The sequence below is a fragment of the Hirundo rustica genome, chromosome 4 (assembly GCF_015227805.2).
Source record: "Hirundo rustica isolate bHirRus1 chromosome 4, bHirRus1.pri.v3, whole genome shotgun sequence".
In the NCBI taxonomy this organism is placed as follows: domain Eukaryota; kingdom Metazoa; phylum Chordata; class Aves; order Passeriformes; family Hirundinidae; genus Hirundo; species Hirundo rustica.
In genome coordinates this window covers 25,007,771-25,079,859 of record NC_053453.1, presented here as the reverse complement: position 1 = coordinate 25,079,859, position 72,089 = coordinate 25,007,771, and the positions used below count along the sequence as shown (strand labels likewise).

The following is a 72,089-nucleotide window of genomic DNA, read 5'->3' as shown; positions in this document are numbered from 1 at the left end:
CTGTGCCAGGAGCACTCTCAGCTAGCCAGCCAGCCAGCCAGCACAGACAGTCTCAGGAGAAGCATTTCAGAATTATTAAGAGTGTAAGGAAACCAAAATAATGCAGGAAAGTTTCTTTGTGCTTTAAATGGAAAAATATATGTTAGACCTGGTTTGGTGCTACAGGTACTTCACCTGCAATACTGCATCTAGCTCTGGGGCCCTCAGCACAAGAAGAACATGGACCTGTTGGAACAAGCTCAGAGGAGGGACAAAAAGCTGATCTCTAGGATCGGAACTCCTCTCCTATGAAGTCAGGCTGAGAGAGTTGGAGCTGTTCATCCTTGAGAAGGCTTCAGTGAGACCTCAGAGTAGACTGTCAGTCCCTAAATAGGTCCTGCAAGAGAGCTGGAGAGGGACTTTCTGCAAGGGCAGGTAGGGATAGGACAGGGGAGAATGGCTTAAGGCTGAAAGAGGGGAGGTTTAGATTAGATATTGAGAATAAATTCTTATTTAGAGGGTGGTGAGACACGGGAATAATTTGCCTAGAGAAGTTGTGGATGACCCATCTGTGCAATGCTCAAGACCAGGCCAGATGGGGCTCTGAGCAACCTCATCTAGTGGAAGGTGTCCCTGCCCATGGCAGAGGGGAACTAGATGATCTATAAGGTCACTTTCAACCCAAGCCATTCTATGATTCTATGTGTCTATGATTCCATGCGTCTATGATTCCATGTGTCTATGATTCCATGTGTCTATGATTCTATGATTTTCTGAGCCAGGAATGTAATCCCCTGTGCTTTGAGATAGACAGATGTTGCTATTTCTGATAATACTACTTGGAATCTTCTGATAAATCGACTTGGAATGGATAACTCCATTTTTTTATATAACTAAAACAAAGTGAGTAATTCTGAGCTCTTTAGGGGAAAAAAAAAAATCAAATCCCCCTCTGCTGCCATTGGAATGTTTACAAGCAAGTGGTTAAAGTGAAGAGTGGAATCCAGGCACACTGCTCCTACAGATGGAGCCTCCAGCCACTACTAATGGCAGGGATCGTGTTGCAAGCAAGTGCACACACATTTAGCAAAAGCAAAACATTACCCTTGAGTAATACTGTACTTTGAAAAGAAATGTGTCACAGGCACCACTAATTTCAAAGCAGGAAGGAATTCCATGTATTTCTCAAAATTGCAACAGAGGATCTGTGTTCATGGATACACACAGACACAGATACACACATTAGTTATGAAATGCACTTAATTCTGTCCTTACTGATTACTGGGCTAAATAACACTGATATACTTGATCCACATTTAGAAAATTCTCATCCATTATCTTAACTTTTTAAAAATCTCTTATTCAACTTAAAATGAAATGCAACATCTCCTCCTCCTTCTCGAGCTGGTAGAGATCCAACAGCCACATATAACTGGTTTTTAAATTTCTTTTGTGAGAAAATTGTAGTTTTACAGCAATCAATGCTAAAAATAGCAAGAAGTCAAAATATTAAGATGTAATGTGTGACCACCACTCAATACATTAAGACTCTATGGAGTTTATGTGTTTTACTTTAGTCTGATTCACAGTAATGTTAACCACTAGTGTTCTGCTGTTGAATCTGGCTCACTGACTCTACCAGGAAAACTTCTGATTCACACTGCTGTATAATGAAATCATATTATTTATTTTTTCAGCAGTTAGTATGCATGATTATATACCCCTTTCTGATAAAGGTTTACACCTTCTCAAAGCTTGTGAAATCTGGCAGCTAACAGCCATTCTTTAGCCCAGAAATTTCTCCCTTCTCCACTCCGAATAATTTGTCTGATACTATTTCTGCTGATTCTTTTAAAATTTATGTTTATCGATGGCAAGAATACCTGAAAGGACCTTTCCAAGATTTTGGTCAAGAGAAAACCCAAAAACATGTTGTGGTACACAGCGGGCAGCCGCTGGAGATGTACAGCAGCTTTGTGTCCTGCATGGGCTCTGCAGAGGCTATCTGCAGAGGATAGAGCGAGCTGCTATCACCATTTTTGCAGTGGGATTTTCTGAAGTCTCCTTTTTAAATGGTTTTGCTAGTCACTGATGTTAAGGAAAGAAAGTTAAAAGCCAGCACTTAACGCATAGCATCTCTCTACCAGAAGAGAGATTTTAAAGCTATGAACTAAACAGAGAGCCTCCCATCTGGAAAGTAATATTTTACTGGAACAAACAGTTGTAACAGCTTATTTATTCTACTTAATTAAGGCAAACCCGTTAATTAAAATCTCAAAGAGTTTAGGGAATATTTTACTATTACATTTTACCGTGAAGTGGGAAGGAAGTAAATTCAGCAACAGAATCTCTGGGCAATATTCTCAAACAAGTACTTTGAAGCAAAAAGCATATGACTCACCTCCTGCTGAAAAACTTGTCCTTCCCTCCAGGGACGCCACCGCTGATGTTGTTACAGCTGCTTCCGTGTGGCATTTTCTGGACCATTGCTTAACTCCTGTAAGAACAGTTCTGTTGCATTTGTGGTCAGGCTGAAGGGTGTGCAATTTAAAATGTGAGAGCAATGGAGAGGAGTCTTTGCAAACTGTGTCACCCAGCCTGCGGCACCAGGAGGAATCCAGCCAGAGAGCTTGGAAAGGCCTCATTCATGTGTCTCGGCTGGCAGGGCAAGTGTAGGAAGACTTCTCTTCCAGGAGGAGGCTCCTAGTTCTTTTTGTCCTGACACAGATTTTACACTAATTTTCTATCAGTCTTACCAGGCTCAACAGAGTTCTTACTAGCATCTCATGAAAAGGTGATTAAACGACCACATTTACTGCAGATACAGAGGAAGAAGGAAAAATGTTTGGAGCCGCGTTGGAAGGCTGGAAATCAGCAAACTCTCTTGACTTAAACAACAGAAGGGAAGAAAGAAATTCACCTTTATGAGACTTGAAATGTCAGTGGAAACTGAAAATTAGTGGAGATATTGACGTTTTTGGTAACAATGTAAAATGATTTTTTAGATCCTGTTTCACTTTTTTCTTGGGGACACTAGCTGAAAGATGGATTTCCTGAAATTAAGAAGAATAAGCAGAAATAAGAATCATAGAACTATAGAATGGTTTGGGTTGGGAAGTGCATTAAAGATATTTGGGTTCAAAACCACCTGCCATGGGCAGGCATGCCACTTACTAGATCAGATATCTCAGGGTCCCATCCAAACTGGCCTCAGACAATTCCAGGGATGAGGCATCCACAACTCCTCTGGTCAACCTGTTTCTGTCTCACCACCCTCTGAGTAAAGAATTTCTTCCTTACATCTAACCTAAACATTTTTCAGTTTAAAACAACTGTCCCTTGTCCTGTCACCATCTGCCCATATAAAAAGTCTCTTTCCTTCCTTCTTATAAGCCCCCTTCAGATAGTGGAAGGCCATATGAGGTCTCCCTGAAGCCTTCTCTCTTCCAGGCTGAAGAGCCCCAGCTCTTTCGGTCTGTCTTTACAGACAGGGGAGGTGCTCCAGCCCTTGGATCATCTTTGCGTCCCTCCTCGATCTTCTAAAGTAACTAGCACATATTGTCTTTCCACCTCTAAAGTTACTTCAAGTAACTTGTCCTTCAAGTAGGACAAATGACCAGCCATTTCAGTTGGATTTGGATCCAGATAACCTACCACACGGCACGAGAAAAAGCTGCATTTAGTAGACATCCTGTCTTGTCCAAAACTGCATTGATTTGATACATTCGACAAGACAGTAGATCTAATTAAAAATTTCTGTCCGGTGAGAACAATTGCCACTGCAGGAATACAGATAGGACAATCTGAAGACAGGGAAGATTTCTTTGTTCTCACACAACATTTCTGAGCAGGTGATCTCGCTAATGACACTGAGTGCTTGCGCTGCAATCTGGAGAAGACCCACAAGTGACCAGCTAGACCTTCCTTCTGTTTGGGGCAGAGCTACTGCTCAGCCACAGAACGAGTGGCAAAATGTCATTTCGGATTTCTTACTGAGAGTTCCAAATTTAGGAACAGTCTGAACATAGTCCAAATACCCAGAGGAGAATATTTAACAAACATAACATCTAGGAAACTGTTGTTACTTGAGACGCTAAAGCAATCTTTAATCTCACAGAAAAAGAAAAAAAAAAAAAAAAAAAGGAAAAAAAAAAAGGAAAAAAAAAAAAAAAGAGAGAGAGACAGAGAAAATATTTTAATTATTAGCAGGCATGAGCAGCATACTAACCAAGAAGTCAGTATTATATCTAAATTGCCAACTGCCAGAAACTTATTCGGTTCCTGAAGCAAATCTAACAGCTATTCCAAGGACCTAAATTTCATTCCATGGCTTCTTTGAACAATTGAAAGTAGTAGAAGTCCCAAATATTTTACAAGATTGCCTCTAAACTGGACTTCTGAAAAATAAACAGGGATCAGACTAATAATACTGCTGTTCAAGAAGAAGTGCAAAGAGGAAAGTTTCCAACAAGAGTACAGGAATTTCAAAGAACACCTCTGGGTTTTGCAAGGGCATATTAATTGTCACCATGAGCTGGATTACTCACCTTCAGGGTTTGCTTGCTGGCCACTTCAGATTAAAGTAAATTTTGGCTGAAGTCCTGAGTTTTACTCCTCTTACAGCTGTGATTCAGATGGAAAGTAGATAAAACCTGATAGATTTATCTAGTCTTTGTTTCCTAAGATACTTGACAACAGTTACTAATGTTTTTAAAGATATGCCTTCTGTGAAATGTTGCCAAAACAAATGTATACAGCACACAAAAGCAGGTAAATAACTCTACATTTTATCCTGCTGATAACCAAATTAGGAAGGATGTTTAAACAGTAAGTGTACCTAGAGCAAATTTAAATGACAGTGCGAGTAACATATTGGAGACTTTTGTTAGATTTACAATTTTTTATTTGACCCCTTATTTTACTCAGCCAGAGGATACTGCTTCAGGTTATCTGTTGGTTAAGATATTATGAACCAAATAAACGATCAGATGAATGACCTATAATTACTATGGAAAAAAATAAGGAATATATATTTGAGAATTTTGTTTGGTTTTGATATTGCTTCCAAGTGGTGACTACTTACACAAATTTGTGGAACTCAGGTGACATTGACTTAAACAACAACAACAACAACAACAACAACAAAACCCAAAACAAAAAAAAAACAAACCCACAGAAGGAAATTATTACAAATTTAGGAAAAGGTACCTAATACCGACATGAGCACTAAAATCCCAGGCAGAGGTTTGGTGGCTTTATTTCATGTTCTGTCACTTAGTTAATGGTCCTTTACGTTCTGTCACATAGTGCGGAAGGAGTTGCTGCTGGTGCAGATTGCTGCCACAAGCCACACAGCTTCATGGAACATTCTGCTTATTTCCTTTTAGGTGAGAATTCCCCTGCTATTTTTCAGTTTTGGTTTTAAGCTGAATTTCCAATCTTCTCTGCAGTCTGTTTGCTCAAGGTCAGGCCACACTGTGCTAAAATAACAAAAATTGTGTAATGGCTATACTTTACTGCAGATTAAATGCTGTCCCCCTAATCCCTTGTGTATGGGGGAAATATAATGATAAAAGGAAAATATAATGATAAAAGGAAAAGACAATGGTAAATAGAGGTGAGAAACCCAGGAGAAGAGTAGCTTGGGACTGTAAATAGAATTACCTATGAAGAGAGCTCAGAAGCGTAGATAGTTAAAAGGCAGTGAGAACTGCAGTTGGGCTTTTTTCTTGTAAGAGTTGGCATCTTAATAAAGCTGTAAACTTCAGCTCTGTAATGCTCCTGTTCTTCTTATCACCTTCATCCCGCAGTGTTTGCTCATGGCAGTGATCCTCAGTGTGCAGCACATGAAAGCTTCACTCATCTCTGCTCTGCCATTAAACTTCAAAGAGTTGGCTCTGGGTACAATTTAAAATCACTTTCTGTAGTAAAGCACCGTTATTACCTCAAGCAAAGGGAATGAAAATCCAGAAAAAAAACCAAAACAAACAGAAAACAAACAAACAAACAAACAAACCTCCATAATATGGGCTTAAAGTCAGCAGGTTAATTTTCTCTTGCATGAATTTTTTTTCCCAAAAAATATTTTAGGGATGTTGATGTTTTTACTAAGCTTTTCATTTAGAATGACTCATAGCTGTGGCTTCCTAAAACAGAAGGGATTCCTATTTGGCCTCCCTACAAGCCACCTCCTTCCCATTTACATATAAATCAGATGCAGGAAGAGATAGGAGCTTCATTCCAGTAAGTGGGATCAATCCAGCTCCTCTGACATTCACATTTAGTAGGTTTGTAAGGAATTATGATCTGTATAAAAGACTTGGAGAGGGAAAAAGCAGTTTGTTTACCCTTTCCAGAAAAAAAAAAGAAAAAGAAAAAGGAAAAAAAAAAAAAAAACCACCTGTTGCTTGAGCCAGCGGTTATGACAGAGAAACCTAGTGGAAATCCCAGAAATAAAAGCAACCTGTATTGACTTGAAATGCAACCGTGCTAGAGGTAAACGGGTGCTTCTGATTTTTCTTCTTTGGATATAAGGGAAAAAATGAAGTCAGTCTGCCAGGCTTTAATAGGAACGAGCCTCTCTATTAAAGGACTGATTTAAACCTAATAAAAACCACTGAACTTCATGGACCAGGGTCATGCTGTTAACAATCTGGACTAGAAGGCAAACAGAACATTAATTCAGCAAAGAGTAAAATGGGAGCGCTGTGAGAACAGGAAAATAACCTACAAGGACCAAAAGAGAGAAAAGGATGGGAAATAAGATTGGTTTATTAGTAACATGAACTATTATGCACAGGTTAAAATATTAGAGACGTTTGAAAAGCAGCAAAGCTTTCGTGGCGAGCTCGCTCAGACTGACTGGAATGGATTCGGCTCAAGGGCAGAAAAATTGCTAAATTCTTTCCAAGGCCGGGGCTGGCAGGGGCAGCTGCCCCCGAGAAGAGCAGCCAGGAGTCAGCGGGAGGTGTGGGTGCGCAGGTCATGGGGATCGCTGGGGCGCAGCCCGGAGCAGAGGGGCCGGGAGGAGCGAGCGCGGCCGGGAGAGGGGAAATCCTCCCGAGCCCGCTGCTTCCCGCTGATCTCAGCCTGCCAGGAGCGAGCCTCCACACGAGACAAATGCGCCCTGCTTCAAGTGGATGGATATAGCATCTCTCCGCGTACACCCTATACGCTGCACAGGCACACACGGAGCGCTATTTAGATGCCTTATTGGACGTACACGTTATTGCACACGCCATCATCGCTTTGTTCTGTTCTCTTCCGTTGTTGCCCATCTGGAGCCAGCAGTTACACCAGTGCAAAGCTGGTATAAATTCGCATTAGAACAAAGCTATTATAAACTGTTCCCACTGAAATATGTGTTTACATCTGACTGCATAGTTTTGCTGCAAGTTCTGCTCAGAAAACTAGGGAAGCTAAAAGCTCCTCCAAAACGATTTCATTTGAACATCCTCCAAGTTATACACTCCAGCGCAATAAACAAGGTTCACTTATGAAAGTGTATTTAAGTGTCTTTCCAGGAGGTTAACATTTAATACAGGTGAATTTGCAATTCAAACTTTACTTTACAGATTTTTGTCAGTATAAACATTTATAAGGCAAATATTAAGACAATTCGAACTGTTTAGGAGCTGAACCTGAAAGAATGTCCTTTTTAATCTGCAAACTCACTTACAGGCTCCTAGCCACAAAGACATTTGCCACACAGTTTTCCAAATACTCTGATGTAACCAAAATTTGCCGGAGACTTTGCCTATATAACAGTTGCTTTTTCTTAGATCATTTTCTCAGAAGGTGGGAGGAGAGATGAAGGGACACAAAATCTAGCTGGTGTATGTAGATGTCAGTCTGATTCCACACAGTGCTTTAGACTCCTTGTAGGGCTCCCAAATGCCACTGCTGTGCCTGCATTTCCCTTCTTTGGAATTAGGGTGCCACTACTCCCCACTTTCCAGGTAGGCTGCCCTAGAGAAGGGCATTTTTTCCCACGCAGCAATAGTACTTTGCCTGCAGGGGCTTCAGGAGCACAGCAGAAGCAATGGAGACGCTCCAAAGGAGGGGAAAGGGGGAAGGAAGTAAGCACAGGGGGGGAAAAGGGCAAAGGAATCACAGGACAGGTGAGTAAAAAAATCTGCTGACCTACTGCTGGTAAAAAGAGAACTGACAATTTCAAAAATCCCACTTCATTTTTTAAAAAAAAATTCTTTCTTTAAACAGTTAAGTTGAACAGCATTTTTATGAAATGCATAATCGTTCAATCTTAGTCCTTACAATACACTTTCTCTTTAATTTGCCAAAGTAAAGCCACACATTAAATCACTCTATCTGGATGATGTTACTATCTAATAATATAGTAGTTCTCCAGATTTTAGTTATCGCTAGTTTTGGGCCAGTAAAATAATTCAAAGAGTGATTTAGATTTTTTTGGCATTTCTTGGTATGGTAACAAGTGCTCATACCAACAGTTCTCCAGAACAGATTGTGAAAAATATTACAGCTGCAGTTTAAAGGTATTTATATGCAAATCATTAATTTGCAGAAAGCAGATGTCAAAAGAAGAGAGAACTGAATGCTCAAGCATTATTTACTTCTCTGTTCTGCCTGTTGTTTTCAGGGCATTTAAAAAATTATTAGGTTAATAATCAATGGCAAACAATTTTAAAAAATAGAAAACTAAATAAACTAAAGCAAAAATACCAAGTTATGAAAGTATTATATACTACCCTACTAGTAAAAACCCAGATAAGGCTTTTGTTTCGTTTTCTGCCACAAATCAGGAAAGTAGAAAACTGCATAATGTTCAGCCATGGACAAGGAAATTTTTTTTTGTAAATGATATCCATAGCATTTAATGAATGAGTAACAGAAAACAAAGCACGTCTTTTTATGTGAACCATGGACATCCAGTCTGCATATTTTTGCTTTTATAATATGAAAAGGAAATGGTAACAAATATCCAAGCTAATACCTTTCCTGTAGACAAACTGCCTCTTCAGGAACTATGCAATAGGACACAATATATCATCATTCATCATCTAAGGTATTCAATACAACTTCACTCATATCACAAGGTCATTTCTTCCAATGGCCATCTTAAAAACCGCAACTTTGTATTTAAAAAAAAAAAAATAAAATGCTGGTTTCAGAAAAAAAAAAAAGAAAAAAGAAAAAAAAAAAAAAAGTCTTATTGTAGGAGTCTTGAGGTTGTGGTATCTTGGGGATGCTCAGGTTCCTGCATTTCTCACTGCTGTCCCACATGAACATAAGGACTTCTCAGAGAATCTTCAGAGAATTATATATTTACAGTTTCTTTTTCCTCTTCATCAAGGTCAAAGAGATTTAAAGGTGCTCAGGAACTCACAAAAGCAGGATCCTTATTTATAATCTCCTCAGTGCCAGAGCAAGTGTCAGCTGGTCTTTGATCCTGTAAACAGAAGGATCTCCCCATGCACTCATTAATAAGGGCTGGGAACTGCCGTTTTTCCTGGCCCTGTGCCTTTCTGAGTCAGAAAGAGCCCCAGGCTCAGCACCTACCACTGTGGTCCCTGGAGATATAAGCTCAAAGATAACAGATAGTCCAGACTGACATTACAAAACAACACTGAATTTCAGAGTTAAGTTTTTATTATTTATTACCCATAATTTTAAAGTTACAGACTTTTCCCCCAACATATCCTGAGGTTTCATCCAATTTTAATAGGTACCCTGGCTTTTCAAGAAAAACAGTTGACTGTGGGGGATGCACAGGTTAGATGCAATGGGTGCAGGACCAGGTGGCCTGCTCTCCTTGCCTGCATGGAGGCGGAGGGAAGTAAAGACTGTGCTTGTAGAGACAAGCCCTAAAGTTAAAGCTCGCAGTCCCCAGAGGAGAAAAGTAGGAAGCAATTCTCATTTGGGTGGGACAGCACATTTTGAAAGTGATTGCATCAGGAACAGGAGAACATTTGTGTGCAGAAAAAAAGTGTCTTACCCTCCTCAAGAACAAAAGGAGGAAATACCATCACTCCTTCCTTTGGAGGTATTTTGTCAGCATCAGATGGAATATTGTACAAGTGCATGGACATACTCACAGGCACACATGCATAAACACAGGCATTTAAGATTGAAGTTTCTCCATATTCTGGACTAATCACCATATCACACCACCTCTTGCTCCACTCCGTGAGGAAGATGGAACAGGAGGAAAGATTGACAAGGATGAAGAAAATAATAGGAATCCCAACAAATAAATTGTCTCCAAAAATGACGTCCTTTTGGCACTTTATTTCTCTCTTCTTCAATATGAGTTTCCCTCATCTTACTAACTTAGAGGTATGAAGCTTTCAGCACCCTCTATTTTGCAATAAGCATCAAAGCGTTTTCTTTTTCATTTGCCTTAGCACTGCCCTTTACTGGCAGTCCAGAGGTTTATTACAATTCTTATATCTGAAAAGTGTTTAATGCCTTTTGACATCCTTGCCAAAAAAAATTTCAACTGATTAGTCATCTCATGTTTTTGTGTCATGGCCATTAGTCAAAGCTTTTGCTAATTTGCTAAATGTGCCAAAATGGACACACATATTCATCCCACTGATAACAATGATGTATTCAGAGGAGTGCACACTGCAGATGCCACACTGAGTCATTCATATCAACCAAAACACAGGTGGTGGCATTGCCCAGAAAACACATTACTCATTTGGAGGTAACAGACTTGGATGCCCACTTCCCAAGCTGTTTTAATATTCACACCTAATCAGAAGTTTCCCAAGCTGTTTACATGTTCACTCCTAAGAGGGAAGCCAAGTTTCCCTACAGCTCACACATTACAAGTCACATGGGAGTCCTCTTGCTTGTCTTTTCTTCGGGTTCATGCTTGCTTCATCTGGACCATCAGTACCCTTTCTGCAATAGGAAGGATGGAGTGTGACCCCATACCTGTCTAGGGAAAAGACTGGGAAATGGGAGGGGGCTGTCACTTCCTCAGGATATGGAGGAAACTGAATCAGATCTTCCACTTCCCAGGGAAGTGCTTTCCCCCAGGTCTTCAGAACAACATGGCCACTGCCTTTCCCTCTTCCCTTGTAGACCTGAGACTGCCTAAAATACTTCTAGCAAATCGAGCCCTTACAGGTAAAAGCCCTCAACTGATTAATTTAACCACAAACAGAGACCCTATCATCTGTTGTAATGCCACGAAAGCATCCAAATAGTGTGATCTATTTTGGGTCTAACATAAGTGTTGGAGCACCTACACAGCCCAGGCATGCTTTACATCGTCTAGGGAAGTCTAGTTCCTTAAACTGGGCTTATGAAGAAACATTGGTTCCTGAATTGTGAGTCTGCCATTAATTTCTCTGACTTCATGCTGTGGAAAAGTATGAGCCTGAGCATATATTGGAATTCAGACCCGGAAATGGCTTTAAGGTAACACTTGGGGAATGCTAGAAGAGAAGGTTGGAACAAACCTTCAAATGTGAACAAAACGCATCTGCAGTACAAATCTTAACACATGACCCTCTTTTTCATGGATCACAGCTAAGGTGAGAGCCTTGGCGTGCTCCAGCCTCACTGTGGGAGTCAGTGAAGAGGCAGTGTCTCCATTAATGCTAATAGCTGGTTCACTTTCACAGAAAGCTAAAAGCAGCCACAAAGTCAACTTTCTTGTGATAATTTTCTAGAATGTCTGTAATTTAGCACTTGCCTCAGATTAAATGCTAATACAGATTTCTATGCTTATATCCCTTCCTAATTTCTAAAGGCACATTATAACAGTTTCTCTGAGAAAATATTTGTATCGAAAAGCCACCCAGTTACACTAGTTTTTAGGTAGGGTAATGTAATTGCACTGGTACTCAATCTGAGGTAAAGACATTAAGACTACGGAGCTTTAGTTACTGATGCTCATATTCCTTCCTTACTCCCTTCCAGATTTTAACCTGAGATTAAAAGCCAAGATTGGATGGAGGTTCAGAATGTCTTGGCTTTCCTTAAGCCTGGTCTTCTTAACATTCTGAATTAGCAAGTATTTTCATGCGGGATCTTCACTTTCCTTTCTGTAAAATAAAAATCAACTCCCTAAAGCTAAATTTAAAAAAAAAAAAAAAAAATCCCTTTTTTCTTCTCTGCATTATATTAAGTTATGGAAGGCAACTTTTTCTTGACCAGAAAGTTGTTTGGCTTGATTGGTTTTGGTTAGTTTGTTTTTTGGTTTTTTTGTTTGTGTTTTTTTTTTTTAATTGCAGCTCAATAGAGCTGCTGAAGAGGTAGTGAAAAGTATGAAGTGAATGGGACAACAAGAAGGATAAAAATCTGGAAGTCAGTCTAGCTTCCATTAGCAGTTTCAACTGAAAAAAAATTCTCAGATATTTTTCAATTTCATTAGATCACATTTTATCATGGAAGTTATTCTTCAGATCATTTCAGTCCATTCCTAATCAGAAGAAAATAGTTAATGAGTAATTTCTCCATTGTCCTTTAAAAAGATCTGAAAATCTAACAGATAATAAATTTAAAATTCCAATAAAAATGAAATAGTTTCTTTTTTTTTTTTTTTTTCTTGACTGTTTAAGAAATACTCTACTAGGGATCTTTCTCATTTTTTAATGACTAAGTGCTTGCAGAATATTTTATTTCATAACAAGAAGAAAATTCATTGTGGAGAAGACTGACTCATGGTGTTTTATCCTCTTCTACATAGTAATAAAACATGCCCTAATGTCTTAGACATGGAGACTTTTCCAAGATAATGTACTAAAAGCAAAGGATTTTGCCTGTGCATACTTGAAGTCACAAGTTTTTGAATTCACTTAGGGAAGGACTAGAAAAAACCAAAAATATTCAAACATAATTCTGTGAAGACCATATATTTAGAGGTCATTTAATTTCCATCAAGTTGTTTCTTTCTTATATCCTTGCCATGTAAAGTTCTGTTTAGGCCAACAACCACTCAAAATCTAGTTAATAGGTATGAATTCTACTTTCTGTTGAACTTTTAATGTCTAAACTAGAATGCACTAGTCCCAAAGAGCAATAAAAATGTCTACATCTTAAGGGCATTTTAATATTTGCATTTGGAAAGCATTCCTCTCTTCACAGCTGTTATCCAGCCAATAAAACAATGAACAAGCACAGCCAGGAACTTGGAGTGGAAAGGAGCTATTAATTTCCTTGCTACAGTCCAAGGTGCTTTCAGGATTGTGGAATACGGTTTCCTGTTTTTAGACTGTTCTTAAAAGTGGACCACTGGGGAAGCAGCTTATTCCAAAAGTTGTACTAACTTCAGAGGGATCTTGTTGACTTCCCTAAATTAGGCCTGGTTTATGTCTCGGTGGCCCAATTTCTTTTATATTTTATGAAGCAACACAACGTAACTCAATGCATGTTGACGTATGGATGCAGCCATAGAGTTGATGCGCAATACTGGGAACAACTTTGAGTTTGAGAAGTCTTTGGAGTGATCAGTGCAACTGCAGGTGGCACTTGAGACAGAAGCAGGTGTCCAAACATGTGTCTTCATCTTTTGTGTTGCTCTCTGTCATGCCAAGAAAGCAGCATTTCTTGACAGGTGTCTTACAGCAGCACAACTTGCAGTAGACTATTGGCAAGCTCTTGGAAGCCAAGAAGTTTATAATATACTCCTCATTGATAGCCCTTTGATTTATTGATAGTCGCTTAGGTGCTTATATGAAGCAGCTTTCTCAAAATACATCTCAATAAATTGAAGGACTTCTGAAAACTTAAAATGCCCAGATTCCTTTGAAATGAATTCAAGACAAATTTGAACGTGCTGCCTTATTGCAGTGTTTTAAGCTTTTTTTTTTTTTCTGCAGCAAGTATACAGCTTGAAAGAATCCTAAATCATTAAGTGATATTTATCTTCATAGTTCAATCTCTTCAAATGTAACACAGAGTTATTACAGTCCTTTCCACATTGTTTACGTGAGCATTTTGTTACTCTGTATTATAGAAGTACCCTGGGCTGAGGTTTCTTGCTGGTGGAGAAAAATAATTTTTTTTTCTGTACTAAAACAGCCCACACATTTACAGGGCTACACACTTCAGATTCTTTTCAGGTATTATGCAATTTAGGGCTGAGTATAGCTCCAGATGGGAGTTAGTAAGCCTCCCCTTGATGTTTTTCCACCTAGTTGCTTTATTTGTGGTATCACACTTTCAGGATGACATTGCTGCAGGCTCAGCACTACAGCTGGACTATAGCCCATCTTTCTTCGTATAACTTGTACCTTAACGAGATTTTGAATTCTTATGACTTTAGTACTGCCCAAAATTCACATAACTTCAACTGTAGCTTGTCTAATCATTAATAATGATAGAGTAAACAAAATCTAAGCGTTGTGGTGCTGTCCTTCGCGCAGGTGAGCGCGGCCACGGGCTAGCTCAGTTCCGCGCACCGCTCCAACGTAGGTAGGTCAGGGTGACAGGCTAAGCAAGCCACCTCCTCCCTGTGGGGCCTTGTTTCCCCCACGTCAGCGACAGGCAACAGATGGAAAAGACGACCACGGCAGCTGAATGAAAGGCGACTCTCCTGAGCAGAGTACAACTGGGTTTTATTAAGGGGAGAGGGAGCACGGAGCTCTGCACTCTCAGACCTGCTGCCCAGAAGAACACTGAGAGCAGGGGTGCAGCAGCTTATAAGGGGGGGTGGAAACAGGGGTGGCGACAACCGGTCAGCCAATTACAGAACTTGGGGGTGTAACCGGGGGTGTAAACCACAGAACAGGGGACCAACCACGAAACGGCTGAAGGGGATTTCCAGGGCCCCAGCCTATCACTCGACGCCCTCCCTGGAGCTTTCCAGAAGCCAGGGAAGGGTCCTGGAGTGATAGACAGGGTGCCCAAGGGGAGAGAGAGGGGATTGACAGCCTGGGTACAGGGGGAAGGGATGATTGACATTTAACAAACTGGGAGCACTTTCTTATAAACAAGCCTGAACCATAACAGAAACAGGGGGGTACATGGAACAAACCATTACATAAATCTGTATAAAACAAATAAAACAAATTGCACACTGCCACATCTAAGTATTGTCCAGTAGATTAAATTACACAAATTATCTTGAATTACGATCAGGTTTAAATTTCACTAGACCCAGGGGAAATCTCTGCTCTGTAAGATTTACTGGTGAATTAGTTTGGTTCCTGTCTTTGAGATACTCTCTCATGTCTTTATCTAGAATCCATTCACAGAAATGTGTTTATTTACTATGTCAATATTTATTTGGAATGTATTTTAAGACCAAATAGGGACTGATAATAGGATGTAGTACTTTTGAAAATACAATCCAACGAAAGATCTTCTTGAAATACCTTGGTTTGCCTCTTCTACTATTCAGGACGTGTGAATTCAGTCATAATTCAAGTTTTACCTTTCCTGAAAGATTTTTTAACATTTAAGGAATTAGTAACATTACCAGATGGCAAAAAACTGCAAAGCAAAAACTCACCAAATGACAGTGTTTTCAACTATTTTTCATACTGTGTTGCTTCATTCTGTTAATACTGGGTATCCTGTGGACATCTGGAGACAGTGCTGTCCCTGCAGAGTTGCTTGTCCTGCTTGCTCTACTAACTTTTGCAAGCCTAGCACGTTTTTTGTTCCCTGAGGAAAAAAGGCTGTCTTTCTATTGACAGATCCAGAATCAGAGTGCAGAATGAGACCCTAAACAGGATGATCAAAACATGATGTTCAGAGCTTCTCACTACTTTTCTTGAGAAAAATACTTAAAGTTTATATGCATAAACATAGGAATATATATTGGTAGGAAAAGAGTTTGCTGTAGCAATGACTGTACTTAAGTAAAGTCCACAACACTGGAGAGTTCAGTGTGTTGGACAAGAAAAACTTCACAAATTCATCATAGAAACGAATTAATGAGGAGATTACTGACTGAACAGCTGCTCTGCTTTAGCTGCCATCAGACAAAACAATTCTACAGTTACCTATATAAATTTGAATTATATTCTTGTCTGCTTTCAAGCACATATTTTCTAATCACACAAATTGATTAAGACCTGTCTAATCAGTGACACCACACAACATTTTATGGCAAGTATTGTGGAAAATATATTTCCATACAAGTACTATTAATCATCACTAATAATCAACAGAGATTTCAGGTTTTTTAATAATACTATTTATTATTATTGTTACTGTTGTTGTCTTTATCAATGTAATTACATTCTGAAAATGCTATCCTTAATGGTTTCTCATCCAACTTGCAATAAAAATAGGTTCCTACTTCTGGACTAATTCTTAAAATGGGAAAACAATCATGTTACTAGAAAAAAAGCAAAATACTTTTTAAAAGAAGGTGCCATGAATAATACTAATATCATAGCACATTTCTATAAGAAAAATAATCTTTTTTTTTTTTTTTTTTTACTTATTTTATCAATCTGTAGTTTTATAATAATAGTCTACACATCACATATTCTAAGGAAATGATAGAACTTCCTGTTCTTTCACATCTGGAACATTAGTAAGCTCCATCTCCAAAAAAATAGTCTAAATAATTTACCACCCTGTTTATTTCAAAGACCTACTTCCAGAATTAAAGGAAATCTATTTGCATGTTTCTAAAGGCATTGTTCCTTCAGTCTGTGATGTTCATCAGTCAGGTTTGCTGCTTTTGTTTTTGTAATCTAAATAAATATAGTTCAATGGTTTGGAACTCCATGGTTATCCCAGTGGATTCCTCTACATCTATTGTGTAAGGCAAAACTAGGGGAAGCAAACTATGACTAATTTTATGAACACAAGATGATAGAAACAAGTGGAAACCTTACATTCTGCTACAATCTGCCACTTTTTAACACTTTTGTAAAGCCTAATGATCCAATAGCTCCTGAATTTCTCACAGATAAGCTTGTATTTTCCATTCTCACTGATAATTTCTATGATTTTTTTCACTAATTAATTTATTAGGTATTGCTAGAAATTTGATAAAACATTTACTTGTGGTTGCTATTTGTACACAGGCATCCACCTAAAAATAACTCCTGAGTGTAAATTGACACCTAGCTTGCAATAATTAGTTCACAAAATCATGGCCTAATTAAGAAACAAATGTTGAAGTAAGGGAGAAACAACCACTAAGAAACACAGGTTGAAAAGTGAAAGCCAATAGAAATGTAACACAATACGCTAACAGAAGGTGTTATAATTCAAATGGGTTACAACTTTTTTCTAATATACTCTAAGTTTTAAAAATATTTTCAAAATTGGAAGAGTTCTGCAAAGCAACAGCAGTTTAATTAAAGTAACCTGTACCAATTTCTGTGTAGTGTCTGCTTGTTAATGGTTTTCACAGCAGAGCAAACATTTAAGAAGGTCAGCGCTTTGAGCGGGGCTTTACGGGAATGAGGCTTACCATTTTGTGGAAAATCATATAAAATGAGTTTAAAAGTGTAAACACAGAACTTTAAAGATTCTTGTTATTTCCTATGAATCAAGATGTTCCTGCATATCCTAATAAAATGGTATTAATATACTTTTATACTTGCTGTAAGCAAAATATAGGAAAAAAAAAAGATAATTTGGTTGATGCTACCTGGATTGTGACTCAACCCCCTGCCCAGTCTACCACTGAAATCAAGGTTTCTCTGGGCAGGACCACACCATGCACCCTGCAGAACTGAGCCTCAGGCTAGGCAGGCAAAACCGTGAAAGACAATGCAAAACTGAAACCAGCTATATACAGCTGGGGTTTATTCTGAGTCTGTCCCTTACACTGTCTATAGTAAGGAGAGATAAAATGCCTCCTAAGGGCATTGTAGCCTAACTATAAGACACACATTCAAAATAACTAGCCAAGTCTCCTTCTGAAGAGCCTCTCTTCCTGCTAACTGTAGAAGTACGAGCTTAGGTTAAATGTCTAGATTATAGAATTTCCACTTTTACAATAGGCAAATATGGAATAGATAAATATTGAATTACTATGTTTTATTATTGAATTGGAGATGCCCACAATTTTACTCAACCTTTTTGTTTGCAGAGGCTGTGTATATTTAAATACGTAGCTGCTGCTACCAAGAGAATCTCAGAGTTTCACAATACCACAGAAAACTAAATTCTTTAGGGATTTCCAGACGATATCTGGAGTTCACTGCCATCCTGAAAACCATTTGTAGAAGACAATGTTCACAGACCCTTGGGGAACTCCTTCTCACAGTGACGCCTAATGCAACATTTGTAGTTCATGGGAATTTTTTATTTAGAATTAACATATGAAATATGGTAACATAGAGACTCTTTGCTCATCTTGCATTAAAAGTCACCATCAGAGTAGACACAGAGTGTTTCAGCTTATAGAGGAAAGGTTTGAGAGACAAAGGGCAAAGTCTGAATTGTCCTTAAAGTTGTGTATGGCACCAGTGTACAGTGAATGAGAAGGGCGGAACCATTTCCTTGAGTAAATTCACGATTTAGCCCCTGAACTTTGGACACTTAAGAGCACAAAAGTGGCAGCAGAAATAGTTAAGATGGGAAGTGATTAAGTCATGAACAATGAAAGTTTGGAAAGTACTGCAACAGGCCATTGGGAAATAATGATTACAGCGTCGGCACTGAACTGCCAGATGTGTTTTCCACTGACTAAAGTGGGACCCAGGATTTCTTCATTGCAATGCAAGATAAAAATTGATAAAAATGTAATATTTGTGTCAATCATTGAACAAAATCTAAATAAAGTGGTGTTGCCACTCACCTTCTTGGTGGAGACATTTGCACTGCAGGTGCTCATGGAAAGCAGCTTATTGGTGCTGGATCAATCAGCAGCTCATGTTCCTCAAAGTAATTTTCTTTGTGCATAGTGAAGTGTTTTCCAAATGGTGAATACAAAACAGGATAGTGTTGCCTTAGCAACATGTTTCAAGAAGAAACCACGGTTAAATAGGCACAATATTATTAGAAAAAAGGGACTCACTCAAGGGAACCTTTCTCAAGACTGAAGCTTGTGCAATCTGAAACTTGGAAAGAGGTTTCGACTGAGCAATCTGCTGGCCTTTCTGAGACATGCTCTTGGTAAATTCTTGTGTGCCAAAGGTACTGGAGCTGATTTACTGTGAAGCAAGTGGATGTCTGCTCAAGAGACACCCAAATTTCATTAAAAATATTAATTTACTATTTTTGCAGGACCCTAGGAAAGTTACACAGGCATCTCACCTTGTACAACCCCAAGGTTGTTTCCTAGAGAACAATTAAAAATGTCCCGCAAATAAAAATTAGCATTACAGATGCTATAACATTACCAGTGTTCAATCAGTGAACATGTTCCAGGCAACATGTTAAATTAAACATACCCTTCCTTATGGGGAATGTTGGATCTGGAGAGGTATCCATGTCATAGTTCTCCAGCTGCTCCAAAAGTCATTTCATCGAAATAGACACACATTCTACAATAAAGGCATTGGATAAAGTTTTCTCTTTTCTCCTGTGAACAGAATTTATCTTTCATTTTCTAACTAGAATATGATTTTTTATGTCACTTTTCATACTCTAGGATTCATCAGTTCAATATTTTATTTTAATGTTGTCATCTCAATAAAAATATTCTCAGATGTGATTACATGCATTCTTAGGGAATATCATGTATACCACCACTTGAAAACCCTTTCCTGTTATTCAGGTGTCTCTAAATAAAAACTTTGCCTGATAAAAGCAGGTTCTTAATAGATAGCACCACTTAATCATGGCTCATATGGTAAATCCAGATAGTTCCATCACAGGACATTTCATTAAGGCGTGCACTTTTTCTCCTGAATTTTAACATGAGCATATTACATTAAATTAACAGGGAATAGTCCCTGGCTTCATTTCAATGCAAGAACTGTAGCTCAAACCATCCATCTTGCTGCTTCTGTATGGGATAGGAACATCTTCACTGTCTACATCAGCACTGCCTCCCACGTAGAGTCCTGCTGTGTCCAGCTCACGAGGGTTATGTCTCATCCATGGGAGCAAGAAGAGCTTCTAAACTGCAGGATCCACACACCCAGTCCCCACTCAGGAGGAGGCTCTGGCTGCCCTGTCCCTCCCATCACAATGCTGCTCCCACGGGAAAGCAGCCTACCTAAGCTGGCTACACAAGGCTTGCAGCACATTCCTTAGAGATCCAAGATATAAAACATATAAACAGAATATAAGGGCAGTGTAGCCCTTATTCTGTTCTCAGTTACCCAGACATTAAACAACACCCAGACCTCTATTGTGTAGGGATTGTATCTTGATGGGTAGAAGAACAAAGAAATGTGTCAAAACATACAGGAATACTTCTCCTGACAGGTTTGCATTTTTCAGAGTGTTAATTAGATAAGCTCAGGTGGCTTTCACTGATTGTTTATCCTTGAGGTTTTCATTGGCTTAATATTCCATAAACCCAACTACACATCTATTCATTCATAGATTTTTTTAAATGGGCGTGCTTTGTTTCAAGGTACAGATGTTAGTATAATAAAATACTAACAGATCTCTCCGTATGAATAAACAGGAATCAGTGTTTACAGAGAATACATGTGTAGGGAATTACCATTAAAATGGTAAACTAAGCAAAATTTAATTACAGCTTAAAAGTCAAAGGGAAGTATGCTACTATCTTATCCTGCAGAACACAAGGTAATTTAAAAAACAGTGGCATGCCAGTGATAAAGTAAACAGAAATACAAAATCAGACTAGGCACTAGCATTTGGCACGCTTCATACCTATAGAAATCCATTTCCATTTCTAGTTATGATTTGCTGCCTTGACTACTCAAAAAAAAAAAAAAAATCCCACTTTTTAAAAGCTGTCCTAAAACACACTTTATGTTTCTTACTTTATAAAACTGGAAAACAAAATGAAACACATATACTATACTTTTTTGCTGCAAGACAACAAAGTTCTAGATTGATGTTCTGCAGTGAAACAGAGAGAAAGCTCTTGTAAAGACAACTACATTTTCTTCCTTCTAGCATGGAATTAGGAACAATAAGACTTCTCTATTTCCTTGCCTGGTGACAAAAGACTGTAAACCAAGATACTAAGAAACTGGCCAAGAGGAAACCTTGGCATCCAGGTGTAAAAGCCATAGTACTGACAACTCTGCTGATACTGTGAAAGGCAGCATTTTGAACACATATTTGGTTTAGTACATTTTTTTAATTATCATTGTTTCTAAAGATGTTTCAAGTAGGAGTTGAGCATAGTTTGCCTCCCTTGTTTTTCAGCAGGAAGACAAATTCCCAGTCTATGCAAATCCTCCTGCTAAATTTTTAAACAAAAAAAAGTACAGTAAGCAGCCTCTGTAAGTTAAAATAATGCACTATATCATTAGAATAGTTTTGGTATCTAGCTTGTCCTATTCATTTATTCTCACCCAAAAATACTATTATCTGGTTTAGCTGAGCTGGTATATATCCAGCTATCCATAACTTGCAAAGTAGATATCCTTGCAGTCAGTATATATTAATAGTTCTGAGAACTAGAAGAGTCTGCAGTGCTGCCCACCTTTGTACAACGCCACTGTGGTTAGCAGAACCACTCTATAAAAATAAGCTGTGGGTTCTGTGTTCTTGGCTTTTTCAGCCCCAGACTGGAAATTAAAGCCTGAAAATCACAGGGAATACACCAACCAGCCAACACAGGGGAAGAAGCAGGATATTGTGGTTTTTACTGGCACACATGACAAATAATCTTGTTGTCACCACCTCACTGAAATTTTTAAAAATACCTAGTTTTATCAAAAAAATATAAAATTATGATTTTTCACCCAAAATGGTTTAGCCAAATAAAATCAACTGGTGTTAACAAGAAACCAATATCCAAGAAGCCTGTGAGTATAATCTATCAAACCCCATATAAAACAAACTTTACATGTGAATGGTGTCACACAACCACATGAAAAAAATAACAAACATTTTTACATTCCACAAAATGACAGTTTAACCCCACCAGTAAAAATAAAGAATCCCTTAAATCAGTGCAGAGGAACCAGAAACCACAACAGCCACCTCTGAATCTGCCACTCTGATTTTCTGGCAGTGGCTGAACATTTCTGTTAAGTCCTTGGAGTTAATCCTAATTAATAATCGTGCTGCAGGTCAGCACTTGGCCAGCTCCCATCAAATAATATTTACATCTCTCTTATCTAGTCATAAATTATCATTATTTATCTATTGGCATACACAAAGCAATTGCCTGCCTGTCACAAAAGTGTGCAGTGCATTGCTAGAGTCATAAAAGGGCTTCTATTATGGTTGCAAAGTTGAACTGGTAGATGGGGTCCATAGACAGAGGCACTGCCTTTCCTCAATGAATGGACTGTTCTCCATCTTAAATTCTGATCTGTGAATGGAATTGAAATGCTTAACCAACCAACCACCCAGACAGATGTTAGCATGATTGTTATCTACCCTGAGCTCTACAGCCAGAGCTCTTTAAAAACCACCAGTATCCCTTAGCAGTGAGAATGGTCAGTAGCAAGGGAACTGGACTTTGATGGATCACTAATTCCAAAGTCCATCTACTAGACTATTATCCTAGGTGTGCACACTTGGGCACATTTTGATGGAAAAAGTGCTAAATGCTTTTTTCATTTTCCCTACTGTCCTCAGCCAGAATTCAGTGGTAGGTGTTTCTCTTGTAATGCAGGACTTCACAGCTGCCCTGTGCCCAGCAACCACCCAGGCTCGAGTTTCTGCTTTAGTTACCATACATATCTCCCTGGTTCTTCTCCATTCAAACAGTAAAGAGGTGCTGCACAGGAGCAGGTGTTTAGTGGCTGTAATTGATGTGCTGGCAGAACTGATACCCTGCTTTGAAAGCCAGTGAGAATATAAGGAACTTTAAACAATGATTTTAACAGCTTATTTTCACTAACACTCTTTGATCATTAACAGAGGAACAAATATTGTTTCAGTAGTTAACTTCAATTACTGCATTACACAACTAATAAACAACAAACGACTTCTTTCACAAAAAGCCTTTACCTTATGGATCTCTACTTCAGTATCTTTAAAATCCTCCTCACAGAGAAATCAGGCCAAGTAAGTCTATCTCACATAGCAATGAATAGGGATAGGTGTTAGCAGCCTTTCAACCTCTCCATTCCTCAGGTTTCCAAAAGAATGAGCCACCCTGATTTCCACCTGCAAAAGGTTGGCTCCAAATAATTTCTTTGTGCTGAATATCTCTCTTTTCTTTCCCTGAACTTGAGTTGACATGAAGTATTTGGCTTATCTATGTGCAGAGTCCAAAGGCCAAGCCCCCTTCTCTCCGCCAAGCATGCTGAGATAAAAACTCAGATAAGATTCATAGTTCCTGTAGCTTCTGCACCTGGGAAACATAAAACTCGGGCAGCGCTCAACTTCTTTTGGATATTGTGTATAAAAGCCACTGGAGACAGAGTACACAAGTGGCAAAACTCCTCTCCATCGAGACTGTGTTCTACAAATTACTGCTGTAGAGCTTTTTAGTGGAGATTTGCTTCATTTTCAAAGGGAAAAAAAACAACACTGATTTGATATAAGGCTTTTTTCCTTTCTTTCATTCTTACCCATTCTCTACCACTCCAGCTTGAGTTGTGCTGCTTACCTTCTTTTGCTATACCATCAGCTTTCTTGCAGCCATCAAGACTTGGACACCCAAAGCGCAGATGCTGCCAGGGCTGATAAGAGAGAGTCTGTCAGTGGGAAGAATGGCATAGCCAGCACTGTATTCTTCTAATTCTTTATTTGTTAGTCATAGTTTGCAAGTGTTACAGGGACAATAGCTTTGCAACATCTTCAAACACTGCACACAGAGAAGGCATGTGGCACTTCTCTGCAAACCAGGAATGTTTGGGCACTGTTACCCACTGCCCAACTGGCTTTTATAGAGCACTTACTAAGCAGCAAATTATTTTGGCTATTAAGGGCATACTTATTACAAAAACATGCTGTTGTTAATCATGTCAGGCTTCAGCTCTGTTTCTGAATTTTCTTTAGTTTTTTGCCCACCACCCACTCCTTGGTGAGCTCTGGGTAAATGCTCCCATTGTCTATTGTTAATCATTCTTGCCTACATGATGACAGCTGGGTTTTGATCAGTGTCTGAACAAAACCACCTTTTCTGGATGGGTCATGAAATGGGATGGAATTTATGAGGCATCTTTCTCCATATTACATTGCCTTTAGCTATGTTCTGTCTGAGGCACTCTGTACTACTGTGTAAACACATTCTCTTTCATGTCACAGTGATCTGGAAATAATGTCTCTGAGTGGAATAAAATGGAAAGAAGAGACATTTTCTCACAGGCCTGTCTCAAAATGGTATTTTTTAAAATAGAATAATCATCTGTACAACAGGCAAAAGTGAATTTCTTTTCCTTCTGACACCTATTAGAGAGGCAGACTGCACAGCCCTTGTTCTGAAACTGTGTTCTTACTTATTTTTTAAAGATCCCTTTGTGATAGCCTTGTCAGCCTGTCACAAGAGGTCTTCTGATGCAGACTGAGCATTTTCAATGAAATACATCCCAGTCAATCTGCAGAATTCCTTTCTCTAAGGGTCACCCTCCTATTTCTACTTGTAACAGTCCTCAGCAGGCTGGTGCTTTACCCTGTGCACTCACTGTGGATAGCAATGGGCTTTTCCATGTCCCTTTGCACATCAGCTTTCCTTCCAGCATTAACAATCATCATAGGAAACAACTCAGCACTGAAACCAGTCATCTGCTTCCTGCCAATGGGATGGGCAGGCAGCAAGCTAGGAAAAGAGATGGTTTTTTTGACCCTACCCATACCATTGACCTGATTAACTGCAAATCAAGGACTGAGCAAAATATACCTCTTCTGGAGCAAGAGAAGAAGCAGTAAACATCCCAGTATACTGCTTTTTCATGAGACTTTGTGGTGATCCCGATGTTAAGTCTGCACTGTATTTTCAAACTCACTGTGAAAATGCAAGTTGCATCCATTTCATCACATGCAACAGGTAGATTCTATTTAAAACAGCTTTCACACTTCTCATAGCTTTTCCTACCAAATATGCTGAACCATGCTTTTCCTTATTACACATCATTTCCAGAAGCAAAGGGTATACCAATGAAGCAAACAAAGTGGCTGAAAAGGCCTAATTTACTGTTCCTGAGAATTGGATACTCATATATCATGCCCAGGATGTGGACTACAAAATTGAGAGAAAAGGGGAGTCTATCAAAACCTTTTGCATTTTCATGATACAGCTGGAAGTGATGTATACAGTATTGTGCAGCACATGCTGACCAGATTTTCAATGGTACACTGGGCACTTATAAAGGCAAATGAGTCTCCTGGTATGCTTCACAGGGTTAATAAACATGAGCTTGACAAAACTGCATTTCATTCCCACACAAAAACAAATGGTAATGAGTTAGACAGATAAAGACAATATAGCAAAAAAAAGCCCAGATTTCTTGCCAGAAATTCTATATAAGAAAAACAACCCTTGTCTACCAGGTCTCAGTGTCCAGAAAAGCATAGAGATACTTTAGTATTTATGTCAGAAGGTCCTCAAGAGATATGTTCTCTAGTCTTTTAATTCTCTTTTACTATAGCATTTGAAGTAAACTAGAAAGCTTTTAATTATAAGACTTAAACAAATACAAAATCTTTAGTTAAGGCAAAAAAATAAACCTGGAGCTGCTGAAATGGAAAACAGAATGAGTCACAATCCAAGAAATGCCTCAGGCTTGCCAGTCTCTCAGTATATGCCAATATTCTCTAATGAACCTGATATTCAAACATTCACAGTGCCCAGCATACGTTTTAGACAGTTACCAACACAAAACAAACGCAGATATATATGCACCTTTGTTGTCCTTGTGCTTTCCTGGGACATTTGCTGTCTGTGCTTCCTTAGAAGGGCCCCAGGAACATTCTCAGAGCATTTCTTGGCCCAGTATGAGCAGGATTTTCTAGGAACCAGAGCTCAGGTCGAGGGAACACTACCTCAAAGGGCAAGAGTGGGCTAAGTCTCAGGAGTGGCCTAGAATTCAGAGTATTGCCTGGGTTGTTTTACCATATATAGCCAGGATACAGTCTTTAAATACTTTGACATTCAAGTCTCTGATCTTGCTCTTATTCCCAAAGGTTCCATTGGAAAAGGTGGAGCTCTGACTTATTTCAGCTGCATTATCTACAGGTTTCTATCTGAAGGATAGAGGTCTTTACATGGAATTCTTTCTCAAAGAGATTCATAGAAAGGATTATGGAAAAATTATAAATAGAATCAATCAATGAACATGAACACACAGAATAACAAAAACAGCTATAAATTGAAGCAGACTACAGAAAATAAAAGGGGCAGACCTTCAGCTGGTATAAACAGAAGCACTGATTAATCTTAAAGCTATAATGAATGAGAGAGCATGCACTAATAAAACAAATGCATTGCTTGCAGTACAAACAAACACAAGACAAAAAAAGAAGGTTAAAAATCTATCTGTATACTACTTTATTCCCTCTGTGCCTGCCAGGAATTTTATGCAGTTATAGTTGTCTAACTATCAAAAAGACAGAGTGAGAAAATGGAAGGAGTCCAGAGAGTCCAGAAAAAAGCAAAAATGATCAGAGGGACTGATATGTAGTGAGTAACTAAAATAGAACTGAATTTTTAAGACATTGGCTGCATGACAATTAAAGAGATACAGCAATCTACGGTCTGAAAGGCATGAATACAAAAAGAGAAGGACTTTTATGGGAAAATAGAAAGGGAAACTGAATAAGAAAAAAAAGAAAGCATTCTGGATTTCCTAAGTAGGCTGAACTAGTCTTTCAAGCATGGAATATGTAAAAGCTCTGCTAGCCTAGGACTAACAATGTTCTCTTCTCCCAGACCTGTGTACAGTAGGCCTTGTAAAAAAAATTTATTCTCATCAATTCATCTGCATAGTTCAGTGATCTTTACTACAAAAGCTATTTAGTAGTAGTAGCTAGCATTTTATTCAAAGATCATCTAGCCCTGGTTGAAAGTTTTTGAGAACAAACCAATCCCTGCTCTCTGATACATCTCCTACCACTGCTACTGCAGACACAAACGCTGAAGGAAATTTTAAGATGCAAGCATTGCATACATATACTTGCTTTCGGTACATGTTGAACTCACTGACTGCTGCCAACTCTTTAGACACGAGTTTCCCCATTCTCCCTGGATTTAATAAAAAGACAGAAAGAGGAAGAGCAGATAGCTTCGGGAGGGAGTGGCCTGGAGGGAAAACCCCCAGAAGTAGCCAATTGAAGGTTAATCACATTTTGCTAGACTTTGACTATTGATAACGTACCTCCTCTCTAGAAAGTAACTTTGCATTCTATCTCCTTTCTTTGGATAACCTGGACAGAGCAAACACTGTAATACATATAATGTGTATATATATAATATATACATGTGTTGAAATACATGGACCAGTTGCACTGACATCACAGGGGCAGACCAAGTCATACTAGAGAAGTCTTATAGAGAGAAAGAATGCAATCCAAGTGCACCTCCAAGAATGGTACGTTCTTCAACTACACTTCTTCGACACAAAATAATTAGAAAAAATGTTGGTTGTTCACAAGGGTATTTGTGTTCTGTTATCATCTCTTCTTGATGGAGTTTTCAAAGTAGGAATTTTTCAAATTGTATTGTAAATTTGAAAAAGTATTCTGCAAATTCTACTTTTTTCAAAGGAGCATCCTTTTTCATAGAGGAAGGGTTTTACCTTAGAAATTACTTTACATACCCAAAGAAGTCAAGATCTAAACAAGCTATCAGACTATAAAAAGATATTAAAGTTAAGTTTAAGAGAAAAGATCCAAAGAATATTGTATGTCAAGCACTCCTTGGGCAAGTAAAAGTCAGACCCTCACAAGCCCCAAGTGTAGGAATGGCCAAAGTCTTGGAAAAGAAAAACTCAGCCTTCTGTGTACAGCTACTTATACACATTTCCACTTTGCAATAAGCCATTTGAAAAGTATATGATGAATAAGAATGGAAAGTACTCTTCTATATTTTAGGAATAGGAAGTAAAACGTTTTGTTGTCCAAGACTGAATTACTTTACAGATGAGAATGTACTAAACACATCAGAGATTTTCTAGGTCATTAACATACTGCAAACAGGACAAAAATGCATTCATAGCAAAAGCAGCTTATCAGACCCTAAGTATATTTGTAAAGGAACTACAGAAAAGAATGACATAATTCAAGCATAACACATTCAGTATTCGTCTTCTGTACACAAAGCATGAAAAGAGCAAAGAGATTTTCATATAGAGAGTTGTTAAATAGCAAGTTGCAGAAAACATCTGGAAAACTTAGTGGCAGCCAACCCCTGAAGTGTAGTCTAGAAATCCAAACAATTCTAGTCTCATTCTAGTGACTGTCACATTTTTAAGAGAGGGATGGCTTTTAAAAATAGACCTGAGAAGTATTTGATCCAGCTGCTGAATGGATAGAAATCTGCATCTTCAGGAAAAAACAAACAAACAAACAGAAAACACCCCCCAAAAAACAACAACAAAAATCAGGCTTTGAGGTTTTTCAATATCCCAAGCACCTAAGCTTGTAGTAACTACTGAGGAGTTCAGGAGTTTGATTTTCATCTTTATAAAAGCCATCAATCAATGACACAATAACAGCACACTGCTTCACATCCCCAGTCATCACCTGCTTCCCACCAGAGAGAGCTTCCCACAAAGCAGCACTTCATCAATAGATGAAAGGGCAAAACAACCATTAATAGAGTCCTAATTAAAACAGAACATTCAGCAGTCTCAAAAAAATATGGTGTGACCCAAGGTAAAGGATCCTCCATCACTGACAACTAATGACAGAATGTTTGCAACAAAAACCATCCAAGAAGAGTTACTGCTTCCATAAAGATTTTTCATCAGAATCTGGTTTAACTTGGATGCTCATAGAGAAATCATCTGGTCCTTCCTGCAAATCCCATGAGCACCCAAGCTGTTTCCATATTTCCTCAACAATATCCCTTTTTCATTTCAGTGGGCAAAGAGACCAAGTTCTGAAGCTCTAATGAACTTTCAGGTTCTGGTTTCATGCTACACTGGTTTAATGCCTTTCTCTCCTCTGCTTATAAAAGTAAACAACCATAAACTCTGGGTTTACACATTTTAACAAGCTACCACCAGTCAGCTAAACAGTAGCAGCTGTTGGACCACCGTGCTGCAAGGCTAAAGCAGACAGTTCTGTTCCCCAGCTCTGGCAGGGCTGGGGCATGAGCAGGCTCAGCTGTTGCCATTCAGTGCTGAGTAGCTTTCCATACCCTACAGCCCTTTCTCAACCTTTTATAAGGTGCAGCTGGCCCACTGAGCAGGAATCCCATTAGGGTGTCTTATAATCTTTAACATGTTTAAACATACAGGAAACGTTGATTATATCAGCCCCTGTACTTCTGTAAACATTGAAGTGGTCAGCAGGACTGGGGAAGTGATTGTCATGTGCTCAGCACTGGTGTGGCCACACCTCAAGTTCTGCGTCCAGTTCTGGGCTCCTCATTACAAAAAGGACATTGAGGTGCTGGAAGATGTCCAAAGTAGGCAAACAAAGCTGGTGAGAGGTCTTGAGAGTAAGTCCTATGAGGAGCAGCTGAGGGATTTGGGTGGTTTAACCTTACCACTGTCTGCAACCATCAGAAAGGAGGCTGTGGCCAGGCGGGAGTCAGCCTCTTCTCCCAGGCCACCAGAGACAGAACTAGAGGAAATAGCCCCAAGCTGCACCAAGGGAAGTTCATACTGGACATCAGCAAGAATTTCTTCCCTGAAAATGTGGTCCAACACTGGAACAGGCTACCCAGGGATGTGGTGGAATTACCATGCCTGGAAGTGTTCAAGAAATGACTGGATGTGGCACTAAGTGCTACAGCGTAGTTAACATGGTGGTGTTCAGTCAAAGGCTGGACTTGATCTTGGAGGTTTTTTCCAACCTTAATGATTCTATGATTTAATACATATCATACATACAGACAGCCTCCAAATCCCAATCTGGGAACTTTTCAGTAGATCACCACCTATTTCAGCATTCAAATCCAAGTCTCAGTGGATCATTGTTTTATCTTGTAATACTGACATATTAATAACAGCTCTGATGATACATCCTATAAACTGCTGGTAGAAGCAAAATTTTTTAAAAAATTGAAAGCTCACAAGAATGAATTACGAAAACGCACTAAAACATTTCCAAACTTCTATTGGTGGGAGAAAAGAAAAGAGAAGTATCTAAAAATGTTTGAGCCCAGCCCCTTTGCTGTTCCCATCTGCCCACATGGAACCATTTTCCCACTATTGGTATTAAAGAGCAAACTCCCTCATCCCTCAGCGGAGACTATTTGAGCACTATTAAGTCATCAAAGCAGCAACTTGGGAGACCTCATGGGAGTACTTGCTTTCTTCCTTTCTCATATTAGAAAACAGAGGCTATGCTGATAGCTACCACAAACATCTCTATTACTACTAACTTAGCTTGGCTAAAAGAGATACAGAAAATCCTAAAATTACTTCCACAACCAGTTTTTGGCTGAACATATTTATCATGTCACCTCTATTCTGAATCTCAAAGCAGCTTTCCAATCAACACATACAAAACCAATCTTCATAGAAGCGTTTGGCTAAATTTATCAGCAATAGATATAATTCAGCAAATTAAATACAAATGTTTAGCCATGGCTTACATTTATTTGCATTGATTGGCCACTGAAAACAGTAAATTTTACACTCCACAGGATAAAAAATGACAAGAAAAGCCATGGAGCACAAGAGAGTTTCCATACACGGAGAAATTATCTCATTATCCTTTTTAATGAAACAAGTCAAAAGTCACTGCTTCACTGGTGACAAAGTAGGATACATATGATGTACATATTTTTTCCAAAAATCTCCCATCAGGTTTTCCTATACAAACTCCTCAAACATGCGATTTTTTTACTATTATTTTTTTTTTTTTTAGCTTGTACAGATATGGCTATATCAGGACAATGTCTTAACATTTGCAGTTTAAACCTATATATGTGTCAAATCTGAATATTTAAACTGCTCACTGTGTAAATAAGAAAATGTAGCTTCTAATCAATATCTTTAATCTGCAAGGGCCGTCAGGATTGGTTTCATTTTAATACATCTCACATATCCCTGAACACCACACAAATTCCTCAGTTCTCTACAACTGCTTCCTTCAAATTGATTTACAACCAGGCATAAATTTAAATGGTTAAAAAATGGAGATATATTTCTTCAACAGCTGATGTAACCTTCAAGCAGAAGTTTAGCACATAAAGAACTACACCAAAAGCATGCAAACACACACATACATATGCATTTCATGCCTCATGATAGTATTCCTCAGCTGTTACCAACACCGAGATTAAAAAAAAAAAAAAAGAAATCTGTCCAAAGGTTATTAGATAATTTCATGCAAGACTGGAGACGTTTTGCATCCTGTTTATGGTAATTTTTCTCTACCCTTACTTTTGTACTTCAGCGTTCTGTCCAGCCATGCTGGCAGAAAGGTGAGCCTGGTGCACCTGAACATGGATACTGGAAAAATCCCCCTTACTGAGTGTTGTATATACCTTCTTTTTTTCTGTTGGTATTGATGATGCTTGATGCTACTCTGGCTCTACTCTCACCTCACTTGATAAGTCATATACAAATAATTTCCAAAATAACTAGCAAGGTTATTGAAAACAACATGATTTTAGGGGTTTTTAATAACCAACATCCTCAGTCATATGCAGACTTGAGTTTTTATATAGATTTTCCGTGAAAAATATTATGCTTTCAGGAGCAATTTCATCACCACTTTATTTCAAATCCTCAGAGATTACAAAGGTAAACTCCTGGGTTTTCCATGGTCCTTTCTCCATGTTTATCAATTAATACAATAACAGATTTCAAAAAGTATATGGACATAAACAAGAAAGTGCTATTTGCTTTTTATAAATGGGGCTGATACTTCAAGCCTACTCTGTAGTGGCGGACTGTGATTTGGGACATCTTTCAAGAAGAACCACTCCCTAGCTTTTAGCAAAGCTGGAACTGAGCAGTAAAGCAAGGGACTCGCTGCTCCAGCTGGGTGGGTTGAGTGAGATGCACCAGGAGTGGTTGGGAAATGGGCTGAGCTGTTCAAAAGCAGGTCCCAGGTTGTGCACACACACCTGATCCATGCCTCTAGTGAGGGGACAAGTAAGAAGTAGTTGGTACAAGCCAGCATGGTCTGACTTCTGTAACTAAGGGGTTAGTTTGGCGGCTCCTACCTTGCATTTCAGCAGCACCAAATCCAAATTTTTGTGCTTAGCCCAAGAGCTACCAGAAACCTTATGAAAGTCTTTGGGCTGCACTCGGGTTCTCCTATCAACAGGCAAAAAACATAACAACTGCTGGACAGAAGCACCCTGAAGGGTAGGGCTGAACCTCGACTCTAATTTTTTTATTTTTCTCATTCACAGAGCAAAGAGTGATGGAGGAAGGCAGGAGGGGTGAGGAGAAGCAGGGTAGAAATGCAGCTCACAGTATGTCTTGAGTCATTATGCTGTTTCTTTGCTTGCCCTTGAACCTATTTTAAACTTTGTGGGCTTTTTAGACCTAGTCCAAAATATTTATGTGAGATCAGAATCACTAAACTCACTAGTATGGCAGGAAAAAATGCATCAATATGAATTACACATAGCATCAATATGAGTAACACATATTGCAAAGCTTTTCCGCAGAAGTTTCTGACAAGAACAATGCAGTATGAACAAAATTTCCTACCCAAATTTTGCACAGTTGTTTTCTTATCACTTTCTTGTGAGCTTTTTAAAAGATTAAAGCTCTCCTTAACTTAACCTAGTGGTGAAACTTCCTCTTCAATTTAACAGGCCTGGATGATAATTAATAATATCACTCCTCTCTGAGACTGACAGGTGTCTGTGGTTATTGAATACAGCAAGAGTGAGCTCCTGGCAGCTTATGAGATCACTCTGGATATCAATTTTATCAGATGCATTTAGCAGTCGTTATAATAATTTAGCGACTTTATACAAATCACACAGGTTTAAAACATATTCTCAAATAAAACAGAGGAAATAATTTGTATGGACAGAGACTAAAACCTAAAGAAGGCATGAAAATATTTATAACGGCAGATGCAGTATTTTATTGCAGCAAAAATTAGGCAGTTTAAGAAGCACGAGTCAAGTAAATCCCTCTGGAGTGTGACAGGCCAGTGGGGCCGGACAGGGGAATTTCGGTGGGCAGTGGCGACTCACCTCTCCTCCCCCCTCCACTCCCTCTTTCCCCTACAGCTACGAAAAGGTCACAGAGACGGCCCAGCACGGCGCAGGGCACGATCCCCTCCGCTCTTTGTTTCTGCTGCCTGTTGTTGCGATGCCACAAACGCTGGCAAAGGCCAGCCGGGCACCGCAGATGAACGGGGAAAGCGAGCGCGGCCGGGGCAGCCCGGCGGGAGGGCTGAGCGCCCACCGAGCGGCTGCCAGGCCGGGGGGCGAGGGGCTGCGGCGGGCACACCCCGAGCCCGGCCCGGCCCACGCCTGCCCGGGGCTCGGCAGGGCTCCCGCCGCCGGCCCCGGCGCGGCCCGCGGGGCGTGTCCCGGCCAGCCCCGCCCCGGCCCGGCCCGGCCCGGCCAGGCCCGCCCGGCGGGGCAGCGGCGGCGGGCGGGGCAGGGCCGGCCCGGAGCCGCGCAGCGGCGGCAGCGCCATGGGGCTGGAGACGGAGAAGGTGGACACCCGCATCTTCATGGACGACGACGACGACAACTTCCCGCGGAGCGGCGGCCCCGCGCTGTCGGAGGCGGAGAAGTGCGCCGAGGACGAGCTGGACCGCGACCCCCACGGGCTGAACTCCCACCTGCAGGTGCGGGCCGGGCCGGGCCGGGCCGGGCCGGGCGGAGGCGGGCGGGGCCGGGGCTCGCGTCCTCGGCGAGGGGAGTCCCCGGCGGGGTCACCGCGCCCCAGCTCCCCGTGACGGTAGAGCCTCCTCTTGTTCCAGCTGGGGTTCGAGGATGTGATCGCGGAGCCCGAGCTCACCCACTCCTTCGACAAGGTCTGGGTCTGCAGCCACGCTCTGTTTGAGCTCAGCAAGTACGTGATCTACAAGGTCCTGACTCTGGTCCTCGCCATACCGCTGGCCCTGGTTGTAGGGATCCTCTTCGCGACGCTCAGCTGCCTCCACATCTGGTAAGCGCCAGCTGTGTCCGTCAGTGCCTGGGCTCTGCCGACAGCTTCGCACAGCTCCTGTCCTCTAGCATTTCACTGCTGCCCAACCACCGATCGCCGACTTTGCACCGGTAGTCAGATCAGCTAATATTAACTGCTTTATTTCTAAAGGGTCAGAAAAGGAAGCAATGTTTTCTGCGTGATTCAGTTCCCTACTTTGGTTTTACCTGCGGTCTGTCACAACTCTATAAGCTTCTTGGGGCAGAGAGCCTGTATTCTCGCTTGAATGGCACCTACAGCAGTGCATTCCAACCTTGGCTGGCTTCTGGAGTGATTATAGGGACTGATATATATATATATATATTTTTTTTTTTTATTATTTTTTTTTTAACTGGAGTGCAGAATTTGTTCAAACGTGTATTTTAAAGTAATTATCTAGGCAGAAGTACTACTAACACCTGAAGGTATTACTAACTTCTAAGTACCATTACCTCTTTCATTTTTTTCCTCACAGACTGAAGAAAGCTTTTGAGGGCCCAGCTGGCTCTATGTTACTGCCATAAAATGTAGTGCCAGTGCCTTGCATCTGGTACATAGTCATCTCTAGATGCAGTGCTCCAAAGCCCTTCCACCTAAGTAAAAAAAATTCTGCTGAGCTCAGGAAAGCTTCTTCTGGCCATGGCACAAGTTCACGGCAAATACACTGGCCATCCAAGTCACATCAAACCTGTGTACTTTAAGCATAATATACGCACAAAATATCAGGAAGAGTACTTTGAGAGCAGAAAGGAAGATGATGGTGGAGAAGGAAGAAAGGCAGGGTGAATAATGAGGTTGAGGAAAGAACCGACAATCCAAAAGGCTGTAGAGGAAGGGATGAATGCAGATTATTGACATTATTTCTGCAAACAAGGATTTTCCATATACATGAGTTTTGGGCAAAGTCTAATTTGACTTGGGTAACACTGGAATACTTTTCCTTTTATCAAGAAAAATAGTACAGAAACTGGAAGGGAACTCAAAACCCTAGGAATACATTGGTTATCTGAACCTGTGGTGGCAAATCTCGTGGGTACGGATTTCAGTTTTTGAAAGTACAATGGAAGCTTCTGTTGATGACATTGTCAAGCCGCTTTGAAAACTGATTAACTTGAATTTTGGAGCATAGTGTTTGCATAATATCTAAAGGAGTTGCAGTGCAGTTTAGAGATGTCCACTTGCTACATCTCTTGTTCCCAAATTGTTACAAACAAACAATGCATAGGCGAAGTGTTGCCTAGATTTTTAGATGTCAGCTGTCACTGTGCCATTGTGTGCAGTGTGACTGCCAAAGGGTATGGTGAGTATATATAGGTTTCCAGTAGTGAAATATCTGTGGAAAAATTAATCAATGCCAAATTGATTAAAATGGTAGTACTTTTTTTGTGGTTCAGAAGGTTCATATATCTGGATTTCACAGACTGGATACAGAGTTTCACTGATCCAGGACTCAGAGGTCAGTTACTATTTATGCACGTAGTCCCTAGTGACTATCTCAGGAACTGTGGGTTCTCAGTACATGTGAAATAGGACTGTCTGAATGTAGCACTTCATTTGAAAAGTTTCTCTCAACTTTCTGTGAACGCGCTTGCTTCCCCAACAAATCATTTTCTTTGCCCAGGGTCATTGTCAACATAGAATTGATCTTTCATTTTGATCTTCCTTGCACCTGGGATGGATGTGAAAGAATCATGTAACTCAGTAGTGCTATCTGCATCCCCTTGGACTCCATCCAGTGCTACCATGCAAAGGCAGTACTGCCTCATATTCCCATAAACTCAAGCTGGATTTGTTCCAACACAAAGGTGGAACACACTGAGACTACGTTGGCATCTCTGCACCTCTTTGTGTTGCAGACATCATGTGAGCAAGGAGTTCAATGTTTCTGCATTTGAGAGAGTAGTGCAAAAGCAGCGTACGTTTAGAGGCCCTAAACACAGGATACTAGTTCCCTTGTAGGCCATTTGGGTCTGGAAAAAAAACCAAACTCCTTGTTTTGTACAAGAAAGAAAGGGAATTCCATTATAATTCTGTTTTCAGCTATTTAAATGTCATAGGAAGACTCTGGGGAAAACCCTCCCAGAAGTCTGCCCCTCAGAGTCTCTGTGCTGCACTTCTATCATCCAAACCAGTGAGGTGACGATGTTTATATGTCGTAAGGGAGCCCTTTCTGGGGCTAAATTCAAAAGTGTTTCAACAACTTATGGAGGTGCTCAAGTAGAAAGCTCTGTTGATATGACACATGTTGTTGCAGTTTCATCAGCATGTTAAAAATCCACATAAGTCTAACAGCATTTCTCACATTCAAGGGCGACTTGTGGAATTCCCCCATCACATCTGATAGTAAATGTTGTCTTTCACCAGCAAAAAGAAAGCTAAGTAAGAAATATATAGCAATACACTTAATTTTCAATTTTAACCATAAAGATGGAGCATACAATGTTCCCAAACTGGCTGTTTGAGTCAGAATCTGGTTTCACACTACCTGATAAAATATACTGATGGGCTGAAACTGGGCCAGCTAGCAGGCTGGTGATCTACATACAAGCCAGTTCAAGGAAGTCAACTTCACATTTTTCCTTTACTGATGACTGTCATTCTCACCACGGAGTATACAGGCCACGCTGAGTTGTAGCATCTCTCTGTGAAATTAGCAAGCTTCTAAATATGTCCTCATATTATAGCTCTTAAGGTTATTGATTTTGAACATGAACAGAACACATGTTTTTTCAGCAGCTCATGCAAAATCGTTGTATTTCTTGTAGATCAGCAACTGATTCTTGTTCCAAGCCACATATTTTCCACCTCTTGGAAATTAACACTTGAATTTCATATATGCTTTTTTGTAGTCTTATCAGAATAGTGTTCTGGTATGTTGCATATTTACACTAAGAATCAGTGATCCATAACTTGAGTCATGGATCTGAGATGGGCTCACTCATCTCTGGAGTCATCACTGGCTAAAGCTGTAGGTATTCACAGCACTTCTCCACTTGAACTTCCATTCACAGTGCTAAGATAGAGCCAGGGACTTAGATGAAAAGCAGATATGGACATGCATTATTTCTTACCTTTTTGTATTCCAAAACTTCATTTATATAACTGCTGCTATCATACTCAACCCTAAAACCATGTCCCTACTGACTGCTTGAAATCACAGTAAGTTACACTACAGCTAGGAAGGCCTACCTTATAATCTGGTGGTGCTGCCTTGATGCCTCTTCTTTGATGTCCAGCACATATCCCTTGGTTTAGGAAAAAGGAAGTACGTGGATGTCGTCTTGCTTCTTTTGTAGTACTTTTATCTTCTCCAGTCTACCCAGGTCCTGGAATACATGTTATTTGTTTTTAAAGCATTTCAAATACTGTGTATGAGTTGTGAAACCTTTGGTGGTTATCTGTTGCCTCACTTGTCCCAATGGTTAATGGCATGCAAGAAGAAGCTGTACAACTGCTAGGTAATTTTTAGCCATCTTTTCACAATGCTTCCTTGTATTGTAAAGCTATCCAAGACTTCTAATTCACAATCATGATGTAGTACATGGAATTAGGTAATTTAAGCACACAAACAGAGCATTTGAAAAACAGTATTAAGACATGTCTGAGATTCCATTTTGAAAAACATTACAGAAGGTGTGATTCTTCACTTCGAAGTGGGAATCTGAATTAATGGTGCGTGACTACGCCAATATTGTTGCTCAAGTCTGTGAAAAGTTGATTCTTATTATCAGTGGGAATTAATCTGTGCTCTGCCATTTCCAAAAGGTGATTGGTTCTTGACAATGTTTGTTCAGGGCCTAGCAAGAAGAAAAAGTAACGTGAGCTAAAGTCATAAACGTTGAGGGGTATAATTTTGTAAATGCCATGCCTTGAACAGAATAAAGAGAAAATAGGTTAGGAGGAAAAAAATGGGGTAATTTGCACTTTTCAGTTCCACAGTTCCCAAAAGACACGATTCATCCCACTTGGTCAAAGGAAGGGTATTTTATACTATAGATACGGAGCAAGATTCAATGAGAGGTTATATAGGTAGCTGTCTTCAGCTTGAATGACAAATTCAACAGACCTTTCTTTTTCTTCCCAATGCTGTACTACATGGTAACACTAGCAGTATCAATATGGCATCAGTGTTGATCTCCTTGGGATATGCTACTTTAATTTTTCTGTTAGACATTACTAACAGTAAAATTACCACGTTACCATTAGTTACCATGTGTGTGAACAAAAGTGCAGACCAGGATAAATCCACAGCAAAGGATGGGTGCGTTATATTTGTCAGGTCGCAAAAGCAAATGCATGGCTTCTAATGGCATTTGATTATTTTTAAGTGTGACTGGTCACTCCACAGAAAGCACATTGCACCCTCTGATAACCTGGAAATACCGCACTGTCGGATAAGGTATCCTGTGCAGAACAGGATGCAGACTTATACACATATAAATACACAAGTAAATACACACATAATTTAAAACTTAGAAAATACCTTTTATGACTCTCCTTGGTATAAAGGATTTTCTTCTCTGAGGAAAGATGTTTGAGTAATTGTTCTATAAGTAAATTGACTTTTATTTTAAAATTGAAAATTATTTACATTAATTAGCTTTGGTTGCTATCATGTCTCATGTACCCTCCTATGAATTTAGCATACATTGGGGTTTCCATGCATTTACCGTGAATAAAAAAAATGAGTAAAAACTGTTTAAAGATTTTAAAGCATTACCAAAACATTTTAATGTTTATTTTGCTTAAGATTATCAAAATAGGTTGAGTTCCAGTACTGTGTGAATGACCTCTACAGCAATTTCAAGTACTATGAGCACTGCTTCTCCAGCCTTCTACATCTTTCTGTGAATCTTCTGCATACTGTGGTAGTTGTTTAGTTTGTATTTTGTGTGATCCTGTCAACAGAGAGTCCAAAAGAAATGTTGTCTTTTCTGCTTCTCTCCAGTTCATTTAGATTTAAAAAAAAAATCAGACCAAATTAATTATAGATGGTAGCAAAGAAGCAATTACACAGCCCTTATAAACTGTCTGAAATGGAAAAGAGGTGAGGTCAGCACAAACAGAATAGCTATTACTGTCACTTTCCTGGTGTTGCTTGGAAAAATAACATTTTTTTTTTTCCTTTGCATTATTGATGTTTATTAGATGCATTCTAACAGGTTAAGACCTCATTTTTTACTCTATAATTCATCTATTCTATATGCAGTGATATTATAGGTGGTTATAAACACATAGTTTACAGGGTTCGGTTTAAAACCAGGCGCACATTATTCCAGTAATGCTCACAGTCCTATATGGGGTGTTTCAGAGACAAAAGAGAAGGTTTTAGAAAAACTATTCTTGTTTAAATCCATCTGGGCTAGCTTTGAGTAGAGCATTGATGTACTAGTATATGGCTTGCATTGTATGACAAAAGCTGTTGGATAAACACTGAAAGTAATTAATTTTGATCCTGTACATTTCTAACCTTCAACTTTTTTTAAATGTGGTAGTTTGTTTCTACTTTGTTAATCTGAGGAGTATGCATTGTAAATACACAGCACCTTTTTTTTTTCAGACTTATGATGACATATTAAATTATGTATTTTCTGTTATTCCAATCAAAGTCAGTGAAAGTTCTGCAGTGGAATTATGCAAATGCAAGATTGGGAACTTAAATTTTCAATGCAACAGTAAAATAGAACAGAGTTTATTATCTTTGTCAAAAGAATCTATAGCATCTTTTACCTAATCTAGGAAGTAAACATGTTCAATATGGCAGATTTTTTTAAAACCTTGTGCTAGTAGAACTTCAGTGTTATTTATGTATACATTTAGTTTGTCCGCACCCAAGTAAGAACAGCTTGGTGAAATGACCAGAGGTTTAGGCCAGCAAATGATTAAGGAAGGAGAATAACTTAAAATAGTGTTGTCATTTACCATGCATCCACTGGCCCTCCTGAGCTCCCCAAATATGCAGTTCTGGCTTTCCTCCACTGTTAGCATACTTGCCTCAAGCCACCAGTAATGACATTGCTTTGGAATTGGTTCACATGGAGAGCAATCCCCAGATGCTTACCAATGATAAGGAGATGAAAGCACAATACTTTCTAGTATACACCCTGAGTGAATAAAAAGATCTTTTCCCCTGATGAGGAGTTCTGATCATATTCTAATGTTAATTTCTCACCCACAAATGAAGAACTTTACAGGATCAGCCCATTTTTCTGAGATGTGGCATGTACCTATATTGTAATAATCTGATGTAACTGGATATTGCCTTCCTGATTGTTTTACTGTAGCATCTTATAACAGGGATGGGTAGGAATGAGACACCAGTGGTGTGATGTGCATGTGTGCCAGTGCACTTGTGTGTGCCTGTGAGACAGAGATAGAAGAAACACCAGAAGAGGCAGCAGAAAAAGAACAGATTGTAAAGGGTGCTGTTTCCAGTAAATCAAACTGGGTAACGTGATGTTTCTGTCAACCCCTAAAGACCCACATTCAGATATGGCCAAAGCACAAATGAGTCCTTAGGAAATGACTGCTCTTCGGCCGCGGTGGGTGGCAGCAGGGCTATGGCAGCAAAAGTTCATCATTCTAAATGGCATTTAAAGATATTGCCAGTTAGTAAACAGAGACACAATGAAAAGAAAGCTGGTGTCTACACCCTTATGTTGCATACAAATTATTCTGGCCAGAGAACCACATGCGTATGCAGGTGTGAGGCCTTGAGCAGACAATTGATGGAGAATGACAGCAAGAGAGTAGAGTTAACTTGCCTAAATATTTATATTATAAAGTTATAAAAGTTAAAGAACCACTTCTCTTCCATAAGATGTCACACTTGTGTTTCATTATCCTGTTTTCCCCATGCTGTAGTAGCACCAGTCTTCAAATCTTTCACTTTCTGTTTTACAGGGTTGTGGTGCCTTTTGTGAAAACCTGTCTCATGGTCCTGCCTTCGGTGCAAACTGTGTGGAAGAGCCTGACAGATGTTTTTGTTGTACCGTTCTTTCAGAGCCTGGGCCGGTGCTTTGCCATGGTTAATATACGCCTGGACCAAGAGTAAACATCAGAGATGTGACACTGCTGTAGTTGTAGCTGGTGTTATACTTCTTTGCTAACCTAACATACAAGTACTTACCATTCATTCCAAACTGTTAAATTACAATGGCTGGTTTAAGTGGGAACATGCTGTTTTCATTAAAACTCATTTATTATCAGGGAGATCCATATAAGAATTAGTAAACAGTTTTCATAGCTCACTATTTTAACAACAGAGTGATCGTGGAATATGTTGGCAACACTTTATTTTAATGATAGGTTGACTGGTAGATTACAGGAGAATTCTCATGGAGGATTAAAAGCCACCACAGTGATAATGATTGGTGTTATTACTATAAATAAATTAATTAATAGGCTGTGATACCTTAGACAAAACTGATCTCTAGGGTTTCACATTGACTTCACTGCAGTTCCACCGAGGATCATTTCTGGCCTTGCTATGCAGAATGATAAACCCAGTCCTCTGTTATCAGCAGTTAAAGTGAACGTGACTTATTGCATAAACATACAGGGAAAGGAACTGTTGTGTAATACTCCTGTACTGGGGAGGGGGAAGCTCCCTAGAAATTTATCCCTTAAAATAAGGTGTTAGCTAATGATCTGTAACATTAATTAATCTGTATATTTTATTTAATGAGAGATTAACTTTGCTGTATATTTTGTACCTTTGTAAATGACAGTTGATCAGGTTTTTATGAAGCATAGTTTCTCTAGTTTTCGAATTCTAACCAACTTAATAAGAAGCAAGAGTGAGACACTGCGAAAATGACTTTGAATAACTAAAATTTTCTTTTCTAAATTAAGTAGATTTTGAGTGTTGCTGTGCAATTCTAATATATTAATTATACATGATTGTGTGTAAAAGCAAAGACCATAAGTGTTTTCATACACAATTATGCAAAAGACTTGGAAATATCTGTTTATGAGAAATGGTTTTTATTAAAAATTTGGTGTAATAAATGCTACCCTGCCTATTTCTGTATATTATTGGTGTGAACATTGTGATATTTAAAGCAATAGACACTATGCTAGCACTTTAACTAGGTAGCAAGCTCTTATAGAAGGCAAGTGAGTGTAATCAGTATCTGTCTAATTCTCCTAACCTATTGACTTGACTCCCTCTGTTGCTTCTTTACTATTTCAAAGCCTAGCCCCTGAAAAAGACCCTTCTTTCTTCTGCACATAATATGAATTTTTAAACCAGAATAACAGAATTTATGCAGAGGTACATTAAAATTACATTAGCCTTCTGGTGGGCTTATGCTGCTGTTTTATTTAAATACAGATGGTAAGTTGCAATTGTAAAATGTTTGTATGATTTAGAATGTTATTTTCAAAAGTGATGTCTCAAATTTCTTATCAAACAAGAAGTATCTAATAAAAAAATAAAATGTCAGCTGCTTCACATTTTCAACTTCATTTCTTTTCAGATTTGTCAACTTTAAAACAAACTCTTAAAACACCAAACAGCATAGAATACTATGCACTTCTTCCAAAATATGTGAGATAAAGAAATAGATGAGTAGCAATACAGTTCCACTATTATCAACTGTATTTAACATATTTCTAGTAGAAAATTACATATCTCTGTCATCTCTGCAATTAAGCCCATACAGAATGAAGTAGATTTCTCTGCAGAATTTTGGCAACATTTAAAATAATGCTTAATTCTTTTTACAGACATATGCTTTCTTTGCAGATGAGATGCAATTTTTTTTTCTTTTCTGTTTGCCTGTTAAAGCTACCTGACACTGTATATTCTTTTTATATTAAGAACATCTTTGTATATTGAAAGTATTTATAGCATTTGTGCCATTTAGAGAGGGATTCATATGGCTTTACAAAACTGGATCTTAATGATTAGTGCCCATGGAAACTTCTCTTGTTCTTTTTTATTCTGCAAAAAGTTAGCTTGTTTTTCAGATGTGTTCTTCAAACTACCTTTCTTGTGTTAAAAACGGAAATAACTCTTTTGAAAATAAAAATTGGCCAGGCTAGGCTTAAACTCTTTTGAGAATTATTTTCTTTTACAGTGTCCAAGGACTTTTGCAAAGATATTTTCCAGTGAAAAATATCCCCTTGATGAATTCATTTAAAAGAGAAAAAGAAAATAAATCAACCAGTTCTTGTGTCTAAAAGGGGCCCTATAAAAGCCTATGCTTTGAAGGAACCCAAGTCTGGATTTTAAGTTTTGAGAATGAGGCCATTCCCCAGAGAAAGATGTATCATTTTATGGTATGCATTCCTGGATATATGCATTCTTAAATAGCTTACTGAAATCAACTGGCTCTAGCTACCACAGACCATTAAGGTTTGGTTTGTTCTTATTTTGATTTAGGCTTGTCATTGATTAGTTCTTTTCACCATTTCTCTAGCTGCTATAAGACTCAAGCCAAGCTTGTAATTAAAACTCTTAGTTTCTTAGATATTTATAGCAATATCTTTTTCTGGAACAGGTGTGACTTTACTGCAAGAAAATACAAAGTGCACTCTTAGACTTCGGGTAAAATATTAGATGTTTGGCAAATACTCTTACTTTGTCCATAAAAGGAGTGGAAGGAAATATAAATATTTACTGGAATATAAATGGAATATAAATATTTCCAATACTCAGGTGTGAATCTGCCCCAGGCAACTCTGGCTGGAAAGTATTCTCAGGATTTTATAGTTCCGACATACATCCTGAAAGTCTGTCCTAGCATATACTGTGAATACCTCACAGCACTGTTGGACAACAGGGATTGAATGGGAACTGGCACTGAACTATGCTCTTCCATGTAGGAGCAGGACTGTCTCAAATTTGTTTGAAATGTGAACAGAATGTCCCAGCTGATCCCTTAAAAGCAACTTACAAATGAGAATTTAGGCAAGGGAGTCCAGAAACTGAGTCTCATCTGCAACAAACGTAGGAAAATTTACGCCCGATTCAGATTATTTTGATGCATCTTTGTGTCTGTGGAATGGGGAAAATATTATTGTTCATAACAAGAGTAGACTTTTCATCATCATGGTAGAGCTATTAAAAATAACAAGTGTGAGATGTTCTGATTCCATCCTGCCTCTTGTTACTGCAGGCCTTAGGTCTACAGCCATGAGCTGGAAAATCAGTTCTGACTTGCAAAATATTTCAGCATCTTGTTTTTCATGAAGATCACAACTAACATACAGAACTCACCCTGAATTTGTGTTTATGGACTTCTTAATTTTAAGAAAAGTTTAACCTGCCTCCTTATGAGAGGTGTTTCCTAAAATGCTCCTAATCTGATTCTGGAACTTTTATATTTGTATCTTACCTTTCACGATCCTAGTAGTTCACCATTTAAACTGAAATAAATTCTTAACAGAAGCTTTGATGTATTAGTAAATGAAGAGCCTGTTCCCACCTATCCAAAAAGTTCACTTAAGCATTCACTGACTAAAAAGTTCAGAACATCCCTGCAGCTCTGGGACCTCAGACCACACACTCGTATGAAGTGGAAGCCAAAGAATGGTAAGTCCTTTATTTTTACAGGGTGTGATCATTCCCCCACCTGCAGAGATAAAACTAATGCTGTTATTAACTCTTTTAAAAAAAACATGGAAAAATACATCTGTTTGGGTTTTTTACAAATAAAATGCAAATGGAACAAGGTCAAACACCAGACACTTTACCAGTTGTCTGTTGTCTATGCTCATGAAAATTAGAGTTGAAGGCCTCCAGAGACACTGAACCAGCAGTTAGGCATTAAAATTGGAGGTTCTTTCTTCATGCAGGGATTTACAAATTAGGCTAATTAATAAAGGCTAATTGTAGCTTGGTGATGCTAATCTTCCTAAGCTTATTGCAACAAAAGGAAAATGTCTTCTGAGACGCAATTCAGAGGAGCTAAGATAGGTTCCTGCTTTGAATCATCCTCCAGAGAAAAGAGTCTGCACTGATTAATGGAAAATACTGGCTGGGCTGGGCTGGGCTGGGCTGAGGCTGGGCTGGGCTGGGCTGGGCTTGGCTTCTTTGCTCTGCTACATAAAAAATTGTATTTGCTGCAGAAATTGGGAAGGCCGATGGAACCAACTAGAGTTTCAACACAAGTTGTGAGGCAGGTTCTTCTCTACACCCTTCTCTCACATCTTGATGCCAGGGGTGAGTGTCACTTGTGTTAGACATTCAGTTTTGGCTGTTGTATAGCTTCCCCTTGCAACTGTAAGTGGGAAAAAGAAGGACCCCTTCACATAGCACTGAATCAGATCCTACTTAAGACACTCAGATGGGATAAAATATAGAGATTCACTTTTATTTTAAACCTTGAGGAAAGCTTGTCTAATTTTCTAACTGCCTCAGCTCAATTAGAGCTGCCTTTTCATCCCATGTACCTGATCTTGCTTTTTTATTTTACACTATTAGAGCTATCACAATACAACTATCAGCTAGGGTTTACCAGGCAATGCTTAGGTAGAGAAGCAGCATGACAAAAAGCCCATCCTACATAAGCCTTAAGGAATGGGTATTTAAGTCCCATTAATGAGACTGGTTCTCATAGTCTGACATTTTCTATAAAACACAGGAACATTTAATAATACGGTAGAACTGGAAGAATGGTACAGAACAGTGTTGATGTAGACCACTGTTCATCGTCCAGCTCAGTAGTTTTCAAGGTATTTGATACTGCAAAGGGCTGAAAAAGAGGGACTTGGTCTGCACAAGGTCTTGCAGAATTGAAGCTTTCAATCTATTTGCCTCCCCAGTCAAGGCCGTTACAAGCTACCTTGCTAAAGGCCTACAGGGGCTAGCTCTAATAAAAGACGTACACACCTACTACAGGATTGAGATGGGAAAAAGTCATGCATTTTGATCCAAAACTGTAATCCCTGCCTAGCTGCCACCCAACCAGGAACATGTCTGAACTCAGAAGGCACCTCCCTTTCCCATAACCCCCCACAATACCTACAGTTTTACTTTTGTCATGCCCAGAACTGTCCTTATTTGAGCAATTTGGCATCTTACTCACTTCTAAGCCCAGTCAGAACCCCAAAAGAAAGTGGGGCCTTAGACTCCTTAAAATACACTTAACTGCACATCAGCAGAATAAGGTACTTCCCAAAATACACTTTCCCAGAAGTGAGTCCAAATGCAGTGGCACACCTCAGGCAAAAATTGATTTCACGTTTCTCAGGTGTTGGTTTGAGTCTTCTAGCCCTTAGGCTATTGTGAAATGTTTTGTGACAGCATCACTGTCATATAAAATGAAATCACTCCTGTCTAGAGGCTGTGGGAAGGAGGAAATGTGAGAAGAGCTACCCACCCCTCTGGTATAACTAATCCTTAGATTCAAGGCACAAACTGGCCAAATACCAAATGCATACTTGGACCTACAGCCCCCAGCATTCTGGGGACAAGGAGAAACCATCTGTATCTATGGAAAAGTTCTGATCTAGTGACTTACATTTTAAAATACAGGAACCCTCCAGAGAGTGGGGACAGAATGACCACCATGAATCCTCCAGGACTACAAGTCTTTAAATAAAGGAATGAGGAAAATATTGGCCTGCATGTTAAACCTATCCTAATGCTTGTTATCATGCAACAAAGTGAGAACAAACAGCATGACTGCTAAAAGTTCAATACCAACCGTTCTGGCAGCTAAGGCTTTCATCCAGCAAAACATACAAAACTGCATGTAAAATGATGTGGTTAAGCAGTTGGATAGAGGACACATAAAAAAGCAATGATCTTTTACTGCTAAGCCTCAGGTTTTTAAGTGCTCTGCATAAGGCAGGCTGCTCATGGACAGCCTCTGTTACCTGACAGCCTTGTTGCTGTTGAAACTACACATAAAGAAAACAGTTTGCCAGGGCTGATTTTGATCTTGCTGACATTGGAATATATCAAGAGTATTGCTAACACCATAACTGGAATAACTACAGAATAACTACACAAGGTTAAAACAAAAAGGGGGGTGAGGAGTGGGGGAAGAAGGAGTGTTTGATACCAGACAAAGACACTCAGTGAGCAGTCATCCACATTCAATTCAGTTTCATTACTCATTTTCTGATAGTTTTTGAGGGATTTTGTCCAATCCCTCCCCCCCGCCCCCATTGGTTTCTGGGAATCCTACCTATAACAAAACTTTTCTTCCCATCAAAATGGAAAAAATAAATCATAAATTGCACATGCTTTGCTCCAGGTTTAGAGCAAGTTTTCAACTAAGGTAATCCTGAGGTTTGAAATTTCAGTTAAAGCAAGATTTTTGAGCAATAAAAACGTTTTAAAATCAGATATGAAATGCCTAAGGCCGGTGTGATGAAGAAAGGCAGTGAGGTGGCCAGCAAAGTGGCATGTAGTCCTGTTTAGCAACTGATCTGGACTACTGAAGACACAACAGAGCTCCATGAGAAGAGTGGCTGGCATTTCCAGGGCCAGTTTGAGTGTCAACAATTTCTGGTAATTGCTGGCTACCCCTGGATAATCCATTCATAGTAACTGAGAAGAGGAATGGAGCCTTTGCACTTCCAGAAGATTTCTGTAGGCCTTTACCCAGCCCTTCCCCATTGAGCTATTATTCTTCCTCCGAGTGTAACAGGAGATCCTTGCAGAACTCCTGCGTGCATCCATGCCAGGTCTCTGGTGAGTTTGTGTTCATTTCTCACACAGAAGTACTAAAGGCAATGTGCCATGGCTCCATGTTCTCCATTTCTGCAGGTGTAACTTGCTCACTCTTACTGCTTGGTAGTAGCCAAGCCTTTTTCTGAGTAGGCTGCCTTCTTGGTATCCAAGCTCAAGAATGAACCGCTAATGTTGTAGAGACCCAGGGGCCTGCCGCCAAAGTTCTTATACCTTAACTCTGGAGGGGCCAAAGTGAAGAGAAATGCCCCACTAGAATAGGTGAGAAAAGCCATTCTCCCATAGGCCTTTGCAGCAGCATGTTAGTATCTTTTAGGTTCAGGTATTCTATTGGCTTATGAGTTGATGTCACCCTTGTTCAGCCCCCGTTAGCCATTTAAGCGCCTTCCCTGGAATGTTCTTCCTTCCCTTGGCCCCCATTGGCCCTGTTTTATGGCATTGCCCCGCCCCTGTTCTCCTATTGGCTCTCCAGTTCATAACCACGCCCCTGCACCACTTTATCTCATCCCTATTGGCCCTTGACCCTTTTGCCCCATATTTATTCCTCTGCCCTCAGCTCAATGGGCTCCTTGCCAGTGGACTTTTTTGATGCTGCACCCTGTTCCGGTCCTATAATAAACAGTTACTGGATATCCAGACGAGGACCCGTCCTTGGCCTAAATCGTCAGTCATTCTTCAGCAGCGTGCTCTGGGCTCAGAAGTCGCAGGTCGCTCTCTAGGCCTTGTTGTTGCAGCAACACAATGTGATGGGTTGTTTTTCTTTGTATGCAGCTTATTCTGGAATTTGTCTCATAAAACTTATAAATTCCACTAGTTTATGGTATTCTTCTAGCTGCAGCAGTGTTGTGCGATTCAGGAATATATTTTAAAGAGGACTGTGGTTCTGAAAAAACTTATTATTCCAGGATCAATTCAGCATTTCAGGCTAACAAGTATCTCTTTTTTCGCCTTTTTTCAGTCATCCTTGAGATACACAGTAATACTAAATGATGGATCAAAATGTTCTGATTCATGTGCAGGGCAGTGACTAACAAAAATTTTCTTAGATATGAAAACAAAGAACTGTTGCAGGCTTTTTCAGATGGGTAGAAAAAAATGTCTATGTCCTTCAATACACTCATTTGAATCTACATTCACACTCATAAGCTTGGACAGACAAAAATATTCTGATGGCTTAAATGAATTATTGCATCAACAAAAATGTTACTTTTAAAAATTCCAACTAACTTGGAATGTTGGGAAACTTCCATCCAAGGCATTTGTTCTAAAGTTTACGAGCAATATAAACTGAAGAAAGTTGACTGCTAACTGATGTATCAGCAGCACACGTCCATGTGGACGGCATTTTCAACAGGTGCAGTTATTTACATCTGTGGTGCCTACATCCATCTTAGCCAGGGGCTTCTTCGAGGTTATTTCTCTGTTGAACTGCCAAAGCCAAATATACTGTAGTTAGGAATTTTCTACTTCTGTTGCTGCAATTCTGTGCTAAATGGCATAACACTAAGGTCACAAATTTTTTTGTTAATGTTATAAATCTTTCACCATAGTCTGATTTCCTAACACAAAACTAATGGCTGCAAATGAACATACACTCAAAAGGGAAATATAGTTATTTTTTTCAGATTCAGTGATGCTGCAACCCTAACCTGAGCCATCTTGAATACGGTGATGAATCTTTATACATATAGCACTTACACCTACATATGCCCTCGGGCTTACAAAAAACCTTGAGAACACAGCATGGCAAAACAGTGTTGCTCCATTCCCCTTTAAAAGTTAATCCCAGTTGTTAATATGCATGGCAGACATGCACGGATCAATCTCCTCTCGGGAAAAATACAGCAGTGTAAAGTGCAGAACTGTTAAATACTTGCATAGTTTTGAAATGAACCAGTTGAGAAAAATCTCTTTTTCTTCATCCCGAGGATATCCAAGTTTCCACAATTGTTCCTGGAGCAGCGATGCTTCTGTGTAAACTGTTGTCAATGCCGGGAGGGAGGGGGGAGCCCAGCAAACGCCTCGCTCGCTCTGGACGCTAAGCACAGCTAGAGTTTTCCATCTCCTCACTGCTTCCTTGCCCCCCCCCCCCCAACCCCCCCATCTTGCTCAGGTGGCTCCGCCGCACGCAGCCAGGGTGGCCCCGGCACGCAGCGGCGGGGACGCACTTTCGGGGGTTGTGGGTGGGGCGGGGCAGGGCAGGGCGCACGACCCTGTTCCCATCCCTCTCCCTGTCGAGCCTCCGTCTCCGCACGGCGTGGCCCGAGCGTCGGAGACCGAGTTCGCCACATCCCAGGTTGCCGGGGCAGGGCTATTTTCCCCTCCCACCCCCGGCGGCTCCCGGCCGCCCTGCCGTGTGCGGGGCCGTACCGCCGCTGTCATCCACCCCAGCCGGAGGCAGGGAGCCGTCCTGGCCAGCGGCCAGCCCTCTCCTCGCAGCTACCTCCCCCGGCCGGCCGCTCCGCAGAGCGGAATCTTCCTGCCTCCGGTCCTGCAAGTCACAGGGCAGAGTAACTCGCGGCAGAGCCGTCAGCAGCCCGCGGCAGCATGTCCGGCACCAAATACGTAGACTCGGAGGTAGGACCACCGCGGCACGGTGGGGATGCTGCCCCGCGGCCGAGTACCTGCAGCGGCTCGGGCCCCCAAGCTCCCTGACCCGTCGGAGGAGCGGGGCGGCTCGGCGGCAGGAAGGGCGGACAGCCGGGCACCTGCGGGCAGCGACAGCGGGTCCGGGGGAGCCGGGGCGCACGTCCCCGGCGGGACGCGGGCAGGGGGCTGCTGGCGGCCGTGCGGGTAGAGCGGTATTATGGAGAGCACTATAGCGAGAGCACCGGGATGGAGAGGGTACGGCGATGGCCCTGCATGAAGGGCACTACAGGGGGCCAGCGTAGAGAGGACGGTGCGGTGAGGGCGCCGTGCTCAGGTCAGCGCAGCGGGGGCGGGAGGGCGAGGGCAGCGTGGGGAGGGCGGTATGGGGAGGGCGCTGCGCGGGGGAGCCCCGGACGCTCCCTGCCGTGCCCGCGGGAGCACGCCAGCACCCACCCCGCCGAGGGGCCGCTCGCTCCGCCCCGGGGCACCGCCGCGGGGCCGGGGCCGCCTGGCGGCGGGAGCGGGAGCCGGCGCCTGGCACGGCGGGGGTGTGGTGTGCGCCCCGCGGCCGCGGTTAAATAGCCGAGCGAGGGACGCCCCGCAGCCTGGATCCCGCTGCCCGCGGGACCCGGGGCCACCTCCCCCGGCCCGCCCTCCCGCGCGGCGCGGACCGGCCCTGCCCAGCCCTGCCCTCCCCTCCCTGCCTCATCTGGGCTCTCCCCTCCCGCCCGCGCTCCCTCTGCTCCCCGCAGGGCTTTCTGTACACGGCGCCCGTCCGGGAGCAGGGCAACATCTACAAGCCCAACAACAAAATGATGGCAGATGAGCTGAGCGAAAAGGCGGTGCACGACGTGCACACCAAAGAGATCGACCTGGTCAACCGAGACCCCAAGCACCTCAACGACGACGTGGTTAAGGTGAGGGGCCGAGGCGGGACGTCGCGGGGGGCGATGCCAAGTCCTGCAGGATACGCGGGCACTGTCAGGGCGGGTGAAGCCCGCGAACCTCGTCCCTCCACCTGCTTCAGGAGGGAACGGGCTAGGGGCTGATCGGTTTGGGGGGTTTTTTTAAGAAAAAGCGGAGCGGACAGGAGAGAGGCGGGCAGCGGCCAGGGCAGCCCTGCGGAGCTCCTTGCTCCGGTGCGGAGCGGGGCCGGCCGTCTGGGGCTGGCCGCGCTGTCCCGCGGGGCGCACCGGGCTGGGCTGGCCGGGGCCGCGGGGGTCCCGCAGCGCTGCGGGCCGGCAGCCGGCTCTGCAGCCGGGACGTCCCGCCCGGGGCCGGGGGAGCGGGGGGATGAGTTGCGTGACCTTGTGTAACACCGTCGGGAGGATTTTCCTAACCCGAGGCGCGCACGGAGGCAGGGCGGGGAGGTGTCAAACCGGATCGCCCTCCCTAAGCCCGGTGGATGCAAAATCAGATATTCTGATGGCGGTTGGATTTGTGTCCTTGTTCTGTTTTGTTCTCTTTGGTGTTTTTCCTTCCTTCAAGAGATGATAAGCAAGCTAAGCAAAATCTAACTATGCCCTTGCCTAGATTTTTTGTTTGGGTTTATAGACCAGTTTGACTGTTTTGACAAGTCAGGGTTGATGGAGATTTTTGCTTGAAGTCACTTTGGTCAGAAATATCACAGAGATACGTTTTCTCATAGAAAAAAGTTTATACAGACAAATTTATACAATCCACGTGTGTTACGAACGAGAGTGTTTGAGATCACTTAAAAAAACATCGGCTAGAATATGAGCAAAACTCAGATTTAATATTAAGTGGCAAAACATGACAAGTTAATTGGCAAGATTCGCTCTGCTACTTACAGGACAGCCAAGGCACAACAAAGGAGAACAAGCAACAACAAAAGCAAACAAAATCCAGGCAATCAAAACAGAAATGGACTGAGAACTATCTAGAGGTGTGTGTGCGCTCTAGGTGTGCATGTGACAAAAGACAGTGTGGGTAAGGATAAAAAGGAGCAGGGCCTAAAAGCTTAACAACACTCCAACTTAACAGTACTTAACTTACACCTTAACCCTAACAATTTGACATAGAAGAAACACTTATACCTAACTTAGAGCTTAAATTTAATTTATAACTTAACCTTACCAATTTACAGAGAATAACACTGAAGAGCATTTAACCTAACTTATATACTTTAATAAGTTATACATATCAACTCAGCAGAGGAACAACACTTAGCAGCACTTAGCTTATACCTTATGTTTAACAGCTTAGCAAAAGAGCAATACTTAACAGCATTTAAATAAGTTTATAACTGTAACTTCACCTTGCTCACAAGCCTAACTTACTGAGATATCCAAGGCACTTAAACATCTAGGAAAACAGCATTTCTCTCAGATTTGCTGTAGCATATGTGCGGGGGCATCCACAGACAGGAACCATTAGTGCAAACAAGGTACTTGTGAAAAATTCTCACCAGAGGTCAATTCCCCCATTTCACTTTGGATGCTTTTGCATGTCCAAATGGGCAAAGGATTGGGCCTTGAGGAGTGTTCGTATTGGCCCAGGATACTGCTTGTTTTGGTGCTTCTCCATGCATGAGGCTCTGAGAGGCATCCCACTCACAGCGGGGTTGCTGGTTGTAGCTTGCTGCAGTCCAGGAGAGCTCGAAGGGCCCTGTTTTGGACTGCTGTTTTTAGGGTTGCAAGAGAACAGGCTTTAGTCACAGCAGTGTTTCATCCTGGACACAGTTTGGGTCGGCACTTTCTCTGAAAGTGTGAGAACAGGAATGTTATGCCATTCAGGCAGAAGGAATATTTTCCAAGACTAGTCATAAGGGCAACGGCAGCTTGTTAGCAACTCCTGGGAGCAGACAGTGTTTCTGATAAACTCAAAAAGAGCTGAACCCAGGTGGTGTTTTCAAAGCCAAGGCCTAAACCAGCATTTCTCAGATCACACTGGAAAGAAGGAAAGGGGAATACACCACAATGTGAAAATTGAGGATGCTATCATCTGGGCTTGTCAGACCCTTGGAAAAATGGGAGCTGCCCAGTCGCAGTGGGTGACTAAGCCACTGGCTAGCTTGCTTAGTGGCCAGCAGTGTCAGAGTGTGTGCAATTCACCATGTTTGTTGTAACCAATATCCAGTAACGAAAAAGAAAAAGACTGTATTGTTTCCAGAGAATCAAGAGAGTGAACTCTGGTTCCTGAATGTGTGTCTGTAAAATGATTCGTGCTATGTGCAGACAGTTTAACAAGTTCATGAGTAAATTCAAATTCCAGTCTTCAACACAATTTGAAGGTGCTCAATATGACAAGCCATAGTCCTATTGCTGGATCCATGCTAAGGATTATCCCTCACAACAGCCTGTATCTTTAAGGAGCCTTATAAAAATGAAAAGGCATAAAATTGTCATTTGTTTAGAAAAAATCATCTGTGTACCTAATGGTTTCAAAACTGCCTTCAAAGTAGATGATTTTAAGGAGAGAGCAATTCTTATTTCTTCTACCCATGGAGGAGCAGCTGAGTAGACAGGGAATGCCAGAGTTCATGAACAGCACTGCATCAGTTTATTGCGTATGTCAACAGGAGAAGTCCCCAGAGCAACCAGACCTTCTGAGTATGAGTCACAGCCCCCAAGCAAGTCAGAATCCTGGTGTCCACAAACCTAACCTAATGAAAGGAAGACCCTGATGGGAAAAGAGTGAGACCACTGACAAAAAACCCCTAAACCATAATGGACTTAAAAGAAGCTGAAACCTACAAAGCCTGTCCTGCCCTCTCTGCCTCCCACAGAGGCAAGGATTAGGGAAGTTTGTAATATTCTGTCTTCTAAAATAAACCTGGAGAATAATAAGTATAGGAATGAAAAAACCAAGCTTTTCAGTTTATCCTTTTGAAATAATTGTGGACCAACACATTGACTGAAAAACAGCAAACAGCCAGAATACCAGTACTGCCTCTGTGTCAGCAGATGAGCTCCTGGTAGTGACATCAAGACACAGGAATACACCAAAATGAATTTGATGTTAACCAGACAGGATCCATTTTACATCATAAAAACAGCAGTATCTGTACAAAATGGCATTGTCAATTAACATTTTCTGGTTTTTTACAAGGATAAAATAGAATAATTTCTGGTTTAAGTATTTCTTAGATAGTCCAACCTGCAAAATAGAGTGAGGAATTTTGCCACAATTTGCATTTATATCGACCCTGTGTTCAGATTCAGTCTATTAGTTGTAACAATAAAATTCACACCCAGTACCTAGGGGAAAGGCTTGGATTGGGGTGAAAATACAGAGATTCAGTTCCTGCTTTAGCCATCAGTCCGTAGTCCCCTTCTGATATGCATCTGCAATTCTTACTTTGGCTGTAAAACATCCAGGCAGAGTGTAAGGAGACCCCAGCCTTAGCTACTGAAAGTCAGAGGCAAAAAAAAAAAGGTGTAGGACTCCTGTAATGCCAGAAGTATGGCTCAGGCTGAGCTCAGTTTTGTTTAGAGCCACTGCATTTTTCTAGATTCTGAACTTTGTGCTTTTAAAAATGCTATTTTATGCGTTTCTTGCCACTTGACTATGAGGCACAACAGCATGGAAACTAGGGACAAATCAGTCAGCCATGAAATAGAAATGATTAGACAGAGAATGAGGAATCTGCTCTGTAAGCAGCTCTCTAAAAGGCCTCAGTGTTGTCTGTATTCAAATACTTCCCATAGCACATTTTAAAAATAACCTTCTCTTGTGAGAAACAAGAGACATGTTCCCTTGATTTGCAACACAGAGCATCTGCCCAGCTTCCCCTGTAGCAGATGTTTGGTGCAGGCAGCATTAGGGTTGGGATCCAGGCAAGAGGCAGAAACCTGGTTAAGGTCCTTTTATGAAAACTAGACACGTGCATCAGCTTTGCATGAAAGCTGCTGGTGACTTTGCTTATGGTTTTCCTTTGAATTAACTATCAAGTGGAAGGTTAGTGCTGGGAGGATTCCAGAAAAATGGAGCAAATGACAGGATTTCTGTTCAGAGAGGGATGTGAACACAAGGCCTTATGGAACTTGAAGTACGCAGACATGGAAGTGACAGCTCTGAACTGGAGGAAGCACAATCTAGTAAAAATCACTAGAATTTCCTTCTTTTTTCCCAATTTTTTTCAGTGGAGACCAGAAAGGAAGGATTTTCTTCCTCACACAACTGTCCTCATACATCACCTAGACTGTGGGATAATGTGCGCTAGTGGTTCTATTTTTTCAGACACTGGATTCTGAAGGTGGCTAGTCAGGCAGGAGGTGAGGAGGGAATCTAGCAAGGGAAAAACAGCCTCTGTGCATGTGGGAGCTCTCCAGGAGTCATGCTGGTGATTATATAGGTGGTTTGCCATAGTTTTATCTGTTTCCTTCACCGGACAGTTCTGCTCTTGGACTTGTGTTCCATAAGTTTTATTTGTGATGAGACACAACAAAGAGGGTGAAAAACTTATTGTTTTTTTTCTCTCATTCATTCCTCAGTGACCCAGGACTCACATGAAGATGCCTGAAGTTCAGGCTTTGCTCTTCTTGTTTCCCAAAACAATATTTGTGTTTTTCAGAGTATGCCTAAATTGCAGCCTTTGAGTTCTAGAATTCAAACTTTCTCATTGTATCTGTGGTCAAGTCTGCACAGAGTTTACTGAATTTGGAAAACACAGAGGAGGGAGCCAATTCTCCTACGGATTGCTCTTCTCACTAACTTCCTTGCTCCTTGCTGAGAGTGGGGACGGACATTGCAGCCAACCCTCGGACTAGTGAGGACCAACTGTGCAGTCACATCTGCAGCCAGCTTACAGTTTTTTCCTACAGTGATGTGCCAGTAAGAAAGGCCTGTGCCTGGTCTACCATCCAGAACGTAATTATTATTTTGTTTTGAATAAGTGGTGTCTATCTGCTGTTTGTTGTACCGGAGTCTATTTTGCTCTGGGGAAAGAAAAAAATCGAGTACTTGGCTAAAGATGGTGAGGATGCAGAGCTTTTGCACCAAGTTTCAGAAGGTTACGTACTAATGCCTTCTACTTAAAACTAATGCAGTTGAGGGCAATTCATCTTAACTGCTAGGAAAAGTCTGGAATTTTTAGTCAGATGTTGACAAATACTGTAATACTTTTATGTACTCATTAGGGAGGAAAGTATTACTCAGGCATGTTTTATAAGCTATTAAAAATTTCTACCTCATAATAAAAGACAGAGTTTTCCAAAAGCAGTTTACATTTTATGTAATCTTTCATGATTAAGGTCCCTCTCTGTTGTACTGAGCACAGTGTAAGAGGCAGAGAGAGATGACTGGTCAGAACACTTCCCATCCCCATACCTGAGACCCTCCTGGAAGGAAAGCAGGTGTCACCCCATGCTGTTTGTGAATGGGAGACCTAAGCTGGGCTGTCACTAAGATGTGACAAGTGTCAACCTGAGAGGAATGAAGTTCTGTTTTTCAACACAGTAAAATAGGAAAAAAGCAGAGCTCAATCAGGTGCTCGTTCTGAAATAAGGAATTAAATGAAATTTAATGCAGACCCTTTTTCTTTGCTTTTAAAAATTGTTAAAAATTATGAGAACATAGATAAATGTTTGAAAACACCCATATGAATATATGGATACACGAATTTATGTGTGTGTGTGTTCTAATCCAAGCTTGTCACCTGGGCTCTTGCTATTGGCAGTGACCAAAATGAGATGCCTCTTGGAGGCAGATTCACATCACAGCATTTAGCACTAACTTCAGGGCAGGAGAAGCAGTGCTCTCCCAGGAGGTGTTTGCCTCAATTGCTGATACTTGTAGCCTAGACAAGACACCTTACTTGAATGTAACAACTAATTAAATGAAGTGTTTCTGTAATGCTGTGTTCTCTTAAGCTGTGGGGTTTAGATTTAAAATGCAAGAAAATTCAGATGTTTGAGTTTGGCTACCCCCGTGATCCAGTTCTGTTTCAGATATTTCTTCCAAGGCTAGTGTAAGAGTATGAGATTAAAAACCTGAGTCAATATGAATGCCAGTTTACACAAGGTCTGAGCGAGGTTTTAAGAGTTCTGAAAAATAGTTTTCTTGAACATTAATTAGGAGTTCTCAGACATGGGATTTCTGAATGTCCATAAGATTACAGCTACTAATGGCATCTCTTCTAATGAAAGCTTCTTTGTCAAAAAAAAGTGTTTGCATTTAAACTCATGGTATTATTGAAGCCTTATGCACAGCCTCCTTGCTTGGCATGATGAGCATGACTCTTATCTCCTTAGAAAAATGTTCATTTGATGGCCATGGGGACAGAGCAAATGATTCAGCATGGCTGTTTCTTTTGTTATAATTTATTGGACACTATCTCAGATTTAAAAGAGGCAAATAACTTTTCAATTCTGATAACTTCAACAGAATTTAGATCATCTGTTAGAAAATATTAAGAACAATTTGAATTTATTGTAGAATTTTTAGACTGTGTGGATAGAAACACTGTCTTCTGTTGTATAGGGTACGAATATCTAAAACAAACAAAATATCTTGAGATGCAAAACTCTCAGGGCGAAAAGGGGATGACTGTGTACAGTAGAATTGTCTGCCAATGAGCTCCCCAGGGAGGAAATCTGATCTTGGTTGTATTTTAGGCAACAGAAGAAAATACAAATTAACTTTGGTGAATCTGATAACACTTGTAATCTCTGGAAACCTGAAGACATATAGTTCTAAACTAAGATAAGTTTGTATTTCCCACAACTCTCAAATACCCTTCTAACAAACAGCAGGATGAAGTCTATATCAGTAATTGATTTTCTGAGCTTTTTGATCCGGAACTACCATATTTTTTTTCCTAGACAAATGACAGTAATAAAACCTATCTTGGACTTTAAAAGGTTTGGTTATTTTGAACATGAAAGAGAAATTATGCCATTTCATTTTGTTTGACGTATTCGGGAGGCAGGTTTTACCCCATTAGTCTCTTAATATTTTCTTGACAGATATCCTAGGAAGATTTCTTTTGATAGTTTCAAAAAAAATTGAACTTTATGCAATATCATTCTTGTCAGAAATTGTAATCAGATTATCAGTCAAAAGAAAAAATAATTTCAGTGCCACTATCCCCATTTTTATGAGCTCATGAATTGATAAAATATTATTTTATTCAAGATGTAGGACCTGTGCTCTAGCTGTTAGTGTGGCTGTACAAGGGTTTGTTTGCAGTTAAACAAATAGGAACTGATAAATCAACTTCATAGATAAGAAGTGAGAAGACATTCTCACAGCTGAAGGTGAAAGCATCACATTCTCTCTCCAAACTCCTGCTGTGCTGAATTTATATTCTGAGTTCCAAAAAACCTAAGGGAGTCTCATAGATGAATTGCAACATTTCCTTTTTCAACTTTGAAATCCCTTCTTGGAATTCAAACTGATGCTACAAAAAGTAATCAGTTTTCTCTGAAGATCAGGGCTCTATCTCCTGCAGAGCTCAGCCATAAAATCAACTAGTTTATGAAGTCCAAGTTCATGTATCATAGAAAGGTTTGAGTTGGAAGATCATCCAGTTCCAGCCCCCCAGCATGGGCTGGGATGCCACCCTCTAGATCAGGTTGCTCAAAGCCCCCTCAGCCTGGCCTTGAACTTCGAGGGATGGGACATCCACAGCTTCTCTGGGAAACTCATTCCAGTGCCTCTCTTAAGAATTTCTTCCTAATATCTAACCTAAACCTACTCTCTTTCAGCTTAAAGCCATTCTGCCATGTCCTGTCACTACATGCCCTTGTAAAAAGTCCCTCTATAGCCCACTTTATTTACTGCTCTAAGAGCCTTCTCTTCTCCAGACTGAACAACCTCAAGTCTCTCAGCCTGTCTTCAACAGAGGGTGTGCTCTAGCCCTCTAATCATCTTTTTGGCTCTCCTCTGGACTTGCTCCAATAGCTCCATGTTCTTATCTTGGAGGCCTAAGAGCTGGACACAGTGCTCCAGGCGGGCTCTCATGAAAGCAGAGCAGGAGGATCACTTTCCTCAACCTGTTTCTTTTGATGCAGCCCAGGGTGCTGTCAGCTTTCTGGGCTGCAAGCCAGATTATCTTGAGCTGTTCATCAGCCAGCATCCCCAGGTCCTTCTCTGCAGGACTGCTCTGTCTAGTTACCCCGCAGCCTGTATTTGTGCTTGGGACTGCCCTGGCCCTGGTGTAGGACCTTACTTGCTCTAGTTGAATGTCATGAGGTTCACAGGTGCCTGGCTCTCAAGCTTGTCAAGGCATCCCTTTTCTCCAGCGTGTCAGCCTCACCACACAGCTTGGTGTCATCAGCAAACTTGCATTCAATCTCGTTGTTGTTCTCATGCAGTTTATGACAACAGCAGAACTATAAAATGTCATGATTTTTATGAAATACTAAAGAAATAGCTTATATTTAAGGATCAGTAGCTTAAGCTCTTCCGTAAGAAAGACAACAACAGTACAAATGTAAGGTTTTTTTTAAAGGAAAAGAGAGGCAGCTGGGCATCGCTGCACACTCAGTCTCAGCAAAAAGCATGGTTCAGGTAGAAGGGAAAAAGTGAAAACAAGTTATACAGATTTGCAAAACAGAATTGCAGCAGCTAACAGGGGTGTGTTTATCAACAGTATATATCATCAAGCGGCTCCTGTCCTTAGACTCCCTTTACAAGCTATAAAGAGAAAAAGATCTAAAATAACCTCCAAAGGTCCCTGTCTCCCAATGCACTACTAAAGAGCCTGAGGTCACTGCATTTCCACTTCCCATTAGTGCCTAAATTTAGGAGTGATAAAGCTAGACCAAGTTCTAAAAAGTTATACTTAATAGCAGTTCATTACCTTAATAGTATATAAGCATACAATAATAAAATATAAATCTATCATATTTATATTTACTAAATATAATTTGAAAAATAAAATCTGTTTACATGATGTCTTTACTTTTAGTAAGGCTTTTGGATTCAGCTTAACTCCAGGCACCCCTGAAATGAAAGAAAAAATTCCTGTTATGGTTAGTGTAATCAAAACTTCACACTGGTGTTCATGTTCATAAATACACTTCTTTAAACATACAGACGGACAGGCATATGTGGATATACATAAATGTAATAGGGTTCTTTGCTAAAATAGCTGTATCAAACAAAGAACTGCAGAACATGAAGCAAATAATAAAAACAAAGAAAACTTCCTAAGGGTTTCTCTTTGGGAAAGCTGCAATAACCTCCCAGCAGCCCAGTTTCCAGGGAGGAAAACAGTAATTTTATTTTCTGACTGCTTTCTCCAACAACATCAAGACATTTGTCAAGGAACTAGCTGACATCGTATCCCCACCTGCACAGGAAGTTTTGCTGTGTTGCAGAGTGCAGATCTTTCCTTGAAACTGCTTGTCTTTCCTTCTGTCAGCCTGTATTGGAACGGGACAGGCAAGAGTTTCAGGAAAAGATCTCTGGAGAACAGCTGGTTGCTACAGTGCTGACCCATTGGCATCAATCTTGTTTGTTTCACAAGTACTTCGTTGCAGATTTTGGTGAGCCTGCCCATCTAATGAAATAAAGTCCAGCAGCAGGGCTTTTCTGGTATGTAATCAGCATGGGCAGGGAGCAGGAGGTGGTTCTCTCTGTAATTAAAAGCAAGTTGTGTTGTTTTGTTTTTCCTATGATTTTCAGTTTGTGAATGGTGATCTGCAATCACCCCGTTTTTTAAGTCATGGCATCACTTACACATTTTCATAATGCATTTGAGTATTTGTTATGCGTGCAGTCGGAGTCAGTCCTGACCAGACTGGTTTTCTTCTCTGGCTAGAAGAGTGCAGTCCTTCAATTCTGCTTTCCAACATGAATATCCTTGTTTGTTAAAGCATTGTTTGTTTTTCTGGCATACTCTGTAGCACTCAGGAAAGATTCACTGTTTCCATTAAGAGATCTGCCAGCAGAACACTTTGCTTGCCATATTGTGGAAAGCAGGCACAGGGAGACAGGAAAGGTAGAGCAGATTTATTGGTCAGTTTGTGTGAGTAACTGGGGTGCAGGAGTTCTGCTTGCTTGTTTAGGTTTTCATTCACTTTGGAAATACTTGTTTGTAATTTAATTTTTCTGCACTCAACAGGCCTTACACAACAGCTCTGGTCCTAGCCATCTGCAGTCATGGCTTTTTTTTTTTTTTTTTTTTTTTTTTTTTCCCCCTGCAAAGGAGCAACTGTTGTGCCTTGTGATCTGGCCAGTCCCAGAAGAACAGTATGCTCTGAAGACAGGGTTCGAGGTTGACAAGCAAAGCCTAATCATGCTGCAGCCCAGCCTGGAGGGACTCTTGGGGTTCCCTTGTTAGATGCTTGCCACCAATACCAAGATTCAAGGTGATATCTTGTCTTGTGAGGGAACAGAACACTGCTAGATGTTCACGTTTTTGTAGTCACCCGTGCTTTAGCTCGAGGTTTGTATAAACACTGTGGAACAGAATGAGTTTTTGCTTTAGTAAATACCTGAGATCACCTAATGTTTGCTATTGAAACCTGATTAGTAAGTAGACCATCTAGGAATCATGAAGCTCTGTGTGTTCAGGAACAATGTGCCAGCTTTCCTATATAACTACAGGTAAACATTTGCCAGATGGGGATAACACAGTGCTCTTAAAAGGGTGAATGAGGCTTTGGGTGTCTGGGAGAGAGAACAGCAACTTTTCTCCTGTAAGTTCCAACAACTCCCCATCCTCTTTCCTGCAGATTCAGTAGAAAGAGTATAAATATTTTCATAATTTTCCATTAAACTGTGGCAGGACAAGCATCAGCATATGTGGTATTTCAAAGGAGCATTGAAATATATAAATGCTTAACTAGCATCAGTGATTTAACAGAAAGGTTGTGAGTTTATTGCTTTTTTTTTCAGCTGCTGCAATGCCTTTCTTCTCTGGGCACTGTAACTGGGAATTTTTAAGTTCCAAATAGTAGGTGAAAGTGCTAAGGTAATAATAATCTCATATGCTTACACATTTTCTTATTTTTAATAATACACACCACAGCCTTCTCCAACATAAGAACAGGGTTGCATCTGTCCTTAATATCACCTCCCAAACATGACCCATGCTGTAGAAAGGCTTGTCATTTTGTGATGTTTTATGCATTTTCTTATGTTAAATGCTTCTTTAAAGGACATTGAATATATTTGAGAATTTTACAAATTGTGTTTATTACAACAGAAAAAAACCCATATCTGCCTAATGTGTTGCAAGGACATGATTTAATACAGTAAAACAATATTATACTTACTGTCTTGGAATCAGGGAAAACTTGTTTAAAAACAGCCCAGGGTAAGCAGGAAAAACAGTGTGGACACTCTGGGCATAAAAATATAGAAAATTAGCTTATGACTCTTTCCTGTATACATTCAGCCTAGACTTTAGCCCTGGTCTGGCAGAGCACGTAAGCATATTGACATCAGAGGGACAGTTCACATTTTTCATGTTGTGTGCATATTTAAGTGTCCTGCCTGACTGAACATATCAGTGATCAATCAATAGAGATACAGTAAGGATCTAAGCCTCCTTTTACTCACTCCAAGAGATACTGAAAGCACACAAAAATGTAGGCATTCTCAGCATTGTTTGGGTTCCTCTGGAGTGGAGTAGGAGTGGTGGCTGCCTGTGAACTGCATGCTGTGAGCACAGTGGCAGCATGCAGCTACCACACACAAAGATATGAATCATGGTAGTTACAGTCACAGAAATGTAGGTCAGAGCCTAATGCTGGTGGTGATAATTTTTTTTTCTGACAGACCAAACACAGTAATTTTTTTTCTATGTAATGAATATGACAAACCTCAAAGAACAAACTTTTGAGAAGCACAACTGATAAGTAGGTGATTTGAGCCTGGCATTTAATACACCTTTCCAGCTGGCCAACTTCTGATACATAAGGACTTGAAGTGACAAGGTCAGCAGGTCAACCAATTTCATACATGTGGCATATATTACTGAGTCCTATGACAACTTCACACTGTTGAGTTTTTTAAATTAATAGTTCTGATCTTTAAATAGACATTTTCCCTCTCTTGTAAATAAATCTTGTAAATAAATCCCATACCATTTCCCTTTCTTGTAAATAAATCTATTTTAGAATCAAAGCAGGTTCCTCAGTTTCCTGATAGAAGTTTAATAAACATGTACAGAGCAAAAGAAGCTGCATTAATTCCCATAGCAGAATCAGACAAAGGCTTCAAGCAATGTAGAAACTGGCTTTACCAAACTGAATAGTAGGAAACAAAGAATAGCTGAAGTCAGGAAGTGCATTGTAGGCATGGAACTGGAGTTGATAGTGTTTAATAGTTTAGCCTGAAACAGAAGGCTAGAGCAAGTTATTAGCATCCTTTAGAGGGTCAAATCAAATTTCCTATACTTCTCTCCTGTTGCAAATGCACGTATTTTCACGAGCTTGGCAACTGCCTTAATGTGATTTCACAGCACAGCCTAACAGCTCTGGAGGAACAAACTCCATTAGGAACATGCAATCTACTAAACAAGACTGTGCACAACCTAAGAAAGCCCTTATGGAATCACAGAATCATTAGGTTGGAAGAGACCTCCAAGATCATCAAGTCCAACCCAACCCTAACCTCAACCCATGGCACCAAAGCCACATCCAGTCTTTTCTCAAACACATCCAGAGATGGCAAATCCACCACCTCCCCATGCAAACAATTCTAGTACTTTATCACCCTTTCTGTAAATAAACTTCTTCTTAATATCCAGCCTGTATTTCCCTTGGGGCAGCTTGAGACTGTGTCCTCTTGTTCTGTCAGTTGCTGCCTGGAGAAAGAAACCAACCCCCAGCTGTCTACAGCCACCCTTCAGGAAGCTGTAGAGAGTGATAAGGACACCTCTGAGTCTCCTTTTCTGCAGGCTAAACAAGCCCAGCTCCCTCAGTCGTTCCTCATAGGGCTTGGGCTCCAAGAACTTCACCAGCCTTGTTTCCCTCCTCTGGATGTGCTCAAACATCTCAACGTCCTTCCTAAACTGAGGGGCCCAGAACTGGACACAGCACTCAAGGTGTGGCCTCACCAGTGCCGAGTACAGGGGCAGAATGACCTCCCTGCTCCTGCTGGCCACACCATTCCTGATCCAGGCCAGGATGCCATTGGCCCTCTTGGCCACCAGGGCACACTGCTGGCTCATGTTCAGTCAGTTACTGACCAGTACTCCCAGGTCCCTTTCTGCCTGGGCACTGTCCAGCCACACCATCCCCAGCCTATAACATTGCAAGGGGTTATTGCGGCCAAAGTGCAGGACTTGACACTTGGACTTACTAAACTTCATCTTGTTAGACTCTGCTAATCCATCCAGCTGTTCCAGATCTCTGCAGAGCCCTCCTACCTTCCAACAGATTGACACATGCTCCCAGCTTAGTGTCATCCATAAATTTACTAATCAAAGATTCAATACCCTCATCCATGTCATCAATAAAAATACTGAACAGAACTGGCCCCAGCACAGACCTCTGAGGGACACCACTGGTGACTGGCCCCAGCTGGATGCAGCACCGTTCACCACCACTCTCTGGGCCCGGCCATCCAGCCAGTTCCTAACCCAGTGAAGAGTGCTCCTGTCCAAGCCATGGGCTGCCAGCTTATCCAGGAGTGTGCTTTGGGAAACAGTGTCAAAAGCCTTGCTGAAATCCAAATAGACAACATCCACAGCCCTTCCTGTATCTACCAGGCAGGTCACCTGGTCATAAAAGGAGACCAGGTTGGTCAAACATGACCTACCTCTCCTAAACCTGTGCTGGCTGGGCCTGATACCCTAGCCATCTTGTAAGTGCTGCATAATAGCTCTCAGTATAAACTGCTCCACTATCTTAGCTGGTACTGAGGTCAGGCTAACCGGTCTATAATTACCAGGATCCTCCTTCCCACCCTTTTTGTGAATAGGTGTCACATAGACACCTGGACATCTGGTCCAGGTGACATTCCAGTCATCTGGAACCTCACCATTGAGCCAAGTTTGTTGGTAAATGATGGAGAGCAGCTTTGCAAGCTCATCTACCAGCTCCCTCATCACCCTGGGATGGATCCCATCTGGGCCCATAGATTTATAGACATTCAAGCAATTCAACACTTCTCTGACGGCCTCTGTTCCCTGACACCACCCACCAACCCAGTATTGCAGTTATCCTGAGGACAAGCCATCTTTGCACTAAAGACTGAAGCAAAAAAGGTGTTAAGCACTTACGCATTCTCTTCATTTGCAGTTACTGAGTTCCCTCCTGTATCCAGTAGACAACAAAGGCTGGTTTCATCCTTCCTTTTACCATTAACGTATTTGTAAAAAGATTTTTTATTATACTTTACAGAAGTTGCCAAATCGAGCTTGAATTTAGCTTTGGCCTCCCTAATTTTCTTCCTACATGCCCTAACAACCCTCCTAAATACTCCCTGAGAGACCTGAACCTCCTTCCAGAGATGATACATCCTTTTTTTATTCCTAAATTCTTTCAAAATCTTGTTACCCATCCAATCCGGACATTTGCCTTGTCAACGTATCTTTTGGCACACAGGGACAGTCTGTTCCTGTGCCCTCAAGATCTCTGTTTTGAAGCATGCCCACCTTTCCTGAACTCCTTTGTTTTTAAAAACTATTTCCCAAGGAACTCTCTGGACTAGCCTTTATGTAGATAAAATGAGTGTTCACAGGTCTACATGCACATGATGCTTTGACAAAAGTGACCTTGAGAACAATACCCTAAAAATGTTGTCCTATACTTGTGAGACAGTTAGATTCATTACCAGAAATGACAGCGTCTTTCTTTATAGGATCATATTTCTGGGCACTTCTCTTTCTCCTGTCAGTTCTATTTTTACTTTACTTATTTCAGTTGGACACCTTTTATCAGTCTGATGGCACTCACTGTTGGTGAGTGCTACTGAACTAAAAACCAGAGGAGAGTAGTAGGAGGGACTAAGGAGGGAGTGAATAATCCGAGTGATATAAATGTAATCCATAGCAAGGCAAAATGCATCCGATCACCTGTTCTTCCTGCAGCCTATGGAGAACAGATCCCTACGAGTTAAAATCAGTATCCTTCATGGGAGTGGTTTAGTGCAGGAAGAATCTGAGTGCTATCTCAGTTCCTGCAGCATAAGGACTTATCTGTACTGCTTGAAGAGTGAAATAAATAGTGTTCCCCAGGCAGTAGTCTGTTAGCACATGAGTAGAAGAGCCCAGATTACCTCAACTCCTTATTATTAAGACATTATTAAGCTGTTATTATTTAGACACTGCTACAGGTAAGTCTGGTTTTGGACAGCACAACAGAGGTTCACATGCCAGGCGTAGCTGGACTTTCTTGGCATGTACATAATGTTCTTGTGTTTCATAATGTTCTTAGGGCTTTTGGGAAGATAACAGCTTCATTTTAACACTATATTCAGCTAAAAGTTTGTCAGGCCATTTTTCTGTCTTTTCACTCACAAGTTCCCTTATTCAAACTGCAGTAATGTGAAACGGAATTTGAGGAATAATGAATTGGGCAAAGACACAGTAATGTGACATCAGCTATCATTCCTACAGAGCCATCTCTTCTACTTCTGTGCATTGGTAGAAACATTCAGGAGAGAGCTGAAATTGCAACAAGAAGCTAACCTTTTGATAATTACTGGTGTCAAGAATACGTTGGTGTTATCTCACAGACAGATTTATTCCTGAGTACTTTTAGGACAACTGTGTACGACTTGAGCTGGGAAACCCTGACCAAAGATATATCATAAATGTTCTAATATTAGCATCATCTCCTGGAATGAGGACAGGGCTGTCCATCTGGAAATGTTATATGGTGTGATTCTTCTGTCAGCTCCCCAACTCTCCATGGACATTTTGTTGAACAAAACAGGCTAAAAATATTGGTTACTGAGAATCACAATTACAGAAAGTTCACTATTTGATTTGAAAACCAGCGAGTTTATTGGCTTCCATTTTCCATTTCATTACAATGAATTATTTTGAAAGTAATCAAATTATGGGCTAATCTTACTGTATATTTTAAAAATTCTAGAAATTTCACATTAAACTATGGCTTCATTTTGCATGCCAAAAAAAAAAAAAAAAAAAAGGGCCTTTCTGATAAAAATAGGTCTCACTTGGCTAAAATAAAGATGTAACCATGAAAAGACTGATGGAGATCAATGCAACCTTGTTTTCCTTATGAGACCTAATATTTTCCTTATCAACTAGTTGAAATAATACAAGATGGACTCCACTACAACTGAACTGAATAAAAATACTTCAGATATGACACTGACTAGCACTCAATGCTTTGAACCTCTATGATGGCTGTGTTACCTTTGCCAAGGATTTGAGCATCAGCTGGTGGGAAGCGTGCAATAAATTGACAAAAGTTTTTGAATAAGAGGGCTTTGTTGAACCATGTAGTCCTTATGTAGTAATATTTTTTTTTTTTTAAGAAGCAGCTTTCTTTTGCTGTTATCATCCTGGGTTTTGCCATCATAGGGATATTTTCATTATCTGATTTCAAGGAAAATGTTGATAATAAGCCAAGAACACCCATTCCCTTTGAAAACGAGCTAACATGAGATGTGGCTACAATGAAAAGTTTGCTTTTGAATACCTGCAGAAACAGATTGTATAAGTGTGCTTGCTTATGTATTCTAAAAAGAAAATCTATTCTGCCCATGCAGAGTCTGCCATAGGTTTCTGTGGAGATCAAGTTTCAACTCAAAGTCTACCTTTAAAAGTGATGGTGATGATGAATATCCATCCCAAAGAATGGCTTTCAGATCACTAGAACCTAGTTCAGAGTAGCAAAAAAAGAGGAGGTTTATAATTTGCATGACAGGATGTCTAGAGAGAAGCACTGGCATAGAGAGTAATGTGAATATGTTCAATTAAGACAGCCTGGTGTTAGGCATTCAAGGTGTTGTATATTACAGATAATTCAGAAATTTCCTCTCAAGGACTTTCCAGCCATTCACATAGATTGCACCTAGACTGTACACTTTTGCTTGTAATTAACATTTTTGTTTAAGAAGCTGGAAAGTCCAGTGGTTTTATAATATCTTTCCCTTTGTCAGTAACTTATGTCTGGAGGTGGTAAAAGTTTCAGCAGGAGAGAAGAATGAGTGCTTTTCAATTTTTATGTATATTCTAGATTAAAATAAGTGTTTGTGAGCCTTTTTGTACAGTATAAGCAGTATTTACACTGAGTATATGTATATTCACCTTCTTCCATCATGCTAATGTACAATTACCTGAGTTTCTGAGGCTGCTGGCCCATGTCATACTTACCTTGCTCCTGTAAATCTTCTTTTGGCAGCATTATTTTCTCACTTTGGGATCCAGTCCCAGAAATGCAAAATTTTTTTTCTTTCATCTGACTTAAACAGCCATTTATTTCCTTGCAGATGAATAGTCTTGTTATGTTCTCTTTCCTGTTGTTTGCAGTGCCTATACAATTGGTTGTGCTGACTAAATTAAATATCCTGTATTGTGGGTTATATCAAACACGTCTGTGTGACATGGAGCTGAACCATCATTTCAATTCTGTTAATTTTCTTATAGAAATGTTATGACAATTAAGCTTCCTGAACAGCTCAGTATTTCAACAGAGAGCGTTAAAATATGCCTGTTGGAATGCACTGCTTACTTAGGCGGCTTTTTGAATGATTTATGGATAGTCAAAACTATGAAATAAGATTTTATTCACCTGTTTTGTACCTTAAGTAGACCATAAGGGCACCGCATACCTTAGGGCTGTAGGAAATGAGGAAAATATATTCAGTTTTGTGGAAAACTCCATCTGGAAGTTAGATGTCTAATTTTGAGCTAATCATTGAGGCTCCCTGGTAGTCACTGGGTAAAGGTTACTGAAGATTCATACTTAAATCTTGGGTTATAATAGGTTGAATCATGTTTTCTTGCAGGGGACCATGGCTCTCCAGGAAAGGTGTTTCTGGAGAACACCCTTGATGCGAATGTCTGACTGACCTGACTTTGTGTTCTTTGCTGCAGATTGATTTTGAAGATGTGATTGCTGAGCCAGAGGGAACACACAGCTTTGATGGGATTTGGAAGGCCAGTTTTACCACCTTCACTGTAACGAAATACTGGTTTTATCGTTTGCTGTCAGCAATCTTTGGTATTCCTATGGCTCTCATCTGGGGCATCTACTTTGCCATTTTGTCATTCCTGCACATCTGGGCGGTGGTGCCGTGCATAAGGAGCTACCTGATTGAGATCCAGTGTATTAGCCGTGTCTATTCCATCTGCATCCACACGTTCTGCGACCCGCTCTTTGAGGCCATAGGCAGAGTGTTCAGCAGCATCCGAGCCACAGTACGGAAAGAGATCTGAGGGACAATTCCAGGAGAGCCATCAGCTTAAGAAGGGGGTGAAGGTTTTGTGTTTTTTGGGGTGTTTTGGTGCCAGTTTTGTGTTTCCCAAAGCAACATGCAGCAACTGGTGGTGGACTGGCCCAAAACAAAGAATCACTTGCTCAGTTTCTTTTTCTACTGTTCATTCTTACTGGACTACTTGCCCTTTTTTTTTTTTTTTTTTTTCTCTCTTTTGCCTTTTTTCCCCTCTTTGGTCTGCATTTTAGACTAACCTTAAAGGGCTCTTCTTCCATGCCAGCTGCATATTATTTTGCTGCCTGTTCAATTCAGAGATTGAAGTGTTGTTGGATGCCTTTTTATCTTACCCTTCATTCCTTGTGAGATAAATCCACAGTGATACTGAAGAATGACAAAAATGCTTTCCAACGCCATAAAGCCATTCATTTTGTTGTGGTGAAAGAGCGCAGAGCTATCGCAGCAGAATGAACGTGACCATCTGGCAGGTTTTAGCAGAATGTTCTTTTTCAATTGGATTGTCAGTTGACTGCAGCTATTTACAGTCATGGTCAGATACTGTGCAGAATGAATAAGTTAGTTAAGTAAACATATTACTGAACTAGCGTATGTCCTGAAAATTTAACATTTTGTCAGACTGGAGACATTGATGTGTAAAAGCTTTGGTCAGTGCCTTTCTGTCTTGGAAGTTTGCATCCAGTCATTTCTCAGCCTTTGTTAGGATTGCAGAAACAAGCAGTTGAGAGTTGAGAGTTGGTCATTACAGAAATGTTTTCCTGACTGTGACTTAGAGCACATCCCTTAGCAAGCATTTAGACATTTATCTCATTGGCATCTGGGATATTTTTGCAAAGTGTTAATATAAATGTACATCACAGGTATGCCAGAGATAATCCTGAGTTAAAAGATAAATGAAGGAGTGCCAAACAAGCCACAGGAGGCCAGGGAGGAGCTCCCCCTGCGAGAAACTTTTCTACAGCTTTCAAAACTTCCCTATCAGCAGAGGTCAGCCTGCCACTAGCACACAGATTGTTTTCAGGATGCTTTGCTGAGTCTAAATGTATTCATCACAAGAGATGCTTTAGAATCTTCACATTTGTGTGTTGCTTTGTTCAATTTTGCTGAGCTGCCACATCAGGAAGTCTTAAACAGAGGGTGTTGTGTGAAACCACCATGTTGCAAAGTGGAAGGCCTCAGCAGCGGGGCCTTTGCAACATGTTCTAATGCTGTGACCTGCAAGAGCTTTTTGCCCTCATGACAGTACTGTGTTCAGAGATGTTCTCTGCATCCTCATTGGTTTGTGTGAAGCATTTGTAAAAATAGTTGCAAGGCTAATCAGCTTTATTGTAAACCAAGCTGGGGTCTGAGCCTGCTCCAGCTGGAATCTCTAGCAAACCAGTTCTTGACCTGCAGGAGTGCAAAATTTGTCCCTTGGGATGAACATGGAGCTGTCTGGTACATCTAGAGCTTTTGCATTTAGCGCCAATATTTTACATATTGCTTTACCTAACTTGGAAGTGCCTTCCATTCTGTTTCTGCCAAAGCATTGAAAACTTTAGGAAATGCTGCATTTTTAAATGGGGTGGGGGAGGGAAAAGGGGAAAGGGTGCACAAAAATTTACAAAGCTATTAACTACTATTTGCATTTAAAACAGACACTGGTATGGATATAGTTTTATGTTTTTCTATGTACATAATGAAGAGTGTACTATTATAGATTTTTTCAGTATTAAAAACAACCAAGATTGTAAACAAGAAATATTTTATCTTTTTTTGAGGAAAATCACTCTGAAGAAGACCTTCTTGATTTACCATATAAACTGTATATCCTGAAAGATGTCTGTTCACTTAGAGTTCTTAGTCCCTAATCCAAATATATTGCTGATCCAAACATTTACATTATTGTTATAAGCTTACAGATATAACTGACACCTTTTTAAAAAATTCTGCATGTACATTAAAGACTACAATAAAAAGATGCTTAATGGTAGATCCTGTCTGACTTCTTTTTCCTTGAAAGTCACGTGTAAAAAAATACATTAAAAATTATGTAAAGCTTTCTTTGTCAGTCCACTAGAAACAGAATTTTTCCTAATAAATGCTCATTAGCCTTAGCATTTAATGTATGGAAATAGGGGAATGACAGCTTTTATTTAGCTGTGTATAGACGTAACTTGTGACAGTACAGTTCATTTCTGTGGGTTTGTTGCACAATGCCCGTCACAATGTGACACAAAAGCCCAACAAAACATGCTATTATGACTGGCCTGCAAATCTGTTAACTGTATTTTAATGTTCAAATGGCAGATACCAAATAAATGTAGTCCATCATACATTTTTCAATAGCAGGTGTATTTAGCAGCACTTAATAGGTCAGTGGTAGCAAATAGTATGTTGAATTGACTATCAGAGAA

At 40.5% G+C, this 72,089-nt stretch overlaps 2 protein-coding genes across 2 annotated transcripts; both read left to right on the top strand.

Annotated features, from left to right (window-relative positions):
- Positions 1–33,633: 33,633 nt before the first annotated feature.
- On the top strand, positions 33,634–43,382 carry CAV2 (caveolin 2). The gene is made up of 3 exons (XM_040063005.2): positions 33,634–33,825; positions 33,961–34,148; positions 41,070–43,382. Exons 1-3 carry the CDS (start codon positions 33,670–33,672, stop codon positions 41,218–41,220), a joined length of 495 nt encoding a protein of 164 aa, XP_039918939.1. The 5' UTR covers positions 33,634–33,669; the 3' UTR covers positions 41,221–43,382.
- A 6,770-nt stretch (positions 43,383–50,152) lies between these two features.
- CAV1 (caveolin 1) lies at positions 50,153–71,665 on the top strand. Its single transcript, XM_040062476.1, has 3 exons — positions 50,153–50,391; positions 51,156–51,320; positions 69,338–71,665. The coding sequence occupies exons 1-3, from the start codon at positions 50,362–50,364 to the stop codon at positions 69,677–69,679; spliced, it is 537 nt and encodes a 178-aa protein (XP_039918410.1). The 5' UTR covers positions 50,153–50,361; the 3' UTR covers positions 69,680–71,665.
- The last annotated feature ends 424 nt before the right edge of the window (positions 71,666–72,089 follow it).

What these genes read in the sequence shown, in the direction of transcription:
- CAV1 (XM_040062476.1), top strand. Translation starts at nt 50,362, where the DNA reads ATGTCCGGCACCAAATACGTAGACTCGGAG. An exon ending in CCAAATACGTAGACTCGGAG is followed by an intron (nt 50,392 to 51,155) that starts GTAGGACCACCG and finishes TGCTCCCCGCAG; the next exon opens with GGCTTTCTGTACACGGCGCC. An exon ending in TCAACGACGACGTGGTTAAG is followed by an intron (nt 51,321 to 69,337) that starts GTGAGGGGCCGA and finishes TCTTTGCTGCAG; the next exon opens with ATTGATTTTGAAGATGTGAT.
- CAV2 (XM_040063005.2), top strand. Translation starts at nt 33,670, where the DNA reads ATGGGGCTGGAGACGGAGAAGGTGGACACCCGCATCTTCATGGACGAC. An exon ending in GGCTGAACTCCCACCTGCAG is followed by an intron (nt 33,826 to 33,960) that starts GTGCGGGCCGGG and finishes CTCTTGTTCCAG; the next exon opens with CTGGGGTTCGAGGATGTGAT. An exon ending in CTCAGCTGCCTCCACATCTG is followed by an intron (nt 34,149 to 41,069) that starts GTAAGCGCCAGC and finishes TCTGTTTTACAG; the next exon opens with GGTTGTGGTGCCTTTTGTGA.